Below are 60,948 nucleotides of genomic sequence, written 5' to 3'. Positions count from 1 at the left end.
CTTGATTACTTACTGCTTATGCACTGCAGAGTAACTGTGTGCAATTTGCTGTCAACTGTGGGTTCCTCAAAGGTGCTGCCTTTGCAAGAACTGCCCTGGATGCTTTGCCCAGGGAGATGTTGGCAAAACTTGGGCAGAAGCTGTGCCTAAGGGGCTCCCTCAGGAGGTGTTGGACACACACTGATGTTTCCTGTGTGGATGGGCGCAGCCACTGCCCTCAGCCCAGCAGGAATCCTCCAGCCAGAACTGCTGCTGGCCTGTCCATCCTCCCCTCACTCAGTGCACCAGGATGGGTGTCACTGCTGGACACAAAATGAGTCACAGGGACACAGCTCGAGGTGTGGTGCAACAGAGTCCTTTATTCTCTCAGTATTTATAAGTTTTTGACCACCACCAGAGAATGGATAGTCAGGTCACCACCTTCCCAACCACACTGGCTGTGAGAGGTGTCCATCAAAAAGGCAAATGCTGGCTTGGAGATGCCAAGTCCAGATCCCTGCACTTGTGGGTGCATCCATGGGGATCAGGAGCTGCTTGCCCAGAAGGAGCTGGCCACCAAGCCCAGTCTCTTCTGAGGGACAAAATTCCCTCTCCCTGCTCACGGAGCGATCCCAGCCCAGCACAGGATGGGAGGCACAAACACCAGGGCAATGAGACAGACTGGAAGTGACATTCTTAAATGGTGTCACTTCCAATTAGTCTTTGTGCCTGCAGAACGAGAAGAACTATTTTTAAGTTATGTTGGAGATTTGTTTTCGAGGTTTTCCAAGGTATAGCAAGCATTTTTCTCTCCAAGATGTCACAGCTTGCGTTTTTGATCCTTTTTATGACTTGTCTTTGCTTCTTTTCCTTTTTTCTCTCTCCTGTCATATCCCAAACATTCACCAATTTTCCCCACAAAGACAGTATCCACTTGTGCTTTTTTATAAAGGGGTTTTCTATGGAACTTCTCAGTGAACAATTAATTCTTTGGCCAGCTCTGCAAATGGAAAATACTTGATTGAAGAGCAGCAATATGTGGACAACTCAAGAAACACACAAAATATCTTTAAGACAAATTAATTTTCAAACAAAGATGCAAAAATAAATTGCAATTTGCAAATACACTGAAGGTAAAATTCCCCCCCAGAATGGGTTGGGTTGGAAGGGTCCTTATAGATCATCTCATTCCTCCCCCAGCCATGGGCAGGGACACCTCCCACTATCCCAGGCTGCTCCAAACCCTGTCCAGCCTGGCCTTGGGCACTTCCAGGGATCCAGGGGCAGCCCCAGCTGCTCTGGGCACCCTGTGCCAGGGCCTGCCCACCCTCACAGGGGAGAATTTCTTGTGTATTTCTGACTTAAATTTCCCCTCTTTCAGTTTGATCCCATTCCCCCTTGTCCTGTCACTGCAGCTCCTGAGGAAGGGTCACTCTCCCACTTCCCTGCAGCCCCTTCACACCCTGGGAAGGAGCTCTGAGGTCTCCTCACAACCTTCTCTTCTCCAGGTTCAGCTTTCCCAGCCTGTCCCCACAGGGAAGGAGCTCCAGTTCCCTTGCCAGCATCTCCTCCTGGTTCCTCGTGCGACACAACTGATGGAACTGCTCAGGCTGAGCTCGTGGGCAAGATCCCAGCAGCCCCAAACCAGGACAACCCCAGACACTGCAATTCAGACCCAAAATGCTCGGGATGGTGAGGCTGAACATGGGGCAGCACAGCCCACATCTCAGTCAATATCCAGCATTTTATTCTGGCCTAGATCCTCCACTGCTGACATCCCCTTTCTCACGTGTCCACCTGCAGGACTGAACAAATCCTCTCTCCTGGCTGAGATTTCCTTGGCTTCCCCAGAGGGGAAGGAGATGGAAAACCAAAGCCCTGGAGAAGAGGGAGGTGGGAAACCATCCCTTTTTCACCACCTGGGAGCAACACAAAATTCTGCTGTTCCAAACAACACCTGGGGCTGTTTGCTGAAAAGGACGAGCACAACTCAGGGGCTGCTTAGCTCCAGACCAAAAATAAAGTCAAAAAAGCAAAGTCAAAATCCTTTCCAGGCTGTCCCCTGCCCCCTGGCCAGCCAGGTGACTGTCACTCAATACTGAATTCGTGCATCTCACAGGAACTTTGCCTCAAATGATAAATCAAGCAGGTTTTTTTAAAGCTCCACCTTATCACAGTCTCTCCTCCGGCACTTCCATGGGAAGGAATAATTATTTTGTGCTCACTGCATGTATAATGAATTTTCAGGCATACTTGTTTGATCTATAGCCTTGAAAATAAAAAATCCCATTAGTCTAACAAGCTCACCAATTATTTCCTGGGATCACTGAGCCTATTCCAGCAGAGAAAGTTGCATAAAATTGAAAGTGAACAGGGAACAGTGCAATATGTTGTTTTACAGGGTAAAACATTCTAAAGCAGTGTTTCACATCGTGTTTGGGGGCAGAGGAAAGAGAACTGGAAAGAGCAGCGAGCTTGGGTCTGCCTTAGCTGCGTGGAAATACCTGGGCAGGGAAGAAACATTTAAAGTTGCCTGAATTTAGATATTAACTACTCTTGTAGTTAACTGCTCTGTCCAAGCCAGCTTTTGCAGGTTCCATGTTTTAAAAAAAGGCTTTTCCAGGACACCCATTCTCACTCATTTCAGATATTGAAACCCAGGCTGGTGAATGGCACTCCAGAAAAATCAGTGTCTCTCTCTCAGCTCCAAAGAAAGCGTGAATAACTTGCTCAGACACTGGAGGTACACAAAGTTGGATGATGCAGATTTCCTCTCCCCACCCAACCTCCCTCAGTCCCCATGAGCTCCTGGGGGCTGTGGGGACACCACTGAGCTCTCTCCAACCTCCAAATTAGTCCTGCTGCCCTCTGGGGTCACCACCTCTCTCCACTGTCGTGGCCAAAATAAAAAATAATTCAAATTGCTCCCAGGAACTGCCTCAGCTTCAGCTGGAAGCTGAACCCAGCACACAAAGGGATTCATTCACTGAAGGCAGCAAGGGGCCAAATCCAAGGCAAAGATTCCCAAGTAAGTCTGCAGCTTGGAATAAGCTGGGGGTTGGCATGGACAGGACACAGCTTCAGTTTGAGCATCTGTGTCAAAGCAGCAGTAAAACCCCCAAAGTTGGTTATTGCTGGGGGTTTCCATCAGGATTACACCCAAATCTTGCTCCACATTTGGCAGCTCACAGATCAACACACTGAGGAAGCACCAGGAAAGAGGCTGGACGTGGCAGGGGTGGCTGCAGGGTTTCATCAGCCCTTTCCCTGCCACTCTGAGTGTTGGAAGGAGAACATATCTGAATTCAAAGCACAATTTAAATCTTGTTTGCTCTTTAGGGATGTTGAGAGATGTTTTTGCTGTGGTTCTGGAGGGGCGGCAGCAGCAAAGGCAGGCAGTGATTAGAGAAATGCCTAAAATTAACAATGTTATACACACTGGCATTCCTGACTTCCAGCACTCCACACTGCACCCAGAAAGGTGGAAGTGGCTGCTCAAACACCCATGAAAATTACAAATTAGACAGAGCATGAAAACAGAACCATTTTGTGCTGGGGGATGGGGTCAGCAGCAAAAATGGACCTTCATGGACAGAGAGGATGATTTGACTTAATCTAACAGGATAATTGCAGGCCTGAAGAGTTTGGGGACTGAGAATGAAGAGTTTTGAGGGTTCCATGGCACCAAACCAAGCCCAGGGTTGTCCCCAAGATGCCAGCCCAGCCCTGGGAGAAGCCAGGGCCAGAGGCTGCAGGATCTTGTCTGGGTTCACCCAAACTGCTCCCTTCTCTTTCAGCACCAGCACATCCCCTTTTCCTGGGCCTTGGAGTATCCATCTGTGTTCCTGCCCCTCACCCTGTGCCTCCCTGCAGGTCACAGCTGCTCTTCTGCTCCTTGCAGCCTCCTCCTCCTCCTCCTCCTCACAGCACTGACACGGAGAGGTGTCCCCAGGTGGAACAGGACGTGCTGAAGTGCTCTGGCTGAACAGATCCCACCAGGAATCAGGGGCTGCAGAGCAACACCAGCACAAATGGGCTCTCTGGGGGCTGGTGCCATCCCTGCCCAGGTAAATGACCATGCGCAGAGTCAGACAAGTTTATTTCTATTACAAAAGGCTAAAAAACCTACCACCACCAAAAATCCCACACATTTTCTCCCTGTTCCTGTCTCTGGAAAAAGATCCACAGCTAAAAACAGAACAAGGGAGTCTTCAAAACAACCAGGAATGATGAGAGAAAGGGCACAAGTGGAGTAACTGAGGCATGAAAATGGAGTTTTAGCTTGTCACATTCAGTACTGCCTAGAGGGCCCTGGAAATACTGAACCCCCTGCCACCTATCTAAACTTTAGAGATCCATCCCAGCAGGGCCATGAGCCACTTCTGGCTAAGCTGAGGTCTGTCAAGCACTCCTCAGGCACACAGGAGGACACCAGTGAAGGGTTTGGGCACCTCTGGTCACATCTGCTGAGGTGCAGGGTGCCCCACTCTTCCCAGCTGATTCCCAGCACCAGCAGCACATCACAACCTCCCAGCTCCGAGCCACAGGTGAGCAGGGCTGGAGTCTGCCTGCTCCAAGGAAAGGTTTTTCCCAGCTGCAGGAGACCCCAAGCCCAGCCTGTGTTTGTCAGCCCTCCTGGCCGTGAGTGAAGTGCTTTCCCTGGGGGAGCAGCACAGTTTGATTCTCCCTCCAGCTGCCTTGGCTGTCTCTTACTGACCCCTTCAGCCGCAGGGCTCTTCCTGGAGCACGTCCTGTGCATCAGGATTGTCTCCCCACACCTCCTGGCTGTGGAGACTTTTGTGGCAGAATGGTTAAGCGAGAAAGGCCATGACTGTACAAACTTGCTAGAGATAAAACACCACTAGTGCAGAGGCAGTCTCAAGGACGGATTGCCCTTGAGATATGGGGAGGAGAACAAGAATGTGGCAAACAGAACGAGAAAGAAGAACCAGGGACGGTCTGGTAACCGCAAGAATGCAGAAGCACATAGCTATGTACCGTAGTGACATAGATAGCAGAATAACCAATGATGAGCTATACTTTTGCAATATGTATGAGCTAATTAAATCATGTATTTAGACACGAGTGTAATGATCAATAAAGGAGATTTGCTTGACGACCACCTGGTGTCTGCGTCTCCCTTCTCCGACAAATGGCAACCCCGACGACGACCCCCTGCTGAGAAAAAAGCGGGGGAGAGAACACGCCACGGTCGGTGAAGTAGTGTTGGGACCTGAGGCACCCGGGTCGGTGCTAAACGACGAAGGGAAAGCACCCTCAAGGACTACATCGGTGGTCTTGAGCCATACGTGCTGCCGGAGCCGGAGAGGTGCAACAGCGCTGACGACAAAAATGGACAGGCAAGCAGCATATGATTTATTTTTGGGGTTATTAGATAAGCTGGGGGTTAGAGACATAAATCCTAGAAAAGACGTACCGGGATTGCTAGCATGGGGTCACGCGAAGGGTTGTTTTTCCAACCCGCACACGGTACATGAATTGAGTGAGTGGCGTAAGTTAGGAGATGTGTTGTGTGAAGCAGTCTTAGAAGAAGATAAAACAGCAATAAAGTTAGGAAAAATTTGGCGAGTTGTGCATAATACTCTATTGAAACATCAGGCAGAAAAAAGAGCGGCTCAGCAAGCAGTAGAAGCCTATAAAAGGAATGCACGGTATGGAGATCATGAACCTTTAGCACCAAGTGTCTCCCAAGTAATTATACTTGCTTCTAGCAGTTTGGGCACAGATGATTGTGCTTGGCCCTCGGCACCCCCTCTCAATGAGTCCACAGAGGACGCTGAAGTGCCTGTCGTAGCCACCTCTGATATTAAGGACCCTTCAGCCCAATCTGTTAAGCCTGGAATGCGTAGTTCACAATCTCCGCCAGAGCCAGATCCTGTCCCTGGGGCAGAGAGTGACCTGTGGGAGGAAATGGCTAGACAGAGGGGAGAAGCATGGAACGCATTGGCTAAGCATGGGCTAGAGAGTGGGGATGAAGTCACCGTGGAGGCGGCGAGGACGTGGGCTCTGCCTGTAGTTTACACCCCGGGGGTAAACCAACAAGGACAAGCTGTTCAGTTAGGGACCTATACACCTCTTGATTAGAAGTTGTTAGCTCAGCTGCGACAGACAGTGAGTCAATTTGGATTTAAGAGTGAACCAGCTAAACAAATGATAGACTACATATTTGATACACATTTGCTAACTGTCAATGACTGTAGAAGCATTGTGAAACTGATGTTTACTCAACATCAGCAGCTGCTGTTTAACGCACATTGGCAAGCTTTAGTTCAAGAGTCGGTTGGAGTTCAAAGAGGACCCGGTGATCCGTTACAGGGAATTACAGTGGAAGAGATGATGGGATTAGGAAATTATAGAAGAACCGAGGCTCAGATGATTTCCGGACCAGACAAAGTTAGGGAAGCTATGCGTCTGGTTAGAGTTGCTATCAGTCAGGTGAAAGATAGTTCAGGAGTTCCCATGTATATGGGAATCAAACAAGGGAGAGAGGAGTCTTTTGGAGACTTTGTTGATAAGGCTGCTACCGCTATAGAACGAGCAGGGGTCCCTGAGTATATGCGAGGGGCTTTGCTTAAACAGTGTGCCTTGCAGAATAGTAACGAGACTACTAAAAGAGTTCTGTTGACCCTGGGGGCTAATTGGACGATTGAGGAAGCCTTAGAAAAAATGGCATTACAACCAACAGGGCAACAAGCATTCCTAGTGAATGCCATTAAAGCATTAGGAGAGGGGTTACAGAAACAGGCAGAAAGTACACAGACACAAGTGTTAGCTGCTCTTGCTCCGCTCCGCGCTCCAGCAGCGGCAACCGCGGCTGCGACCCAGAAGCCCCCTTCCATGAAATGCTACCGCTGTGGAGGAGGAGGGCACATGAGGCGACAATGCCGCGCGACTGGGGTCTGGTGCCAAAATTGTCAAAGCAACACGCACAACTCTTCTGCCTGCCGCCGGCGTTCGGGAAACTCACGGCGGAGCGCGAATGGCAGCCGCGCTCAGACACAAGTTGCTGCCGCGACGTCAGCGCCACCTCGTGTCTACAACCAGCCACTGCCGGGAGCTTGGGACTTGACTTGGCAGCAGCAGTGAAAACAACGCTGATGACAACACACCCTGTTCGAATTCCTACGGGAGTTTACAGCCCAATAAAGATTAGGGGACAAGTATATGGAGGACTTTTATTGGGGCGCTCCTCGATTTCTGTGATGGGCCTATTTGTTTTACCTGGAGTCATAGATGCGGACTATACCGGAGAGATACAAATTATGGCATATACACACTACCCTCCAATTACTGTTGAAGCCGGTCAACGCATTGCCCAATTTATACCACTGCCACAAACAACCAAAGGCATTCAAACATTGATGCAAGGCCCTCGGAATAATCAAGGATTTGGATCATCAGGGATAGCCATGCTCACAATGGACTTAAACAGCAGACCAAAAAAGAAAAAATACAACAGACCGCACCTTGGAAGTACCTGGGATGGACTATTACCAATCAAATTGTGCGTCCACAAAAACTGCAGCTCTCAACAAAAATTGTCACTTTAAATGACGCGCAACGCCTACTTGGTGATCTTCAATGGTTGAAACCCATAGTTGGCATCCCAAACACCTTACTAAACTGCCTTCGCCCACTGTTGAAGGGAACAGATCCCAGTTCGCCTGTCACGATTTCCCCTCAACAGAACAAAGCAATCAAAGATATTCTCCAGTGTATAGAAGTAGGTTTTGTTTCCCGTCGCGATATTGACTTGCCCATTGACCTTACCATATGGAATACCTCAGAACATCTTCTCGGCGCTCTTACACAATCCAAAAAGAAAACGGGGGAAGTGTGGAGACTTTTGTGGCAGAATGGTTAAGCGAGAAAGGCCATGACTGTACAAACTTGCTAGAGATAAAACACCACTAGTGCAGAGGCAGTCTCAAGGACGGATTGCCCTTGAGATATGGGGAGGAGAACAAGAATGTGGCAAACAGAACGAGAAAGAAGAACCAGGGACGGTCTGGTAACCGCAAGAATGCAGAAGCACATAGCTATGTACCGTAGTGACATAGATAGCAGAATAACCAATGATGAGCTATACTTTTGCAATATGTATGAGCTAATTAAATCATGTATTTAAACACGAGTGTAATGATCAATAAACGAGATTTGCTTGACGACCACTTGGTGACTGCGTCTCCCTTCTCCGACATGTATACACTCAATGTGCTGCAAGGCCATAGCGTGCCAGCACAGTGTCAGCACTATTAAAAATAAGCTTTTCAGCAGATAGTGACTGCTGAAAATAGCAGATAGATAGAAAACAGGTTTGAAATCAACATAAAAATAATGTAATATTTGTCCACTATGAATTCAGCCAAAATCTCCTCAAAGGTATAAAAAAGAAAATTATTATAACGAATTTAAGCAAAGTTCTGATGTTTCTGTTTGTACCTCTGATTTGATTTGCTGTCGTAACCTCCTCAAAGATTGAGGGACCTTCCTCATAAAGGCTCGAATCAGAGAGAGAGAAGCAAACCTTTTTTGAGACTGCTTGAAAAGTTCTGTAGCCTTTAAGAATGTCAGAAACAAAAGACAGAACAAGATAATTTTTCACTTTTTAAAACTGAAGTGATAGACCTTGCCATTTTTACTAATTTTTTCCATCATGTAATTGCCAAACAGAACAGATTTACAGTTCTAATCTGAAAGCAGGCTGACTGCAAATCCCATCAAATATGTCAACAGAAAACATAATTTGAAATAATGTAATTCTGCATACCTGCTCCAAGCAGCTCGATTTTATTTGCTCCACATCTGTTTTGACTGAACTTTCAAAGGAGTCAATTTCTTTACTTTCTTTCTGAAGACACTTGCTGAAAAACTTTACCTCCTCAGAAGAAAAGTTACCGACCTCTGAAAATAATCTGAAAGCAAACATAAAAACAATTGGCTGTGAGTCATCTTTTTCCCCAAGACTGTTTCAGCTCAACAGCCCTGAAACATATATATCAACACAAATGTGATGAAAACAGCATAATAATTGTGGTTTAACAAGATGCATTTATTTTTTTAAATGGGAACCTAGATGAATAACAAAATAAAATTTACTTTTACTCTTCTGCCTATTCAACAAACGCTGATTCCCAGAACTCGGTCACCATTTATAAACAACACTTCTATGAAATCTATATACCTGCAGCTTTTGAGAAAATCCACATTTGAATCCCTTAATTTTCCTAAAGCTTCCTCCAAGTGCTGCTGGTAACTTCTCACAGTAACCCTGATTGACTCCAGGTGGTTCTGGAGCTCTGATTCCAGATTGTTGCTGGAAGAAGCTGACCTAACAGCAAATAATAAAAGATAAGGAAAGATGTCTGAAAAGGAACACAACACAATGATTCAACAACTGCTGGCTGTAAAGACATGAGCAAATCTGAGGACTCAGAAGTGATTTATGACTCTCAAAGCAGCTCCCCAAGTTGGGATGGTTTGGATGAACCCATGGAAGGTATCAGCAACAGCTGATACTATTGCATCTTTTTCTTCAAAAACAATTAGTCAGCTGCTCTTACAGTGCATGTTCAGTAAACTGGATAAAATCTAAACCAATGAAACATCTTTTCTACTTAAAGACTGTCAGATGAAAATTTCCAGGTGTTCAGTCCTGATTTTAATTTCTTCAGGGCAAGAGAATGAAATTCTTTACATGTTTTCAAGTTTTATCAAGTAGTCTTCATTGAAGAGCAATAACATATGAAAGAACAGGTTCAGAATGCAAACCATAAACACCTCAGACAGAAATCAGGAGTATTTAACTAGGGAGATTCACAGCAACAGCAGTGGCACACTTACTGCTCAGTCACAGGAGCGTGGAGCAACTCAAACTCCAAGTGACTGACTCGGGAATTGAAGTGTGTGTTGAGGTTATTTAGCTGGTCTGAGAATCTGAGGAATTCAGCTCTCTCCTTTTCCAGGCCTTCTGCCAGTACTGCACAGTGGCGCTCAAGATGCTCTTTGTGAAGTGACAGTTCCTCTGAGAAGAAAGGAAGTTTACAACAGGAACATTATTCCCTGTTTACTGTCAACTATCACTATGCCCAGTCAACCTGTGACCAGCAGCAGCAGCAGCAAAATAAAACAAAGCCATACCTCATAGTAGCTGAAATATACAAATTAAATACATTCCATTTGGTTTCTTTGACTTTTCTTCTGTGTAAGACACAGATCCTTAACAGCTCCTAATCCATTCAAACCACATGTGTCTCTTGTCTGCTCCAAGCATTCTTTTTCCTTTAGTTTTGGTCATTGCTGACATCTCCATTTATCTCTCTGTTCTCAGTCTCGTAACAAAACCAATGGCCATATTTTTTAATGGAAAATCATCCACTTTTCCTAGTTTTGTGAGGGAAGGAAAAAAATCAGTTTTGGTCTCTCTTCCAGAATGATAGCTGGATAAATCAAGAGCCAGGCAACCACCTGAAGAAAGCTGCCAGAAGAAGCACCTGTCCTCTTTGCAGAAAAAGGGAAATTGAAAAATTATTTGCCTGCTCTCCAAAAGCAGATTTTTTTTGCTTATGTGTTAAAGACCAAGAAACCTGTCTAAAATCCCTTTTTCTCACCATAAAAACTTGACACTTCCTATGCAAAAAGAGTTTTAGTTAGACGATGCTCTGTAGCTGCTCAATGACATTTCACAGAGTTAAATCCTCCCTCTCATGTTTTCAGAAGCTTGGCCCTGACATTTTGGCTCTCCCAACTTGCTAATTTCTTTTCCTGCAATACTTTTAAAATATTTTTTGTACAGCACAGACTCTTGTTAAATAATTTCAATGTGGATGAGAATTCACAAACATTGACAATAGAATGTTCAGTATCTTCTGCAATCCAGTTGTTAATCAAGGCACTACTGTCTATTTTTCCAAAAATAACACAGCACAAACCAGGAAGAGCTCTAGAAAAGAAATATCATTTTAAAAATATGTAAGTAACATAATATACTGGGAATTCTTGACAGCCAACTGCTTTCTATTGTCTTCTACTATTAAGTCAACTAGTGCTGAAACAGATTTTGGCCCACTTAGGACCATCATGTTAGGAACACATGCGATGCTCAGAATACAAAAAAAAAAGTCAATACCAGCTCGAACATTGTAGATTTTTGTCTGTATATCCTCCTGCTTTCCTTGATGCAACTTAAGATGCAGCAGAAGTTTTGAATTCAGCTCCTCTTTCTTGGCAGCTACAAAGACATAGGAGTTTGACAAGGATTCTGCAAACCATTTCTCCAAGTGCTCAAAAAAGCAGAGGCGAATCCTATGGTTGAAAAAGAAATATTATGGTGAGGAACAGCAAATAATAAGTAAGAATTTATTAAATACATAATTTCTAAGAATTTAACTTCTGGCTATAGGAAGGTATGGTTTCAGTACCATTTGCATAATACTGGTAGAATTTTTGAGCTAGCTGCATATTACTGAGTACCAGGCATTTTACCTTCAAGGCTTTGCAGGGGATTTGGGCAAATTACTTGTCTCACTAAATAATTTTCCTTAAATGATGAATATTCTGTAAAGGTAAATGTTTTTATGGCACTTTGACAGCCATGGATACAAAGCAATATAAACATTTTCTCGTATTTGTATGAATTTCAAAAGTGGATTAATGTAATAATTGTACAATTAATTTTATAATTAAATAGCTAACAATATAAATATCTAATTATACAACACTAATTAGATAACTTTTCCTCTGTAGTCTAATGTTTCTTCTAAGCAGCTGAAATTTGTGTGTTACATAAAGGGAAAGAACAGAATTTGTTTTCTACTTACCTTTCCTTCAGCTTGACAAACATGGCTTCTGTGAGAAGTACATATTTCAGATACATAGGAAGGGATTCTTCTTTTTCAAAACTTGTAAGGTAACTCTCTGTGATGTCAGTCTTTCCTGCCTCTTCAACTCCAAGAACAGTAAAAGTGTTTCCACTAGCAGTGGAGAAAATCTCCGTGGCAATTTCAGCACTTTCTGCCTCGCTGCTCTTGGATGCTGACTGGGAAACAGTGGGAAATTATCACGTTACTTTTAAAGGTATCAGCATAGAATTAACAGCGCACCAGCTAGTCTAGGAATCCTCAGGATATTTAGAATAATTTTCTCATTCTTAATTTGGACATTTACACAGTGCTGGCAATATTTATATATTTATATATTTATATATTTATATATTTATATATTTATATATTTATATATTTATATATTTATATATTTATATATTTATATATTTATTTATATATATGCCAGCAAGACATAGGCAGAGTCAACAATGTTTGAAAACGTTTTTGTTACGGTAATAAATTAATGGAAACTGAAAAACTAATACGTAGGTACAAATACTTAGCTTAAATCATTCACTACAGGCTGAGAACACTGTGATGAAAGACAGATTAGAAAAAAAATTATGAAAAATTATCAAAAAGAATGGTTGTGAACTGTTTTATACACTCCATTTTCCCATAAAAGGATCTAGAGCCCTGGGTGCTTTGTATACAAACTAACCAAAAAAGGACTTTCTATTCATTCTCAGCAAAAAGACTTCCTATTCCTCCTTAATTTGGTCAAGACTGCCTTCACTTTCAAATGTATTCTCTTGCTCACTTACCTGCATAATGCTTAGTCCCTGTTCTGCATGCTCATTTTCTTCACTTTTATGAGGAACACTCTCCTCATCTTCTTCTTCCTCTGTTTCTGCAATTTCCTGTGCCAAGATCACCTGTTTCTCCGTTAAGTTTGTTTCCCCAGCTGATTTTTGACAACTGTCCCTATCTTCTGGCACCACTTGAGAGAGGCCATTGTCCTGCTCTGCTCTGGGATGTCCTTGCTTCGAGCCCTGGGGGTAATTTTGGATGCCACAATGTTAGAAAGACCTAAAGCTGCTAGAGAAGTCCAAAGGAGGGACACAGAGATAGTGAAGGCTCTGGAGTGGAAACCATACAAGTGGCGGAGGGCATTTGGCTCAGCTGGAGAGAGGAGACTGAGGTCACACCTCACTGGGGGCTGCAGCTCCTCTCGAAGGCAATAGAGGGGCAACTTTAATTTCTGCTCGGTGTGACCAGGGACAGGACCCAAGGGAATGCTTGGAGCTGTGCCAGGAGAGGATTAGACTAGGTACTAGGAAAAGGTTCTTCCCTCAGTGGGTGGTAGGCACTGAACAGGCTGCCCAGGGAATGGGCACAGCCCCAAGGCTGCCAGAGCTCCAGAAACATTTGGACAATGCTCTCAGGGATGCACACGTTGGGATTGTTGGGATGTCTGTGCAAAGCCAAGAGCTGGACTTTCATGATCCCTGTAATTCCCTTCCAACTCAGGATACTCTGATTTTCCTCTCCTTGCACAATGCTCTCAGCTTGCTGCTCCACTGTTTGTTCAGCTTCTGAAGCCTCAACTAGTTACTTACAATTAAAGCAGACCTCTACTGGTTCCAGTCCAAAGAAATAGAAATTGAAAAACAAGTAAGCAGAAATACCTGTTTGGACTGTTGAGGTATTATTTTGATCTTGAACTGTGGAGTCTATCGTGCCTTGCAAGTTCTAAAACCAAAACAACAACAAAAAATACCTGCCACACTGTTTTAAAATATGGATTTGCTTATAAGAAACCCATATTCCTTCTCAAAATGTTTCTATTTCAGTAAGATATGATAGTCTTGAATAGATCACTTACTATCTAAAGAACCTGTAACACTCAAATAGATTATTTTAAGTCTATTACCTTGTAGTTCTTTGTTCAAAAGGCAAATGGATTTGCTAAAATGCCGTTTGTAACAAGGACAGAGTTAAAAGTGGGACTGAGAAATGTTTTGTTTTCCCTCTGCTATCTCTACCAAAAGCACTTTATTCAATGGCTGAAACAATACTTTATATAATCTGGATTTTAAAGGTAAATTTTCTCTAAAGTGAAAAATGAATACACTAATAAGGTTCTAAACCAGTAGATATTTTCTTTCTACCTGTTTGGAGATTTCCTTCACACTAAAATGCTGGCTGATGGATATTCTATAAGAAATCAATTCCCACAAAATAGCTTTTGGGTAAGCCATTACTTCATCCATTACAATTTGCTTGAGTTTCTCATTCCTGTCCAATTTAAGGTCACTGTTTAAGAGACTCAAGTATGTATAGAAATAAAATTCAGTATGATTACAGTGCCTTTAAATCTAAATCTGACCTTCTGATCAGTCTCATAAAATCTTTAGGCTAAATGTTGCGATTGACCTGTTTACACTGAATACAATCACATTCTGGCTTGTTAGAGATTAGTTCATTACAAATAAATAAATGCACAAAAGTTAAGAAATATTTATAGTAAAGCCTTTTACATCCTTCCTTTTGGATGGGGAACCATACAAACACTGCTTACATAAAAGATGTTAAAATATTGTCTTCCATGTTAGTTCTGCACTGTGCTCAGCTGCGACTGAGCCTTTCTGGTTCATCTTCTTTTTACTTGAAAATAAAGCTACATCTTGATTCAAGAAAAATCAATGTTCACACTTGTTTTCATTTACATTTACATTTGCTTTGTCTCCTAAGCAAAGATAATTATGGGGAATTTACGTATATGTTCAGATAGGTTACATTCCATTTCTGCAATCTGGACTTGTATTTTCACTTGGTCTGTTACCTCTGACTTTCTTTTAACTGCTCAAATGAGTGTGGTTTTTGAATGATAGCAGTCTCCCTTTGTCCCATTCCTAAACGGTGGGTATTATTTGCCTTAACCTTGTTCAATATGTACATTATTTTATATTCTTACATGAAGTTAAAAGCAGTCTTTTCCCATACCTTCACACAATAGCATAAAGAAGACCTAAGTAGTACAACCAGCGTTAAAATATGCTTTACTTTTTAAGTTTACAATACAAAACTCATACCTAGTTCTAATTTGATCTAAAGAGGAAAGGGCTTTCTCCAAATATTGCTTCAGCTCTTCTTCACAGCTTGCCATCTTCATTTTTTCCAAACTTGTATCCAGATTATCTTTCATCATCTAAGGCCACATGAAAAAGCTAGTAATAATGGTTTAGTAGATACTAAAATCTCCATTACTATTTAGGATTCAAGTAAGTTAATTATGTCCATATATTCTACACCAATAAGGGAAGCTACCTTAGCAAAACTCATCACCCATGAAGATCTGCCTAGATAATGAACACCTCTGACATTGCTATCCCAAGCTGGCTGTTGTAACTATGAGAACTTTGCATCCAACCAGACTCTATACCTGCACAACATCCCATAATAGCAACTTGCAGCCACTTTATACGGAAAGCAGCAGTGATCCTTAACACTGTTGCCCTATCAAGAATAAGACAGGACTGTCCATTCAGTGTGAATCAAGGAGTTAGCAAAAATGCACTTGACTGAATGAAACTGAAAAGTAGAAATTCCAATACAAAAGTCAGATATTATGTTTTTAATTTTATAGCAGCTATTTTGAATTCCAGAGGGTTCTTTGCATTAAGAACTCCTTCCTTTACAGCACACCCTTGTTTTTATGTTTATACCTGAATTATGTTATCCTGTTCCCATCTGCATTCATCTACTTTCTTCTGAAGTACATTTTCCTGCTGGGACAGTTGGAGCTGATGGACATCCCAGAGAGCCATGGCATCCTGAACATAGTTGTACAAGCCTTCACAATGCTGCTCATGCCATTTAGCCATCTCCTTAAAATCACTCTAAAGAAAAACATTCAAGTGAACAAGTTCTTTTTAAACTGCTGGAAGGTGAAATGAATGAGTAAGAGGATATGTAACGTGATAAAAGGCTGCCTGAAATTACATGACTGGTATTCAACTTGGTGTCTTCTATTTGGAGAGTTAAAAAAAATGAAAAATCCAAGTAAACTGGGAAAGAATGTGGATTTTTGTAGTACAAGTTGAGAGTATCAAAACTTCTGTTTATTCTGGCATCATAAAGCACCAAATCACATTCTACAATTTATCACATCAGGAACAACTGCCCAGTCATTTTTATATATAGAATCACAAAAGATCAGATTGGAAGACATTTGGGAGATCATTTAAATATATTCCTCTGTCATAAGGCAGACTGGGTGGGCCATACGTCATTCATCTCTATCATATGCATTTCAGATATAAATTATAATAAAAACACAATATATTTATATTACAAATAATAAACACAATAATTATGAATTCTTCCACAGGAAGCTTTTCCACACCAAACTTTGCTTCTTTGTAGTGCTTAGTCACACTGTGGACCTCTTTCTAATGTGACATCAATAGCCTACAATGCAGAAGGCATTGCAGGTGGGAGCACAGGAAGAAAGGACTAATCCCAAGGAGTGATAAAAATAAATGTAATAGACGCACATTCATGTGCTCCAGTTGTTCTTCAAACCTATGTTTTAGTTTTTCAGTCATCTGGAGCATGTTGGAATGCACAATTTCAACAGCTTCTACTGTGCAAATATCCAACAGGGTCATCTAAGTGAAAAGAATAGCAAATTATTCACGTGCATATAAGAAATACTGCATGGCTTTCAGAGAAGATGGCTGAACTTAGTGTTTATTTGCTTGTAATGGACAGAGGGAAGATTCAACCTCCTAGAGCCCACATTCCGTTAGTAAACAAAACAATTCAGTTGGATATAAAGGGAGAAACTGAGGCAGAGAGGTGGAATTTCTTTGCCAAGATAAGATGGATTTAGCACAAAGGCTGAGGGTCCTTGCATCCTCCAGGTAAATGCAGGACAGCACCCCCTTCATTACTGGCATTTGTTACAGCTTTTACACATTTCAAGTACCTTTTGAACAGAGTAAGAGGTTAAAAACTTGTTATCTCAATGTTTGGCGGATCCTCAAACATATTTTACTGTAATGGCATATCGTACCATCACTTCCACACCCAAAGCTGACACTCACCTTGCAGACCTGCACTTTTTCCTGACATTTGTCCTGGACCAGCTCATACTGGATGCGCATTTTCTCCATGCACTCCACATTAGGTGTGTCTGAATGATATGGAACAGACCACGGTCAACATTCCTGTACTTCACAGTGCAGTGTGAAAAGGAAACATGACAGCAGCCCTGTGCTGAATCTCAGCACAGGGACAGATGCCAGCAGTGTCTGCACACCACTGTGACACCACCAACCAATCAAAAGAGACACCTTAATACACAGCTGTTTATAATTATGCTTCAAAGTAGCAAGTTATTTACAATTGCTACCAACCTCCATGCTACCATACAGGCTACAAAGCTCACTGTGCTCTGCAGCAAGAGAAAGCAGACACAGAGGGAAGGCATACTACAGGACTTGGAGAAAGGAATTATCTGCAATATTTCCCCTCTTCTTCTCTGAGAGTTCAAAAGGAGGATTTTTTTAGGATTGAGAACTGATCCATGTCAAAATTAACCTTCTATTTCCCCCAGATTAATTCTAACAAGCCAGTTTCTGCTAGATCTCACCATGACTAAGTGTTTGCACTGGCCAAAGGAAAGTGATGTCACAGGCAGCTTCTTTGGGTCTTACTAGTAGCCAGCTCAAAGCAACAGAGAACGTAAGTGGGAACATATAGAATAAAGAATTGAGCAAACATGCACTTTCAGAGCAACTGTCTGCCTCATTGTTGCCTGGGGAAAAAGAAAGGATTGCTTGAATTCCAAACTGGTTTTATGATTTCTCAACTTACCAATACTCCTGTTTAAATTCTCCAGAGTTCTGTACCATTCATTTATTATGTCAGATTGTGTATGTTTTGGAGGCAACAAGGTGCTATCAAAGTAGGAAACAAGAGTCAGGTATCTTAAAATACAAATCAGTCAGTACTTAAAATATAAAATTATGAATCAGAGTATCCATACTACTGTGCATTATTTTATTTAAAGCCATTTTGGCAATGAAAATAAACCAAAGAGACTGTTGTTGTTTGAGGCCAACTATTTACTGCCTGACAAGGAACTAAGTGTAATTCCTGCATGTAGGAATGTAATTGTTCCTACATGCACTGTAAAAAAACTCCCTGTAAATATTGCAATACATTACACCCAAAAATGCTTCTTGTGTTCAGGATGGATATTCAAACACAGCAGTGTTGGATTTCTATGCAGACTCCTCTCTTAATTTATTACACAAATAAAATCCCACAGAGAAAAAATGTCTTGACATACCAACTTCTAGTTCTCCACCCATTCCTACCCCATTTCAAATGTCAGTAAGATTCACTTTTGCATTCCTGCATTTTTAGCCCTTGATCACCACCTATTTAGTGTAGCTGGTGCAGTGAAAATCAAGAGTGCATTTTTTTCCATTAAAAAGAGCTGTACAAAAATAGGTTTAGACCCTGCCTTATTGCTGAATTTAACAATCACACACTGACAGGAAGCAAAGTGCATTGTGTAGCCAAGTTCCTCATTAACTCCAGAAAGAATTGTTTCCCTTTATGCTATACCCTCTTCTGCCATACCCAATGTGCTGCAAAACTCTCAGTCTCTGTTCACTAAGTACAATCTGCTCCTTTATCATATTTTCCATTTCTGTTTTCACAGTTGGGGGATTCTGTATTTCTTCACTTGCCGTAAATTCTCTGCAGGATGGAAAAAAGATCTGTATAATGGAAACATGATATATGTGATATCATATGTGATATGTATAAAGAAAAAATGATAAAGTATTACTTTTATAGAAACTAGTCACTTTGCGTTATTCATTGTCCAAAATAAGACTGCAAAATTTCTGACCTGAAACTCTGAACTATGCAGTTCTTTTGGATGAGCTTCCAGACCTTGACTCTCTCTTGCCATTTCAGTTGATGCAATTTGTCTTTCTCAAGCTCTGATTTCATTAGATTAAAGAGCAGCTTGGCAGTTGCCCTCTCATTACCCAGCAGTACTCTGTTTATATTCTGTGTATTAAAAAATAAAACCAGGAGTAGAAGCATTATACAACATGCAAAAACCAAAAAAATTGTATCTTCTACAGAAAATGAGGGGAAAAAAAGGACACAAATGATAATGGATACCCTGCCAAGTAGAAATCTCTTCTGTATTTCAGTGATTGATAGGCAGAAAAAATGCATTTCAGTTGGGGAAAAAAAAGACATTCTAGGAATATGCAGACTGATATCTTGCCCCAGGTAAAACATTTACCATGGCCTTATTGTTAATGAGCTTGTGAACATCAGCTGCCAAGAAGAAAGAAATTTCTTCCAGTTTCAAGGTATACTTGGTCAGTACATCTGCTATCTGTGCAATAAAATAATAAAGAAAATCAACAACAAAAAGTGTAACTCATATATCAATTTTCAAAGTCAAAAAACTACAGGAATGAGACAATTTTTCCATTAAAATCAATTTAATTAATTAATCAATTAAAGAAATTAAAATTAATTTAAGTTAATTGGATGACACAGACTGAGAAGTAAATTTAAAAATATTACTCTTAGCTATCTTAATGACTGATTTTTTCATTAATTCATAAAAATAGTAATGAAAACATTCCACTTTGCTACTACTCAGCTGATTTCTCTTTAATTGTGATAATTGAGTGCTCTGCAGACAGGCTGCAATATGAATTTAAAAATCAAACCAGCTTCCCTTCAAATATCTGAAGGGAATCCACCAGCGCCTGTTTTAAGTGAACACAGAATTAAAGCAAATGTGTTCATCTCTGCCATTTGTTGCAACTAATCCAACAGAAAGGTTACTGGTGATACTCTCAGACTTACTCACCATACCTGAATTACAAAGAGAGGGCGAACAGGCACTGATGGAACAGTTTTTCTTTGCCTACAAGGACAGTGCAGCAAGCTCTTCCAGAGTCTATCCATTTTTTTATCCAAACATTTCCTATGATGTCCAATGACTTTGACAGGTTAGGCTGGATACTACAAAACTGCAACACATTTGCTACTGACACCCAGCCAACACAAACTAAAATCAAGCTAGCTCATGTCTATGCTCCTTCTCAGCTGCAGAATAGCTATGTTCCCCAAAAAAATAACAGACCAGATGAAAGTTTGACCTACACAAGTCTCCAGGAAAATAAAAGCAGCTCACATATTCCTTGCACCTGTAGTATCCGTAATCGTGAAAGAAAGAAACACCTTAAAACTAGGAAAAAAGTAGCTTTTCCTGATTATGTGGGTGTAAAATGAGTGAAAATAAATGAGTTTATTAGTGAAAAGAAAGCAATCACCACATAACAGAACTACTGGCAGGCCTCTGACTCCTGTGGAAACAAGCTACTCCTGCTCTGCATCCAGCATGGTATCAGCAAATAACAATCTTATGCTTAAGCAACAGTTATTGAGACTGCAGCTCACTTTAACAGCTCGACTCCTTTCAATCTCCTTCAGGGATTCGTCCACTGCCCTAATCCACTTTTTTCTGTTTGAGGATTCTTCATGGATCATATTCCACAGCTCTTCCAAACCCTGCAATAAAAATCTACTCTCAATCTCACTGAAAAGTGAATATATATAAGAAAAAAATAAAAAAGGAAAAAACCCAATAATTTAGGACTTCAGTGAACCATAAGAAGACATTACATAGAGCCGGTACAAGTAACTGAAGTTGAGCCAATGCTCTGAGCTGCCTTACTTCAAATGAGAAACCTTCCAAAGCCATGTCAGATGCAATCTTTTCAAACAGAAGTTTACTCTTTTCATCTGATTTCATCACTTTAAGCTGAAGGAATTCCTGAATCTTCCAAACAGAGGCTTCCATCTCCTAGAACGGTAGGTCAGTGTAATCATTTCAATATTGGGCCTTGACCTTAGAAGAGCACTCAAGACTCTGCATTAAAAGATCCTGCTTTACCCTGCCAATGCCGTCCAGCTCCTGCTGCATTTCGGTCACTGCTCGATCGTGACGCTTTTGCCGCCGTTCTGCCAGGTACTTCCATGTACCACTGCCTGCTTCCTCAGGAACTGCAGAGAAAGAAATGAGGATTCTATAGCCTGGAACTGTTGCTGCAGAATATGGGATGCGTGAACAATAAATCCCTCAATCTACACTGTAACTGCTGTAGTCTGTGCAGTTCTCACAGTGTGCAACATCTTTCCTTGGGAAGTGCAGTCTTAGCAAATGGAGGTAAAAATACAAAATACTAGAGTGTATTTTAAAATTTCCTTTATTAACTTCTGTTTTTCAGAAGGATAATAACATGGAACTATTAGCTCAGCTATGATGTAAAAAAATTGCAACATTTCAGGAATGAGATTTGATTACATCAAAACTGCAATTTATAATGCTAAACATGACCTGTGATTGACAATTTCACAACTGCTTTTTTTTCCTATTAAAAGACTCTTCATCTTCAAAATCATCAAACCATCAAAACTTTGAAACAAAAATTTGAAGATGAGGTCTCTTAAGCTTCAAATCATCAAAATTTGTCAGGCCATTTCTGAGCCTGATTTTTGTTGCCTTGCAGGAGAAAAAAGTGCCAATGTGGCTGTAACCAAACTGTGTATTCTACTCCCCTCTACCTCATTTTGTAATGAGCTGCTAATGATAGATCATTTTCAGTGCATACCTGACTCCCCAGGATACAAGCTGGATGTTAAAATGAGAAGAGGCAGACCCTGCAGGGTGAGATAGTGTTTCTTTATCCTTCCTTCAGCTGGGGAAGCAGCAGCACCACCCATCCAGTGAGGGTCATGTCTGCCAATGGGCCATAATGAACTGAATATGTACTAGCAGAATGGGCAGCTGATCAAGGACTCCAAAAATATTCTAGATTCAAGGGATTCCATCATTCCATTGTGAACCTCCCTGCCCTGGGGGATGTACCACCTGAACCCCATGGATATAATCTGGGCAGTTGGGCACCTGGGACACCACCACCACCACTGGACATCCAGAGGAGGACCCAAACTTTCACAAGACCACTGCTTCTGGCAGGACTGCAACCACTGCAACCCTGACCACAAGGGTGCCAGGCTGTACTCTGACTTTGTGTTTTAAATGTTTTTCTGTATCATTGCATTTACTGTAATCTTTCTATTAAATTGTAACTCCAAAATATCTCACAAGGTATTTGTGTGGGGTTAATTTCTCCTGCTGATTTTCTTTCAAACCAGCACAATTTTATACCTTGTTTAGCTAAAACTGTTACATGTACTACGTCTCCTGTGAATGCAAATTAAAATAGATGACATTAAGAGAAACCAGTTTTACCAACTACATCAGGCAGGCCTCTGACTTTCTCAGCTGAACTTGCATCTACATTTCCCAATGCTTCTGAAAAAGGTGTAGGTTGTCTGAAACAGAAAGTGAATAAAGCTTCAATTTGTACTATTAATGCACCAGAAGAGGGATTAACATAATAGTATAATTCACTTTAATTGGCAAAATGTAACATTAAAGTGATCATAAATATCACCCCAACTTTCAAGAATATAATTTAAAGAATCAATGTTGCTTCTTCTGAGACAAATTGAAGCCTGGATGGTAGATCCCAGCTTAAAATCTATTAAGATGGCATTAAAGCAATACATGTTAGATTTAGAATGTGTAAACTACAGAGACATACAGAACAGTTCTAACAGGTAAAAAACTGTGAACTCTTTAGGAGACACCAGCAAGAAACGTGGAAATAGCCTTTATCTGCCCAAGTGCTTTTCCCAACAGCTTGGGCACTGGGTTTTTCCTTGGGGTCAGTGAGAATCCCTGTATCATTATTCAGCAGCTGGCTTAGGATAAAAAAGAATGGTTGTATTATCTTCATTCTTGTTCGTCACTGTTGTGAATTAATGTTGTAAATATTGGCTTTTCACAATTATTCTGATAAATATATTATATGCTTTTACTATATTCTTTTCTCTTAGCAAGTTACAGGCTTAGATAGGAATTCTGAATGGTAAGGATATGTCTCATCTGGAGAAGGCAAGATAACTCCAACAGGCAAGACAATGGGAGGATCAAGCTGTGGAAAACAGGCGATTATCAGCAGCAGGAAATGGAGAGCAAACTGTTACCAAAAAGCCGGTACCAGGACGTTGGCAAGGGGGAAAGATATGAAGCCCAGCTGCTCTCTGAGGACGTATAAGGGGCCTGGACCCTTATCAACAAGTGACCATCTGCAGCAGAAAGGAAACCAAACTCCAAAATAATGCTGACCAGCAGAAAATAACATGATCCAAGAAGGTGGAACCAGGGAGGGGACATGCTTGAATATGCATTAACCTCTCACAGCAAAGATGGGATAAAAAGGACACTCCTGAGATACCAGGTGTGTTCCTGGTAACCCACCAGGGCACCCGGCCGTTTTAACCCTTTGCTTTATTTCTTTTGTCTCCTAATTGTCTTTTGTTTATATTAAATTATTTTTATAATTTATTAAGTGAATCTCGTTTTTAAGATCACATTATCTTACAGCATCATCATGTAAGCCATTTACTTGGAAATATAGCCTAAAAAATATGTTTCAGACTGGGTATATATCTAGATTGCTATGAGCAAAGACAACTTCTTTTTAAAAGGAAAGCCATACAATATGCCTTCTATTGCAAATATTGGTCTGTTAGCCTGCACTTCAATGGGCAGCAAGCAGTTCATCATACTAAATTTACACTTGGCAAGGAGACAGTCTATTACAAGTCGTTAGTTCTATGACCAAGAATTCAGTAGTTCCTAATTCCCACTGAAAATCTGTCCATTTCATCCCTCTAGTTATGAACATGTAATTGGGGTTTTATGCTTCTGTTCTTTACCTGTCTGACTGTGGCTTTTTTGTGAAGTCACTGATGGGTGTTTCACCAACAGATTTCTGCTGATTACATGGTAATGGCATGGCATCAGCAGACATTTCTGAATGCCTATTTAAAGTGTACTTTTTACTCTTCTTAGAGAATCTTGTCTTTTTTCCTTCATCCAAAAGGTGGGCTAAGTGAGCCTTTAAAGAAACATAATCTCAACAATTAGAATTCCTTCAAACCTACTGAATGGAGAACAGCGACAAAATAATTAATAAAAACAGCAGGGGAAAGACAGCAGAAGAGAAAAGTAAAATAATGAACCCTACACATCACATGCATAACCACTTTCATCTAAGGCTATCTTCAAAATGAGAAAAAAAAAAAAAGGATAATCTTTTGCTTAGAGAGGAAAAGTGGAGTAACTGGATTGTGCTGCCTTGCTTACAGTTACCAAAGTCAACAGCAGAGTTAAAAATGCCTGTATTTGGCTAATTATGCCTCTAAACGTTTTACCACTCTGTTGTGATTCTGCCTTTAGTTAATATAACCTGATAGACAACAAAGAGATGGGAACACATGTAGATTCACTGGAGAGCATATGCTGGAGATAACACATCCATTTTTTCCTAAAACAAACCAAAACCAGAAATGTTGAAAATGACCTGGGATCATTTCAACAGCCAGCAAACTGAGTAACACAACAAACTCCTTTGGCTTTTACTCAATCCTCTGCTTTTTTTGACCTGGGCCTTGAAGATCTGTTTACAGATCTCTCTGTGAACATGTCACACTCGTCCTATTGAGAACACATGGCTCATCGCAGCTGACTGGCCGCGCCTGCTTCCAGAACTGGCAACTACAAGCTGGGAGCCAAGAGGAGATACAACACTTCACTTGGAAAAGGGCCTTCCTTGAATCCCAGAATCCCAGAATGGTTTGGGCTGGAAAGGACCCTAAAGATAGATCATCTTACAACTGCCTGGCATGGGCAGGACACCTTGCACTATCCCCCGTTGCTCCAAGCCCTATCCAGCCTGGCCTTGGACACTCCCAGGGATGGGGCTGCCACAGCCTTTCTGAACAATCTGTGCCAGGGCCTCAGCACCCACACAGGGAAGAATTCCTTTCCAAGCTCCCATCTATCCCCACCCTTTGGCAGTTTGAAGCCATTCCCACTTGTCCTGCCACTCCGGGCCCGTTTCCAAAGACCCTCTCCAGCTCTCTTGGAGCCTCTGTAGGCACTGCAAGGGACTCTAAGGTCTCCCTGGAGCCTTCTCTTCTCCAGACTGAACACCCACAGCTCTCTCAGCTTGTCCTAAAGCAAAGGAGCACCAGCCTTCACAGCAGCTTCGTAGCCTCCCGGAGACTGCTAACGGTGAAACTCCACGCCTACCGCTCCCCTGCCAGGCCCCCCGGGTGTCGCTCCCGGGTGTCGCTCCCGGGTGTCGCTCCGGGTGTCGCTCCCGGGGGTCGCTCCCGGCTGTCGCTCCCGGCTGTCGCTCCCGGCTGTCGCTCCCGGCTGTCGCTCCCGGGTCTCTCTCCGCCCCCCAGGGGCCCTCAGGCGGTCCCGCTCGGACGCGCTCGCGCCGAGCCCGCGCGTGCCGTTGTCAGACCAACGGGGGCGGGGCCCGCCTCATCCACAGCGCCCCCCGGCGGCCGCTGCCGGCAGTACCCGGCCGGCCATCCCGGCCCGCTCACCCGGGACCTGAGCTCCGGAACCGGGGAACGCAGCCCCCGGTTTGTGTTCGTCTCTGCACAAGGCGGACCAGACTTCCCACGACCGGACCTTTCAGCTCAGCACGGCAATGAGAACACACCTCCGCTTAGGGGAAGGAACTTCTAAGGTCTTCCCCATACATTTTCTCTGAATACCCAAGTCGTTGCCATTCCTGAGGCTAGACTAACGCCTTTTTTTGCCTTACGGCTAAGAAATACCATTGTTCTGATCTACAGGTAAAGGCGCAGAAACTGGAAAACATATTCTTGTCTGGATTTCAGCCCATTTCTTAAAATACTTGGAAGACAAGATAATGGCGCTCTGTGCTATGTCCCACCACGCCAGTCCCTGTTCCCCGTCTGCAGCTGAGCCAGTCTGCAGCGCCCCAGGGAGGCACCCAGGGTCCCGCGGTGCGAGCTCTGTGCTGCTCAGCAGCGGAGTGTGGCTCTGAGGAGAAACATCATCACACGCTGTGCTGTCCCGTCCTGTCCCGTCCTCGCATCAAGAGTTCTGGCGGCCCCTCCACCGACGTCCCCATGGAGGCAGCTGTGGCTGGCCAGAAGACCCCCGGCATGTCCACGGGACGGCTTTCCTCATGGATCCCGCAGAGGCTGCTCCCCGTTCCAGGCGTTTGCGCCCGCCCACGTCCCAGGACACACGGCCAAGAGCCGGTAGCCCTCCGGCTTCCGAGCACCTCAAAGCAAGAGCACGCCCGCTGGGTGGTTTCCCCCAAACCAGCGGCAGCGTTGTGCACCCTGGAAGGGTGCGAGCACCCAGGGCTGCAACCCCAACGCCGGGCAGCACCACCCTGCTCGCCGGCCTCTGGCCATCACCTGTCCCGAGCACTGCCCGCGCCCTCCCGGACCCGCCCGGAGAGGCGGCGCCGCGACCACCACACACCGCTCGGAGCAGCTCGGCGTCACTCGATTACTCTCGGCGTCACTCGGCGTCACTCGATTACTCTCGGTGTCACTCGGCTGGACTCGGCGTCATTCGGCTGGACTCGGCGCCACTCGGACCGCCGCCCCGGCCCGGGGCTCTCCCACGGCCGGCACGGCCTCGGCCCCCCCCATCCCCCCGCCGTGTGCGAGTTGTTTGCATCGGTGGAAAAGGGTCCGTTTTAATGACAGCATCTTGAAGTTCTGTAAGTGTGAAACTGGGAAGCTCTGGAGCCTTTGTGGTGGTTTAGCCGAAGTGGCGGCTCTGCCGCAGGGGTGTTCCTGTCCGTGGTACCGCTGGCGGGCGGGACAGGGGAAGGAGCGGCCTGAGGGGGCTGCGAGCAGGGCTGTGGGAGGGAGCAGTAGTGGGGAAGGCTCGAAGCCGGCAAGGTCGCCAAAGCACAGGGAGCAGTAGATTGTGCTCTGATGAGGACGATGTTTGACAAATAAAGAGGGTGATCTAGAGGTGAAAAAAGGCTTTCCCGGATGGTGTTGCTGGAGCAATCAGCTCATCATGTCTGCTGCTCATACATAGAGGTCACAGGCAAGTGCTTTTGCGAGTGGGCAAAATCCTGACCAGGTGACTCAAGGAACTCTGGAGCACTTCGTTTCAAGGGACTGAGAGCTGTGGAGAAAGTGGGCTGCCTGTATTTCAGAGTAGTGTTTCAAACCAGGTGCTTATAGACTGTGTCTTGCTAAAGGATTGTTCTGCAGAGCGCAAACTCGGTCTGAAAGTTTATGATTTATTGCTGTCTTAGCCTCTGACAAATAATCAATAATGATAGTGTTAATAGGCATTAATCAAGAGCCCCAAAGCAGTGGTTCAGCATAATCTGGCTCCCTGAGCTAAGTCAGGGGAGGTTTAGGCTAGATATCAGGAAAAGCTTTTTTCCCTGCAGGGTGGTTGAGCTCTGGAACAGACTTCCCCAGGGAATTGGTCACAGCACCAAGCCAATCTGAGTTCAAGAAATATTTGGACAATGCTGAGCCCATGTGATGGTATTATTGGGCTGTCATGTGCCAGGCCAGGAGCTGGACTGGATGATCCTGGTGGGTTCCTTCTAACTCAGCCTATTCAATGGTTCCATAATAAACCTCCACAGGTGCAACTTGAGGCAATTTCCTCTTGTCTGTTACTTGTTACCTGAGAGAAGAGTCCAGTCATCACCTGGCCACACCCTCCTGTTGTGCAGAGCCAGAAGTCCTCCCTGAGCCTCCTTTTCTCCAGACTGAGCATCTCCAGCTCCCTCAGCTGCTCCTTCTCCAGCTCCTTCCCTAGATCTGTTGCCTTTTGTGGACACACTCCAGTCCCTCAATGTCTTTTTTTGTCATCAGGATCCCACAAATAGCCGGAGGATTCGAGGTTTGGCCTAAGCAGTGCCCAGAACAGGGGGACAGTCGGTGCCCTGATCCTACTGGCCACACTATGTCTGGTAGAGGCCAGGCTGCCCTTGACCTTCTCGCATACCTGGGCACCGTGCTGGCTCATGTTCAGCTGCAGTAGTGATTTCTCTCTCCACTCCAAAGCAGCAGTTCAGTAATTCTTTTGTTACCAGCCAAGGCAGAAGATGAACACAAAGCAAAGGGGAATCAGGTCTTTTCCAGGATGCAGAACAATCTTAAGTGGAGAGTAAAGTTTAGAGGAAGCTGTCATAAAGAATGATTTCATTTCAATACCACAGCCCTTTCACTAGTCCAATATGCAAGAAAGAAGAGAAACCAGGGAGCCTGATAATCATTCCTAGTCTCTAGCTCTCTGCTGATTCCTCTGAGGCAGGACTCATCAGCAGACAGCGATTGCACCCTCTGGTGCCTCCTCTGCACTGTGTGAGCAGTGCACAGCAGCTCTGGGAGGGAAGCTTCACTGCAGAGAGCTTGTGCTTTTTGGCTTTTCACCTTTACGAAATGGTGCTTTGGGTCCTTAAACTGAAACACGCAGGACACTCCTCTGCTGAGGAAGAAGCAGCTGCTAAATCTCTTTTTGTGCCCAGCAGGTGAGGAATTACCACGGAATAATTGACGGCACAGATCTTTCAGCTGTAGCTTGCTGTTCCTCTGCAGACTTCTCCCGTGGTAAGATGACTACGGTGACGTTCTGGCAGGCGGTGATCGCTCCCTCAGGTGTGAATTCCCAGGCAAGTGATCGCTCAGGTGTGAATTCCCAGGCAAGTGATCCCTCAGGTGTGAATTCCCAGCGGGCGATGCCGCGGGGCCAATTCCAGCGGCGATCCCTCGGGCTCACGGTGAAGTCCCACGAGCAGCAGCAGCAGCAGCAGCAGCAGGGCCGGAGGCGCTCCAAGCGCTCTGCGGTACAAGGGGGACACCGGGCGGTCGCTGCCGGCACACACCGGGTCCTGCCCGCTCCTTGCATTTCCTGTCCTGGAAAGGATGGGAAAAATCTCTGATCTTCCACGGACAATGGAAGGCACCGCTCCTTTGGAGAAGGAAAAGTACTTAATGCAGAATTACTATTTAAGCCTTGTAGCACACTTGCTCGGAAGTTTTAGAAACAATTCCATTTTACAGCCACATAAACAGAGCAGGTATTTAGAAGGTGTGTTCAAAGTCCTGCAAACAAAGAACCATCTCCTGATCACACTGCCTTTGCAGTCTACAAATGGGAATGCACAACATGAGAAGCAAGAAGGTCTGTGCTGAAATCCATGTGTAGGGAAGGACAGCAGCAGTGTGCCAGTGCTTGCTTTTTCAGGAGAGTGCAAAGGGTGCAATGGCAAAGGCAGTTTCCTGTGCCTTGGGACTCAGTATTGCTGCAGCACTGGGGAGTGAGTGCCAGCTGTGAATTCTGAGTGCTGGGCTTTCATCCTTGGCATGAGAACTGCTCTTTATTTTTTTTTTTCCTGTATTCATTCAAAATGGCTTCTGTAAACATTTATCTATATATAGACTTTTATTTGCAGGGGCACTTGAGAGTCTGGCTGCGATGAGGACCCTAAATTTTAGGAGAGCAAACTTTCAGTTCTTTAAGGAAGTAGTGGATAGGATGCCTTGGAAACTGTCCTCAGGGATAATGGAGCTGAACAGAGCTGGCACCTATTTGAAGACATTCTTCTTAGAGAACAAGGGCTCACAATTGCCACTTGTAAGAAGTCAAACAAGGAATGCAGGAGACCAGCTTGGCAGTGTAAGGATCTCCTTGTTTAAAATGCAAGAAAATAATATGCATACAACATATGTAATGCAAAGTGGTTTTTGAAAGAAAGTTAAAGCAAGAGGGTTATTGAAAGTTAATATATGTGATGCAAGAAGGTCATATGCAGACAATATGTAGTGGCACACATCATGGGAAAGATAGAGAGATAACACATTGGTGTGTGAGGATGAGATCAGTATAGCTAAGGTTCAGCTGAAGCTGCATTTGGAAAAGCCTTTAAAAATAATAATAAGGGCACCTAGAGGTACTTCAGTTGGAAAAGAAAGATAAAAAGAAACCTATCACACCTCCCCTATTTCCCCCCTACCCCCACAAGCCAGACAGGACTAGTGACAACAGACAAGGAGGAGGCTGAGGTACTCAACAATTGTTGGTCTCAATTTTTACTGCCAGTCACTATTCCCACATCTCTCAGGTTATTGGGCTGGCAGACTTAATTCCAGCCCCTTGTAGCAGAGGGTCAGGTTTAAAACCACCTGAGGAACCTGAGCATGCACAAGGCCATGGGACCCACCCAGATGCATGGCAGGTCCCTGAGAGAACTGGGAGCTGTAGCTGCTCAGATGTTCCCTCCATCATATTTGAGAAATCAAGGCAGCCAGCTGAAGTCTCCATGGATTGTGTTGTACTAACACAGAAGCCATTTGACTCCAATACTCTTGATCTTTTTTGTAAATCTTAAAGTTCTGAGTAAATTTCTGCAAAGGATGTCCAATGCAAAGTTTCAAAATTGAATCTTTGTTATTTGTTTTCATATTGATCTTGGATATTTCCATTTTTTGCGCTCCTATATTTTCTAAACATTTGTAGTGACTGAAAAGAAAACTGAAAGGAGTGACTATGTTCTTTCCAGTGGTATAAATGTGTGGCCAAGACTAATATTTTTTAAGACAAATATATTTTTGCTATGTCTATACACATGTGCTTACCTGTGTTTAGTTTATGTGTCCAGGTTTTGGCAATGGGGGAGCCACAGGGCTGGCCTGTGAGAATAGCCCAGGTTCTGTCCTGTCCCACCTGCTTCCAGCTGGCTCCACTTCAGGATGTCCTCCCAGCAGAGAGAAAAGGCTGGGAAAGCAGCCTTTAGAAATGTGACTTTTTGTTTGTTTTGATTTTTTTTTAAGTTAATAAAAACCTTCAACCTGATTTTTTAGTTTTTTTTAATTTCTGCCTGTTTGTTTGGTTTTTTCTCATTATTTGTTTGGGGTTTTTGTGTCTGTGTTTGTTTTGTTACAGTTTTGTAGAATTCTTTAAGCAAGATTGATTTGAAAGCTGAGCAGTCCTGTACTGTATTCTCCTGGATTCACCTGAGACTCTTCCTAGGCAGCTCCCTGATCCTGTTTGCACTGCATCACACATCATTCTCCTGCAGAAACTGTCTGCTCATGGCTTGGATAGGTGCATTGTTTGCTGGTGATAAACTGGGTGATGGCAGGGCCCAGAGTGGTGGGAAGTGGAGTTCATCCAGCTGATCCCCAAGGCTCAGTCTTGGGCCCAGTCCTGTTTAGTATCTTTATCAGTGATCTGGACAAGGGGATTGAGTGCACCCTCAGTAATTCACAGATGATGCCAAGTTGGGTGGGAGTGTTTTTCTCTTCTGGAGGACAGCAGGCACAGAGGCTGTCTCTAACTACAGTTCTACACAGTCCCAGTAGGTGCCCCTGTGCTTACCCCTTCATCTGTCCATCCAGGTCAATCTGTAACCTCTACACCAGCAGCCTTTATTCATCATGATCAACAGGTCTGGACATGGAGACCAGTTTGTCACTATTAAATGTCAGTCTTGGCTGTGGGCACATGCTACTTCTGCTTTATAAGTGTGACAAATTTTTAATGCTCCAAAGAGTTTTGCTATGTACTGTGCATCATGCAGGTTTGGAAAGAAAAATTTTCCCAGGCCAGGAAATAGATATAAAATAAGAGGAGATGTAAACTATTTACTTTTGTGAGTTTTTACTCTTTGTCCTTCTTTCCCAGCTTTATAAATGTCCATTAAATACCTCATAAAATGTTATCATGACATAGCCACTTCTGTAAGGAATTAGATAATCCTGATGCTTTACAAGACACTTGATTTGGCCCAGGTAGAATGCTGTTCACAATCATTTGTCAGCTGTCACTACAAACACCTTTTGTACTGGTGGTTTCTGGGTGCTTGGGTTTTGTTTTTTTTGGAAAGGACTTTGCTAATTGCACAGAACAGACGTATTTCAATTTATTCTTTCTATGAGTTTACTGACTTTAATTAAATTTTCTCAGTAAAAGGCATTGATAGAATGTATTATAATAGAACTTTGTAAGCTTTCTTATTCATGAAAATTTCAGTTACTGAAGTTTTAAGCAAAGAAGTGTACATTATCTACTTTGTCATATTGCTAAACTCTATAAGAAAAACATAATATGTAATTGAAGTTGCACCTTCTTTTCTGGAATGAGTAATAGAAGTATTTAATTTGGTAATAATGTACCAAACCAATATACTTCTGAAACAAGTATCAATGGAAATAAAAGATATATTAAAAAAATTACCAGAGTTTTACTGTTTTCTAACGTGTTAGCAAATAGGACTTTTTTGCATTTTCTTTTCTTTTAGTTTGTGAACAAGTATGAAAAGGAAGACTGTGTCTCAGCAGTTTTCCAATAGCTTAAGGAAGAAGACTTCACAACCACCCTGGGCAACCTGTGCCAGTTTGTGGTCACTCTCAAAATAAAAAAGTGTTTCCTGGAGATTAGAGGGGATCTCGTGTATTTCAGTTTGTGACCGCTCACTCCGGTCATGTCACTGGGCCCACTGAGAAGAGCCTGGCTCCCTCTTCTTTGTGCCCTCCCTTCTGGTATTTATAGACATGGATAAGATCACCCTAAGCCTTCTCTTCTCCAGGCTCAATAGTTCCATCTTTCTCCATCTTTCCTCACGGCAGAGTTGCTCCAGTCCTTCCATCATCATCTTCACAGCCCTTCACTGCATTCTTCTGAGCTGAGGAGCCCCAAACTGGAGCCAGCACTAGAGGTGCTCCCCAGTGCTAAGCAGAGGAGAAGGATCCCCTCCCTTGGCCTGCTGGCTGCACTCTCAACACAACTCAGGATCCCTTTGCTCTTCTCTGCCAGAAGGGTGCATATTTTGGCTTGTGTTGATCTTGGTGCTCTCCAGGACCTGCCAAGCCTTTCCTGACCATCTGCTTTCCAGCCCAGCTAGGAGGCCTGCAGCATGCTCTGGTGCCTGCCTGGTAGTGTTCCTCTCCAGAAACAGGACTTGGGGGTTCCCCTTCTTGAACTTGGTGATGTTCCTGTCAGCCCATTTCTCAGGCTTTTCGAGGTTCCTCTGGATGGCCACATGACCTTCTGGCATGTCTTTGTAGATCCTTTCCCACTATTCAGTGCTGGTGAGGCCTCAGCTGGGCTCCCAAGCTGGGTAATGAACAAGTGGGATATGAAGCTACTGGAAAGAGTTCAACAAAACATCACTAAGATGATGACATTTTAGTTCTCACTGTTTTTCATGCACTTCAATTATTTGAGAATATCTGTCTTTTATTTTAGCACCTAGTTTAATCTTCTTTTTGATTCTGTCTGCCATAGAATACTTGAAGTTTCTCCTGTACCTAACATGAAATTGAAAAATAGTTTTATCATGAACAAAATGACTCAACTACTATGGTTTCAATGGAATCAGGATCAGAGTAATATAATTTTTTTTTAACAACTAAATTAACTGACAGTAAATGAAGAAGGAGTGGCTGAGGTCACTTGGTTTGTTCATCCTGGAGCAGAGGAGACTGAGAGCAGACCTTGTCGGCAGCTGCAGCTCCTTCCAAGGGGCAGCAGAGGGGCAGCTCTGGTCTCTGCTCCTTCTGACCAGGGACAGGAGAGCCAAGGGCACTGCTGGAGCTGTGTCAGGGGAGGATTAGGCTGGGTATCAGGGAAAGGATTTTTCCCCAGAGGGTGGTCAGGCACAGAACAAGCTCCCCAGGGAATGGGCACAGCCTTAAGGCTGCCAGAGCTTCAGGAGCATTTGAACAATGCTCCCAGGGATGCACAGGGTAGGATTGTTGGGGTGTCTGTGCAGGGTCACGAGTTGGACTGGATGAATCTGGTGGGGGCTCCTGCCATTTCAGGATATTCTGTGTTTCTGTGACTGTATCAGTTATAATTTCAGGATCAACATCAAAATGTTCTATCACCACGTAAGCTGGATGCTGGCACCTCCTGGCACCTCCTGGTGGTCCAGTGGCTCAGAAGTTCTTTCTGTCCTGGGCAGGGATAGCGAAGTTGTTTGGGTGACATCTGTCAGTGTTGCACCAGGTACTGAATATTCTATTTTACCCACACCAAGAAGCTTGCTGTAAGCCAATCATGCCTTATAAAGTGCTATCAAGTATGAATCTCAACTTTTAAAATTAATGACCTGACTGAATGTTCCTGATGGAAATACGGCAATCATTCTGAAGAAATACAAGCTCAGTGGTGCAAGGCAAAGGAAAGGGTAGCTTCAAGTGCATTTATCAGCACCCAGTATGTTTGGAGCTAAAAAAACCCTAAAGCCCCCATTCAGCAAACCCTCAATTTTTACAGCCCCATTATGTAATGACATTTAAGCAAGTTATGTAACTGAATGAAACATTTATTAAGTTCCCTCTTAACTAACAGTGGAAATGCTATTAATTCTTTCCTGTATATCATGCATATAGGCATACATCATAATACATAAACTTCACATGTTATCTCTTCCAAGTTTAGGAGTGATGTATTCCAACAAATAGGAAGTCAGGCAGAAATGCAAGGAGGCATGCATGGATGAAAAATGAACTCCCAGACAAAGCCAAACACAAACAGGAAGCCTGCAGAGGATGGAAGCAAGGACAGCCTGGGAGGAATACAGGGGGATTGTCCAAGCAGCCAGGGATTGTCTTGGGAAAGCTTAAGCCCTAATAGAACTAAACTTGGCCAGAGACATCAAGGTCAACATTGGGACTTGGACCAACCTGGTCTGCTGGAAGTGTCCCTGCCCATTGACTCGATCTCCTCGAGTGTGGCCCGGCTAGCTCAGTGATGAGGTTTCTCTTCACTCGAGTTTCGAGCCAGCATATGTTTGTGGGGTTCACTGATTTTCTTCAAGAATTCAAGTCTATAGAGCGAGCAAAGAAATCAGGGGGGGGACTCTCTCTCTGGTTTGCATGCCACAGTTTATTTCTGTGAAGGGGAATCCAAAGGACGAGAGACAAAGGATTTGGGGTCTGGGGGGTCTCTTTTAACAGGGTTTCTCGGAGGGAGGGAACATCAGAGAAAGAACCAATTATTTTTCTCAGTTAGTACATCTTCCAAACTTTCTACAAATCAAGGTTACACACACCAAGAGAAGAAATAACAGACACCAACTTCTTCAAATGCCCACAAAGGTGCAGGAGTATTCTCCACAGAGGGGCAGAGGGGGGGAGAGGGGGCGGGCTTGGTTTCCTGGCAACACAGGGGGGAAAGAAAGGGCAGGCAAGGTAAGCATGGCCTCTCAGCTTCCATAGCTCAGAGGCATTCTGGGACAGGAACAACAAAGTTACAAACTTGCGTGTTGGAAAGAAGGGTCTCTCTTCTCCCAAGCCCGTGCTTTCCTGGGCTAAAGAAACTTCAAGCAGCTGGAAATGCCAGCAGGGTCTTCTCTTTTCTCTATCCGGCCTCTCGCCGTGGGGCTGAGGAGAGAAACTTCAGTAACCGTGGTAACCTGACACCAGGTAAACAGGAGAAAGAGAAGTTGGGGGGGGGGGGGAGATCCCAACTAAAAGAGGGGAAAAGATATATTTCAAGTTATCAACTACAACAGGTTAGTATTTTCCCTTGTATAGAAACCTGCTGATAAGAATTCAATGTGACAACTGAAATAGATTTTCCGTTGTCTCATGATTATTTTTTCCCCTAATTTTATATAATGTGAAACATTTATTTAGTTAAATAGCCTGAATTTCATATGTCATGAACAATTAAGCATATGAAAAAATTTAATTGCTAATGCAAACTGTGTCCCTTTACATAGGATGTAGTGAAATTATTCCTTCCATACACACGAGCTCTGTCCCACAAGAACTCTGCTGTTCTCACAGTACCACTATTGATCCAGAAAGATGGGGAAGCTTGCTGTAAAAGTAATGAAAGCAGGATCCTGACCCATGCTCTAATTGTCCTTTCTTCATGGATCCAGCCAGTGAACAGGAACAGTGTGAACACCGGAAAACTTAATTCTGCTGACAAATTTTCAAGCTTGATGTCCAAAAGACATGGTATTTACCGAGTTGACCATTTTATGGATGACTGCTCCACTGAAGAAAAAAAATATACAACCTTTCAAATAGAAGCACAAAACTGTCTTGAAAGGCAACACTATAATTATATTACTATGTTTTTATAGGAACTATAATTATATATATATAATATAATTATTATTATTATTTATAACTATAACACAAGTGCCAAGTTTGGCTCATGACAATCATCAGTAAACGATTTTATGGTCTTTTGTCTTGACCCATGAGATTTTTCATTTTATTTTCTCTTCTCTCCCATTGAGGAGAGGGAGTGAGAGACCAGCTGGGTGAGGGCCAGATCAAGGTCAATCCACCACCCAACCTTCCTCAAACTTCACTTACTCACTGTAGGCTTCTAATACAAGATTCCCTAGGTCAGTGTATTTCAAATTTTGTATTGCAGCCATAACTGGTTGCAAAAGTCAGGAATTAACTGAGAAATAAGAATGCATTCATGTGATGCTGACGTATGAAATTGCTGATGCCAGCACATGACTTTAATTGCACTGACACAGAAGTTTAAAGCAGAGCAGCTATTTTTACCAGCTCCTTACACACATTCCTAATTGCAAAAATAATTTTTTTGTTTAGAAGAATTCACTTTATAAAAGTATTTCAGCTGAAAGAGAAAAACCCTCTGAAAAGGCAACATATTTTCATAGAAAGTTTAATCAGGAGAGCTATTTTGGATCTTTTCCCCAAACATGATATATAGTGAATGATTTAACACATTTGTGAGCCAACCCACTATAAATGTTTATGAAAGACTGTAATTTTTAAGTATTTTAGAAAAAAAATAACTGGAATTCATTAACACAGCTACTTGCAATCATGGAGAACTTGGGAAAATTTGGGGTTCTGCAGTCTTACTGTCAGATGTATCAAGAATTTCATCATGGTTGAAATAAAAAAGTGTTTATCCTTTCCCTCTTCATTTCTGAAACTTTCTTGTTATTGGCTGCGATCTTTCTTTCATTTCTGTGGAGACCTCCATCCGAAATGCTCCGGCTCCATTCCACTTCCTTCTTACCTACAAATATCTCCTCTGTTGTAACAGGACAGCTTTATAGCGCATACTGAAGCAGAGAAAGCAACTGCAGACTGTCAGATGGAAGAACCCAGCTGGTTTTAGTGTGATCGGTTCCAGGTAGGGGAATCTAAGAAGGAAAAAGAAATAAATAAAATAAATTAATAAAATAATCTTTTCTAGGGCAGCGGACATCTGAGGACACTAACAAGTAGATGAGGGCAAGGGAACACTGCAGAAGTTATTACATGCCACCAAACGTGGAACCAGATCCTTCTTGAATCCAAAGTCTAAATTGCTAATAGAATTCAGGGATTGGCTGCTTCTAGCTTAATAGACAAAGTGTGGATTAAAAATCTTGTTTCATATATGTCAACTAAGGAAAAGTTAATCTAACAGTTTACTTAAGGAGGAACAATATTAGGAAACACTATTAACCAGACTCCCAGAGCTCCAGTCCCTGCTTCAGAATGAAGGAATACAATGGACAGAATTTAATACTATGCAAATTGTGAGATTACAAACAAAATAAAATATCTATTAAATATTTATAAATATGTTTCTATGGTGCTTATCTAAGTCTGAGTTTCTAAAATTACGGTAAACCTCACTGACATCCTTGAAATTGATTACATTCTTGCTGTAGGGCTATAGTGGATATCTGAACTAGTTTACTTGTACTGCAACTTACTGGAAAGTATAAGAATATTAAAATTTTATATTTAATATTTCATTGGTTCTGATTATTATTATTTTATTGCATGTTCTGCCTCTTTACTTGGAGCACCTATTCTTTATTGCTGTGTGGCTTTCTATAGTGAGAAGACATCTAGAAACATGCTCGTGGGTTTCAGTTAGACATTATCATCTTCAACATCTAAGTATTTTTTATTTTAAACTATGCTTTCAGTCTCTGACTCTTTAATTTGTACACATATATTTGTGTTTCCTCATTACACCTGATTTTATAGATTAAAAATCCTTAGTAGATGAACCTATAAGCTATGAAGCTTATATATTGTGCAAGAAACTGCATATTAAAGTATTGACATGATACTTACTTAGAACAAAGTTTTCCACATACATTTTTGATGATTCTTACTATCTCCTAACAATGTTATGTCCTTTTGCAGGTAAATGATTTCTCATCTGAGAATTGCCACATCTTTCTTTGATGGTAATGACAATGCCCAAGTCCTCATCTCCCTTTGGCTGTGTGGGTTAGCTTACAGAATCAGATCATAATTCATCGGGGCAGAGGTAGAGTCACAGGAGCTTGAGGCAAAGCACAGTGGGAAAATTCCTGTTGCCATTCACTCCTTCCTCTAGGACACTGGTAGAACGTGGTTGTTTATGTTCTGAAATGGTTTTCCCAGGCTGGACTCCCTGGGCTTGGACTATAAGGAAAAATATGGATGCTCACAGCCCCTGGGTGTTTGGAAACAAAGCCAAGTGAAAGCAAGGCCTCCCTCCAGCTGCACTCTCTGCAGCCACCTCTGTTCCTGCCTCCTGCCCTGAGGGCCGCGGCGGCTGGACGGTGTCCTGTGGGCAGAGCCTGGATCCTGTGGGCACTGCCTGGATCCTGTGGGCACTGCCTGGATCCTGTGGGCAGCGCCTGGATCCTGTGGGCACTGCCTGGATCCTGTGGGCACTGCCTGGATCCTGTGGGCAGAGCCTGGATCCTGTGGGCAGGGCCTGGATCCTGTGGGCAGAGCCTGGATCCTGTGGGCAGAGCCTGGATCCTGTGGGCACTGCCTGGATCCTGTGGGCAGGGCCTGGATCCTGTGGGCAGAGCCTGGATCCTGTGGGCAGAGCTGGGATCCTGTGGGCAGGGCCTGGATCCTGTGGGCAGAGCTGGGATCCTGTGGGAAGAGCTGGGATCCTGTGGGCAGGGCCTGGATCCTGTGGGCAGGGCCTGGATCCTGTGGGCAGAGCCTGGATCCTGTGGGCAGGGCCTGGATCCTGTGGGCAGGGCCTGGATCCTGTGGGCAGAGCCTGGATCCTGTGGGCAGAGCCTGGATCCTGTGGGCACTGCCTGGATCCTGTGGGCAGCGCCTGAATTGCCCAGGCAGCGCTTCGATTCTCCAGGTAGCGCCTGGATCATCCAGGAAACCCCCATCTCCCTCCCAAACATACCCCACTTTGGGAACCTGGTGATTTCTAAAATCTATACAATTGGTGAGAAACCTCATCAAGGCATGTGATTGTGAAAAATTAAAATTCCTGCAGGAGGAGATGAATCACAAAAGCATCATCCACCTTCCATCAGCACAGGCCAGGGCTGGCAGGACCCACAGCACCGGGGCAGCTTGTGTCTGCTTCCTGGGGGAATTTTTTCCCTCCAGTTCCACAGATTTAAAATCAAAAGAAAGGGTGGAGAGAAATAGGACAGAAGGGATATGTTTGCCTCACCTGGATGAGCTCACTGCTCCCTGCACATGGGAAGATATCGCCAAGCACAGGACTTGTGTGTTTTTAAAAGCTCAGGCCTCAGAACATCCTTCTGGATCCCTGCTCCAGGATCCACAAGTAATGCCACCAAACCCAAGAACATCCATCAGGGAGCACAGATACAAATGCAAATCCACCCTGTATTTGCCAGGTTTAATTGGTTGTGCTTGGTGCTGGAAAAATCAAGATCTGGAGTTGCCTAAAGCTCATCAGGAAGGTGACGGATTTTTGCCTGCACTAATAATGTGCAGCTGCTCTTCTCAGATGTTATTGAAGGACTGCGACTTTAAAATCAAAGGTAGAAATATCTTCCTTGTTTTGTGGCTTGGGCTGCCTTCCATTCCTTGGGAAGATTAATGTAGATTCCCTCAGAGAACAAGGTGGTTTTTTCTTAGCAACAATACCTAGGGTTTTTTTTTACAAAAATGGAAGAGTCTCAGAGCCTCCTCTGGAATCCCTTTGGTGATATAAAATTCAAGTTGTTCATCCCTTTTGGCCCAATGAAAGGATTGTCATGAAATTTAATCTGTGACATGCAAACCCACTGCTACCACCAAGCAAGTCCTAGATAACTCATCATTAGGGGACCATGTGCTCATTTGAGATACTTCAGAACATGAAGACATGATTCCAAAGCTCTGTGTTATCCAGTCCTGAAATTAAGGTGTTAGAAAAGAGAAAAATGTTCATTTTATGATTGTGTCAGGGCCTGAAGTTGTGTCTAAGGTTGTGCCATCTTTGGTTCATTGTTGTGAACCTCAACAAGATAATGAAGAAAAGTCGATGAAGAAAACCCTCTTGTCTAACTGGTGGGAATTTGACCCTTAAGAGAAACAATGGATGGGTCAATGGATGGGAACTTCAGCTGTGAAAGAGGAACAATACTCACTGGAGCTGAGCTCAGCATGGAGTGGCTCTCATGAGCCATTGTGGCCTCATCGCACACTCTGACCAAGCGTGCAATGCCATTGTAACTGGGAAAATTCCAGTGCAGTGGAGGAGATCGAAGGTGTGGTTCTGTGGAGGAAACAGAGAGAAGGAAAAGATGCACTCCATTTCCATCCAGGGGACAGCCTGAAGGTGCCTGGCCTGCCCCTCCCACCTGAGCACCGTGCTCCTCCTTCTCCTGCTCAGCAGCTTTTCATGAATCTAGGGGTTGGTGTGTGTTATTTGATACATCAACTAATAAAACCAATTTGCTTTGCAATCCCAAGTGCCTTTCAAATCTTTTGTGCACAGGCATCGTCCAGAATCGTCAACATGAATGGGAACAAGGGTGGGATGCCCAGAGCACAGAAACTGGTGCTGTTTTGAATGTGTGTGGGAGAAAACCTGATGCTGTTTGGAGTGTAAATAGGAGAGAAACTGACACAAACACGGATGGGGCTTGGGCAGTGGAACATGTGGTTGCACCAGGAGAGGGAGCGTGTAGCTGCCCTGAGAGAAGCTGTTCTGTGTGTGTCAAGTAGTGAAGATTTAATTCAGATACCCAGTTGTGTGGGTGGTCCCTGCTGGCTGAGAAGCTGCCATTTGCAATGCCAGGCAAGCACTCCTTCCCTCAGAGATCCCCCAGAATGATCTCTACAGCAGGCAGCTGTCTTGGAGGAGAACTGGGATGGAAGAACGGGGTCCTGCATCAAACAAACTCCTTGTGCCACAAGTCACAAGGACTTGGTGTCCCCACATCCCTCCTGGCGCAGGCAGCGCCTTTCTCCTCTGCCCCACACAGCACACACTGCACCGCCCCAGCAACCCAAAGGCTTTGGCATTCAGGATCTCCCCCCAGAACGATGACTATAGCGCAATGAAAAAAGCAACCACTTTGTATTTATTAATTCAGTCCTTTTATTTCAACAAAACCATCTTACCTAGACTGGTCAAACTAATCTCTAGGCCATCAGAACACTAATTTCACCTACAGAACTTTATTATTTACCTATGCTAGCTAAAGTTTTCTCCCCTCCCTCTCTACCCACTCTCTTAACTCCCTTGTGTTCCCTGTTACCCCTCCCTTGGTCCCCCCTATCTCCTAACCCTCCCTTGTTCTCCCTGCCCTCCCTCTCTACCCACCCTCTTAACTCCCTTGTGTTTCCTATTACCCCTCCCTTGGTCCCCCCTATCTCTAACCCTCCCTTGTTCTCCCTGCCCTCCCTCTCCTGATCTCTATGGCCGGCTTCACTGCCTCCGGGCCCTGACGCCTGTGGCTCTGTGTTCCCGGCATCGCCGGATCACAGCCGCCACCCTGCTCCGGATGGCCCGGGAGCCGCGCCGCAGCGAGTGCAGCAGAGCCCGGCCGCGGGCCCTGAGGCTGTGCGGGGCCGCTGCCCGGCTCTCTGCTGCTGCCGCCTGCGCGCCAGGGGCTGCACAAGCGGCTGGCTTTGCCATCTCTTGTGGCTGGCCAGTGGCACGCACAGGGTGCTCCTTAACTTCTGGAGCTCTGGCCGGGGCAGCACCTGCTGGCTGGGTGAATCTGGGAGCTGCCAGGCCATAAGATGTGCTTGGCAGCTCAGCATCTTCCCCATCTTCCAGCACCAAGTCGGGGTCCATCAGCAGCTGTGGGTAGCGGGGATTCACCCAGATGGTGTGGATAACGATGACATTCTTATCTTCCCTTTTCACAGCTGCTTGATCTTCGGTTTTTGTGCCGGTCCAAAGCTCCAGGAGTTTTGGGTCAGAGCTACATGTAGAGCTGGTGTCTGATGTTGACATCAGCAGCGGCAGCAATGCCGAGTAGCTCTCGACCCCACTGGTGCTGGACCGGACATCCTCTGAGATGTCCCCCTCCTCGTTCTGCAGTTCTGGCAGAACTACCCTCGGTGCTGCCCACTGCCCGTGAGCTTCCTGTGTTGCTGAGGGGCCGGGGACGCAGCTGGGGCCGTGCGGGGCAGCTGCCCCGCTCTCTGCCCCTGCTGCGGCGGCTGCTGCCGCCGTCCCCGAGCCCGTGCCCTGAGCCAGGCCCAGCTGCTGGCCGCATCTCCAGATCACAGCCAGCACCTTGCTCAGGATGGCAAGGAAGCCGCACCACAGCAAGTGCAGCAGAGCCCAGGCGCAGGCCCTGAGGCTATGAGGGGCCGCTGCCCGGCTCTCTGGTGCTGCCACCTGCGCGGCAGGCCCAGCCCAGGAGTCACGGTGCAGCAGTTCCCTCGCCCATGGCAAGCCCGGCCCAGGCCCCGAGGCAGCTGCGTGCTGCCCCATCGCCTTCTTCGGAGAGGTGTTCTCTGGCTTCGTGGATGAGCTCGTCTCCATGTCCATAGACATTTCCGACTTGCTCACACTCCGCCTTCTCCCGGGAGCCGCTGTCTCCTGCCGGAGCCGCTGTCTCCTGCCGGAGCTGCTCTCCTGGGAGTGGGCACCGCCGGGCTCTCCGTGCCCTTTTATACCCGCCTGGTCAGGGCGTGGCCCCAGGTGTCACAATGGGCTCTGGGCACACGCAGCCTCCTCGTCACAAAGGGGAACGGCGTGGGTGGGGTCCCAAGTGTCCCAAAGGGCTCTGCGAACAGATAAGAAGTCCATAATTTCCCCCTTTATAATGTAGAGTGAGACGCAGGAGAACTCGTATGGTTCAGGTGGCAAAGGAAAAAAATCTGATGATGAGCTATTGGAATACAATTTGGAAAAAGGGAAGCCAAATACCCCTGAAGGGCTGGAGTACTTCAGTGTCTCCTTGGCTTCAGTTTAATTCAAAAGGTTTCATTTCTAAAGTGATTAGAAGTGAAACACTTAAAACCCTTTGAAGGGTGCTTTTTCCTTGTTGTGTCTTTTGTCTAAGATTCAGTATTGGGTGATGATTAAGCAGGTGTTTAACTGTAAAAATGAATGCCAGCCAAGGTGGAGGGGCACTGGCCTTGACCCCCTAAAAAGTGATGCTGACCTGTGGGACGTAACCACTAAAGAAGTTGCTTTTGAAAGCGAGAGGTATCCATCCAAGAGTGAGACCAGCTCTGCTGTTCTGGTCTGCCACTGAAAACTCAGCGTATTATTCTGCAAAGCAAGAGAGACATGGTAGAATTTGTTTATGTAGCAGGGTGGGTGGTCTATTAGGGTCAGAAGAGGAAAGCTGCATGATTTGGCATGGGGAGAAAAACAGCAGGAGAATGACTGCCAGTAAAGAGAGCTTGAATGTGACTAGCATGTGGTTTGACCATTACCCCTGATTTTTCCAATCTTCCTTGTCCCATTATCCTTGTTGGTTGCAGTTTGGTAGTCTTTGACTCCACAAATGCTGCAGCTGAGTCTTAATGTCAGGCAAATCTGCTTTGAAAAAATGAGACGTATTTCACCTTGACATCTAAAGACATAGACAAAAATCATTCTTACACAAAGTGCTCTCAGGAATTAAGAACAAGCACAGACTAACAGGAAAGAGAAAACATTTGCTTGCACTCAAGTAATTCATCCAGTTCTACTGAGTTTCAGTAGACTCAAAGAAACAAAAGAACAGTGATACAATTTTGGTATTCCTTTCTGTGCCTTCAGTAATACCACCTTGAATTTGTCCATTTTATCCATTTTGCTAGCCAGAAGTGTACAGGTTTGGGAAGACTTTCTGTGACGCAAGTGGAATAGAAGATAATAATGCTGCCAAAGCAAGTGCAGCCAAACCTGGTGACATCTACTCCTTCTTTCAAAGTCTGTTTGTTCATCTTCAAAGGAACCAAATATGTAAGAAATCTGATACTATTGGTACCAGAGAAGTTGTGAGTTCCCCATTCCAAAAGTGTTCAAGGCTAGGCTGGACATGGTTTGGAGCAACCTAGTCTACTGGAAGGTGGCCCTACCCATGGTAGAGGGTGGATGAGTTTAAAGGTCCATTCCAGCTCAAACCATTCTGTAAGTCTATGAATCTGGTACTGTATTGTGATGAATCTGGTGTGCTGAGTGTAAGAGGCAGATGTGGAACATGTTCCATGCAGATAATATACTATAGTAAGAGTCTCCCACTGTCTCTGATGTGCCAGGTACCCAGAATTACTTAGATGAAATAAATGTGCTACAGTACTCTCTTCTCCTTCATTACTGCATTTTTTTTTTTTTTAGTATGGGTTAGTATTTTCCCTTCTATAGAAACCTGCTGATAAGAATTCAGTGTGACAATTGAAATAGATTTTCCATTGTCTCATGATTATTTTTCCCTTAATTTTTATAATATGAAACATTTATTTAGTTAAATAGCCTGAATTTCATATGTCATGAACAATTAAGCATATGAAAAAATTTAATTGCTAATGCAAACTGTGTCCCTTTACATAGGATGTAGTGAAATTATTCCTTTCATACACATGAGCTCTGTCCCACAAGAACTCTGCTGTTCTCACAGTACCACTATTGATCCAGAAAGATGGGGAAGCTTGCTGTAAAAGTAATGAAAGCAGGATCCTGACCCATGCTCTAATTGTCCTTTCTTCATGGATCCAGCCAGTGAACAGGAACAGTGTGAAAACCAGAAAACTTAATTCTGCTGACAAATTTTCAAGCTTGATGTCCAAAAGACATGGTATTTACCGAGTTGACCATTTTATGGATGACTGCTCCACTGAAGAAAAAAAATATACAACCTTTCAAATAAAAGCACAAAACTGTCTTAAAAAGCAACACTATAATTCATGCAAAAAATGATCAAAAAGAAAACCCAGTAAATATATTCAATGATAAAGAGCTCTTTTAGATTGTGATCAGATTATTAAGTAGTCTGCATTATCCATGGTTTAAAGACTTAAGTCATGCTCCCATTTAAAATCAAGTGATCTCAAATTGTTTTCAGACTTGCATTCATGAAAGTCAATTTTGACATATAAGAATAAAGCATTTCCTTATCTTTATGATGAACTTTCAGATATTCTGTAGGGAGTCTGCATGCAAAAATAGTTCCTACTGGAAATATTCAAGCAAATGTCTCTCCCTAATGAATATTCTAGCAGGTCATTCAGTGAAGCATGCGGGGTTGACATGTTGTTTTCTAAATGATTCTTCTGCAGGGTGGGAATTCTTATTTCAGAACTCACTACATTTTAGCAGTGACAAAAAGATCCATTAATCCTTGTGGTGAGCTGGATTGTGAGCTGCCATTTTCCTTGGAAATGGCGCTGTTTATAAAAATATTTGAGTTAATTATTGTCAATTCCAGATGAACAAAATCATTATACAACATTATTGTTATGCTACATTAGGACAAACCTCACAGCTTTACAGTCATTCCTGTTGTTCAAAAAATGGAATATAATTACACAAGAGTTAATGTGAACCTGATCTCTGTTTCTGTGTCATCAGCAGATTATGAAACTGAACCTTCAGCAAAACAACTTTGACCTCTGTATCTCTGTCTTTACCCCTAACTGGAACATCAATAAATCACACTTACTTTATTTCATGATCTATTACTTGAACTCTCAAAACTTCTTGAATAATTCTTATATTAACTGTTTACCTTGGCACCCCAAGAAACTCTCTAACTTCAAATTCTTAGGGTAAATGATGTCTCAGGCCAAAAAATGCATAAAAAGTAAATCCCCATGTGATAAATACGTAAGAAGACTAAATTTAAGCAAATATGTAACCTGAAGATTAAACTCATCTTACCCGGATCAGGATAACATTTATTAAGAAGAACCTGACATATTTTCCCCATGTTTACATGCCACCTAGAAATACTCCTTCTGAGCAGTAAAATATAAAATCAGCTATCAGCAAGGCTTTGCCTAACACAAATTATCTGAAGCTGGGTTAAGTTTTCTTTATTTGTTCCATTTATCAGAAGGCAGGTGAATATTTTCACTCTGAAGGAGACCCGAAAACCACAGCAGTCACCAAGGCACAAATTGTCCAAAATGGTTAACATTTTCAGAATTAAGTGCATATGAGATGCACAAATGTGTATTTTCAGAGGTTATGCTCTCTAACTCTAAATTAGTGTCCTCTGTCCCCATGAATAAACCTAGGAATTGAAATCTGTAATAGTATGGTTGAATGGTCTTTTCCATTGAATGTTTTGGGAATGACGGGATTTAAAGTTGTCATCTGTGGAATTCCAATTACAGAATTCAATTCCCAATGGTGGTCTAATGAAACACAAACCAACACAACTCATCTACTATGAGAACAAGTAGTTAGAAGTTTTATAAGGGACTAACTTGATCCATCAGGGATTGATTAATATAGTAGGATTTGCTTTTGAATAGGTCCCCAAATTCAATAGTATGTAAGTAACAAGTCCAAAATAATATTGTTTTTCAAAAGAGAATCTTTGAAGAAAACACAGCAATATGTGAGGTTAAAGCACATGTTAACAACTCCATTTTGCAATCATTCATAGATAGACAAAATAAATTCTACACTTATGTAAGGGGAAAAAAATTATCTGTACCATGAATAAACAAATAAGCTTAGGCTGTACTTATAAATCAGTGCTCCTCATCACTGTAGAACTTAGAGGATCAGGAATGGTTTGGGTAGGAAGGGACCTTAAAGCTCATCTTTTTCTAAGCCTCTGCCATTAGGTACAGTGTCACTGGGAATGTAGGACACAATACACTCACAATATTTCTCACAGTCACCTAAGGAAGTCCATCATATTACATATTGCTTGACAGAATCTCAGAAAGTACACTAGCATTTTAGTCATGGGTCAAGAGTGAACCATTTTATGGTTGCCTACTATGGAAAGTGGTGCGGCATTTGTGTGACATATTTTAAGGAAAACAGTGCTTTCCTTTTCAGTACTTTGGAGCTCTTCATGCTGAGTTCAGTCATAGATATCTCAAGTGATTGCACCCTTACACTACACTTAGCAGGGAGCAAGAGTCATGAACTATTTCAGTGCAGAGCAAGACAATGAATGTGTGCTCAACCACCAAATATTTGTGCTCTTTTTCACTTTGTAAAATGTAAAATGCATTCCTTGCAACACAGAAGGACAATCTTGGAATTCATCTCACAAATTCTTAATCCTTCTGAAGTGAAAAATGTAATTTATGTGCACAGGGAGAAGACATCAAAAATGAAAAATTGATCATGATAGACCACTTTCAAATTTCCTAATGCAGTCTTTCTCCAGACTCTGCTACGTACTTCTCATCAGCCTAAGGCAAAAATAAAATACAGTCTTTATAAAGATGATGAAAGACACTAGCAAGTGGGAATAGAAATGAAGCAAAGTAGTGCATGACATTCCAAATGTGTTTTGTTGAAGTCTTCTCCCATCTGAGAAGAAATAGCAAGACTAACAAAATTGAGCTATGAGGGTTTCTTGCCATTAAAACACTCTATAACCATTCGGTTTATAAAATGTGGGGGGTTAATCCTCCTGTTTTGTGTACGCTACACAGTTTACCATTAATCCATGGGGGAAAGTGCAGCTGAGAGGAACTATTGCTGATGGAAGGATCTACACCTGGGCAGAGGGCTAAAATCACCAAAGAGTGAAAATAGTGTAACACAAGATGCGTTCATCCTGTTCAAATTCCTTCCCCTCAGGAAGCACAAGGCATCAGGTTTCCACATTCATTCCTTTTGCTTAGGAGAAACAACTTCTTGTTCTTCTTTCTTCTGTACACAAAGCAGCATTATCAAGGGAAACTGCTCACTTGTGACAGTAATGAAACAGAAATGCTACGTGAGCTTTGTGTGTGGAAACTCTTACTACTGAATCTCTTCTAATTTCAGTTATTAGAGCCTTAATCAGGAATGGTCAGGTATATTCGGATTGTATGTTCGGATTTTGCTTTTGCCTTGAGGGAAAAAGATATAAAAAATATATTCTTTTGGCTTTGACAGGATAAAATAAAAAAATATTTTCTGGTTTCAGGAAGCCTATTACTCCCTCATTTGTTCATTTCCATTAGGAGACTAGTGATGCTAATTTAGGTAGGGATTGAACTTCTCTTTCATTTAATGTCAAAGCCCAGATTCTTGTTCAATGTTTATTCTCTGACTCTATCAGATGACTGAAGGTTGAAGACTTAACTGCAGGACCAAGTATCTAATGAACAGTTTCAATGCCTGACACTCAGAAATGAAGCCTTGATAGATTTTGGTTCTTATTTTTCTCAGGAAGAGGTTTTCTAGGAGAAGTGAAAAGCATCAAAATTGTGAGAAAAGTTGCACTTCTTGTAATACAAGATCATCAATTTAGGCTTGGATGTACTCTTAAAATCTTAAAAAATGCAGAATAAAGGTCAGCAGTCCACTGTAAATTATTTGAATTATGGGGAATATTACTACAGCAAAATAGTAGAGAGAAGGTTCTTGCCCAGAAGTAGGACACAGGGGTTGTGGGGATGATTATGATCAGACTTAGTGCTAATATTGTATCTAAATATTGCTAATGCAGTATCTAAGTAACAACTCTGTTGTCTATTATAGTGGATTAGCATACTATGTCATAGTCCCTCCTGTTGTGTCAGTGCTTTGGTAGGACCCTTTTGCTTTCTAAACTCAGAGGAGTCTTGGTGAGCCTGGTCCACATAGTGTCAGACTGAGTTGTACATTCAGCACTTGTGGCTGGGAGTGTGCAGCTTTACAGTCTTTGTCCTGCCCAGCTCTCTGCCCTGTCCCTGAGCCCGTGCCCTGAGGCAGGTGCTGCTGTGTCCCCGGCTGCTGGCCGTGTGGCCGGGTCACAGCCGCCACCCTGCTCAGGATGGCCCGGGAGCCGCGCCGCAGTGAGTTCTGCGACCGGCTGGGACAGCAGCGTGTGGAGAGGGTGGTGACAGAACTGTCACACAGCTTCTCACAGTGACAAATCAATCACTGCAAATGAAAACAGTGCATGTGCCACAGCTTTAAAAAAGTGTGTTTTCACATCATGAATAGCTGTAAAGTTGTGGACAGCATAGCTGCAGGCTAGATTTTTTTTGTAAATAACTACAGATTATAAAGAATTGTGAAAAGTGTTAAAAAAAAATAAATTCAAGAGCTTAATTTTATTGGTGTCTATTAAGTGTGATAATTGCACACGTACCAGAGCATTCCCTTCTAAATCAGGATACAGGGCCACTGAAAATGCAGAGGCTCTTGCATATGGAACATGTGCAACCCTACGTTTAGTGTCAGGAACTATGATGTAAAAGTATTGGGCTAAGTGGGAAAAAGCTTTTCCTTCCACCATAGCTATAATTCCATGATTTCCCCCTTTCTAATGCAGAGTAAAACAAAGGAGAACTCACACAGTTCAGGAAGCAAAAGGAAAAAGTCCACAGTTGAGCTGTTGGGATTTCCAAAACAGTGGAAATGTTTGTGTAGCTCCAATTCACTGGGAAATGACCAGAGGAAAGAATGGTGAACATTCCAGTGGAGGAAAGTAGGATTATAAGGGCTATTGGGAAGTAATTGTTCCCTGGGAGGGGGAGGAGGCTGTTGCACATATTGCCCAGAGAAGCTGTGGCTGTCCCTGGATCCCTGGAAGTGTCCAAGGCCAGGTTGGAGGGGCAATGAGAGCTTATAACATGTAAAGTGCTAAAGCACACTACAAGGTTTACATTTTAAACTCTTGATGAAATACAAAGGAAATACTAAACCTATCACAGTGTCATGGGATGACTTTACCGTTCAGATAGATTTGAGAGCTAAAGAAGTTAAAGCTGCTGGTGGCTGATGGGAGTCTTTTCTCCTGACCAATTATCGGTCATTTCTAAGAATTGACAGCAGTTTTGACCATTGAAAAGTGAGATCAACTTGTGAACACCACCTTAAGATGTAAAGCCAAAGTTCTCTTGTTCTCTTTGGTTTCTGGCTTCTGAAAAAGTAACAAGGCTTTGTCTCGGCCTCCTCCCTCTGCTCCAGGCCGGACAAGGCCGCAGAGTGAGGGGTGGGGTGGGGAGAGAAACGGAGCCGGCCTGGCCTGGCTTGGTTTGTAGTTTCTGCTGCTGGACTGAAACGTGACACCATGAACATCTGCAGCTTTTCCAAGACTTTAATTCTTTTACTACCTGGATAAAATGTACAGATTACTCCTTTTTCCCAGAGAGACAGAGAGAGAGAGACAATCAACATGAAGAAGACAGTGAAGAAAAGAGTTAACTTTTAGATGGGGAAGAGACAATAAGGAGATGCTTTATAAGCTGAAATATTTTTCTGTTAGAGCTATAGAGATACACAAGAGTGTTCTGAAAAAAACTCCTTTAATTCATGACAGAGTATATTAGGAAGAATGGAGTGTTCAAAGTGTGGATTTTGAGCAAAAAGTAGAGTAATTGTGATACAGTGAGGTGCTGGAACAGAGTGAAGCGAAGATTTGAGGCCTTGAGGGCAATGAGAAAACTGTTTCCAGGGAAGCTCACAGAGACAGATGAAGAGAACTTTTGCCTTTGAATAACTCATCCTTAAAAAATGACATCTCTAGACTCATGACCCATACACACCTCAGAGTGATGTGAAATGGGAGGAGTAAACTGATGACAGAATTTCCAGGCAGCTGGCATCAGAGAAATAGAAAACTGTAACAGAAATAGTTTTCTTGTGAGAAACTCCATAGATTAGCGGAAGAAGACTTCTGTTTCTCTACAAAGACTGATGAAAAGACTCTAGCAGGAATTGGGACTGTTTTAAAAACCAAAGTTCCAAAGTTTTTTGTCTCTATGTTGTCATGTGAGCAAAGGAATGGTGGGTAGTGGGGGATAAAAGAGTTTTCTGGAAGTTTATTCTGGTGTTCTTATTCTTGCAGTTTTGTTAATAAACTTTCTTTATTCCTTGTAAGTTTTAAGCCTGTTTTGCTCTTGTTCTAATCCATATCTCACAGCAAAAATAAATAAGTAATTTTTTGGTTACTGCTTTTAAAACCAAGACATTTATTTGGTGCGTTGGCCGAGAAAACGAAATTGACAAATCTAAAACACTACACACAGTTAAGGCATAGTTAACTTTAAAAGAAGTATTTAAAATAAACATTTTCTCTTTGGAAGTCAAACCAGAGGATGCTAATTGTCAGAAATGGCTAACTGCATCGTATGTCTGATGACCCTAGCAAGTGTTTATGAACTAGGCACCTTCAGGCTGGGGAAGAGAAGAAAAAACATTCTCACTAGTGGAAAAGAAGGCAAATATATGACAAGCAAAACCAAAATGGTTAAATATCACAAGATGAAAACACTTCTACAGATTTGAAAGCTATAATTGTATCTCTCACTTTTCAAAGCTTTTATAGAAAAACATTGTCATGCTTGGCTCTCCACCTTCTTCTGTACAGAAAGTATCTATTAAAATGCTTTGTGCTATGATCCTCATTCTACTTTATTCCTGTCTTGTCCTGACTCCTTCAGCAAGTTGAAAGAGCCTTGGATACTTTCTTAGAGACCTCTTTCCTTGAGAAATATCTAATAGGTATTTCTTAATATGTTGGAATTGATAAGAAAGATAAACTGGAGGTCACAAAGGCACATCACTCATCTAAAACAGTTTTTAAGAATCTTTTGAATTACCTTGTCCTGACAAACTTGTGAGGCTTGCAACAGAACATTTCCATCCTTTCATTTCTTGGTGTTCCTTACTGTAGCAGGATAATAGTTTCCTTTTCATCATCCACTCTTGGCCTCAAATTCCATTAACAATAAACTGTCACACACATTTGGACCCTGCATACAGAGACACCGGCTTTGATTCTTTCCTCTCCACTCATACAAAGTCAATTTAAAACATTGTTTGCACACAATTGTCCTCATTTATTGGTTCAGTCCTGGAAGAAGTGAAAGGGGCAGTAGGCTACATAATGTAAATCTGGCCCAACTTTTATCAAAGTACAATTTGTTCCCACTCCTACATAGATTTATTACACCTCTGTAACAGGACAGCTAGTGAGCAAACTTGCAAAATTATGTTGGCTGAAGATGTAAAAAATGCTCATCAGTACGGATTACAGGCAGAATTTCTATCTGTATCACAAGAAACAGACTTTGGATGCATACTTACATGTCCCACTTCAATAAAAGCCTGTAAAATTCTGGAGCCTCACAGTTTGCATGACACCAATGAGTATTTTATGTCATGTGGAGGAAATACCTGCTTCTGATAGTGCTTTCTTACTTATACCTCAGTGTACCTGTATCTTGAACAGGTAGACATGCAACTTCATGAAACATACTTTGAGTTTACTAATTCTGTTAAAAAATAAACAGCATATAGAAATGAGAGAAATCTGTCAGTGAAGAAAAAGCAAATGACCATTCCTTAAAAGTTCAGTTTAATTTCCTACATAAGGAAGACTTAGGAGTTTTGAAGAAGAGGAAGAAGTAATATTAAAAAAGGGAAAAAATGCTTTAAAACTGAAGTTAATGACCAGCTAATGTAAAGAAATAATAAAAGTAAGTAAGAAAAACAAAAGCATAGGTTTTGAAACAGGAAATCAGAAATAGATACCATCAAATTGATTTGCAGACTATGGAGCAGTGAAATACAAAATCTAAAACCAATCTTGCATACAATCAGTGCTTCCTGCTCTTACTTTTAGATGCTAATAATTTTCTTAAATTTTTAGTAGAAATCAGGGAAGTATCACCTTCTGCATTCAATGTCATGGGCAGTTTGAATCTCAGTGCAGTAGTTGTAGGGATATATAGTAGATATAGTATATATATATATATATATATAGTAGTTATAGGGATAAGTACTGCTATAGAATGCATTTGATGATGCATATTGAACTATTTTAACATGGAATATAATCAGTCACCCGTGTTCCACGTGGTGTTGATATTTATGCCCATGCAAATGATTTTCATGATATATCTCTATGCCTCCCATTTAATGGAACAGTTTATAAGAAATGAATGAATAATCATGGAAATACAATCTGTTCAAGATTTAATTTTTTTTAAAGTATATGGTTTTAATAGCAAGGCTCAATGAATATTCTACCAATTCAAATGTAAAAATAACATTCTCTTAAATTTTAGGACATATTTTTCCACATGGTTTAGGGTTTGGGGAAGAATTTGCATTGATTAAGACACTCTAAGATTCCTAAAGTGATGATGACACGTTGGTCATTCTCAGGAGTGTATTAATTCACTTTGAAGGGAGCCACATTGCCGGTTTTCCATGTGTCAATCTCTTGGGCATAACGAGTCTAGTAAACATATCAGCTAAATATTGTGATAGAGGAACCATATCAGTAAGAGTTAAGGAAAAAAATAAATTCTTTTTTGTCTGGTTTTGAAGACAAATAGCAGTTGTATGCACAGCCTAAGGCAATCTTTGGCAGAGACGTGAGAATTTTCTAAGAAGTATTGCAACTATAAAAGCCAAAATAAAAGGTGATAGATTCTATTAATCCCAGCAAAGAAAGCACAGCCATCCTGTCGAGAATCTATGTTCATTTCTCAAAAGCTCATAAAGGTTAATGATATCTAAATCTACAAAGATTATTTTCCTTTCTAGGTGTAGCTGGTGCTTATTTCTTTTGACAATGCTTCCAAGAAAAATTTAACTATGACTTTTAGAGTGGGTCAAAATTGGACTTATGTCGTTGGAAGATTAACTAACTGTTCTACTATTACCATGCTAGTAGTAATTCTAATTATATAGTGGAATACATGGCACTGGACTTGCAATTCCTTAATATCAAATGTAATTTCCTTTATTTTTTTAAAATACTGAATTATCAGGTAGTAAGGGCACACAAAATGGAAAGTAAATGTTACTACAAGAAAATCTGCTCAGTGAAGTTCAGCTAACAGTTCAGTTGCCCTTTTCTAGCTAATTGAGGAGATTGTTTGAAAAAGTAATTGTTGATGTTATGCCTAGAATAGAATAGGAATGGGTTTCAAGGTGGAATAACATCTACAAAAATTATTTCTGAGCTTATTGTTCTTCACAGGTGAGCTTCAGGGATCAATCTGCAGATTTGCTCTGGAAATGCTACATTACATTTCAGAGAGGGGACTCTACTTTGCAAAACCTCAGCACCTTTCTGTACATATCAGGTGCTCAGGTTGCCTAGACATCTCCAAAGGATTTAGAATTATTTTTTTCCAAGATATTATATATATAATAGATATATATATATATAATCTATATTAGAATTTCCAGTTCAACACAAAGAGGATCCTTCATCAGAAGCAAAGATAGACTTCTTTTTTTCTAGTTTCAGACTCAAACATGAATCTTGCAGTTCTTCCTGTTCATAATCCATCCTTTTCACATGAAACCTGGTGACCATAATTAAATCACATATCTGAATAACACAACTCATTCTTATAGGGGAGATGGAGGGGAGCTGAGGACACCCTGAGCAAACAGAACAAGTTTAAAACAAACTGGGTGAGCTTTACTACAAAAGAAGTTTTATTAGCTGTTACTCTTCACCCATGTTATAAGTTAGGTCCTTGTAACCACTTGACTACAAACCATCTTACACTGTGACCTTCCCCAAAGGCACACAAGGACATTAAAAAGATGCTGTTTGTGAAGGTCATGGCAATGAATGATGTCAGAGAGGCTGGAGATGCATTTGTTAAAGATACAAATATTACTGCTGGAAGAACTAAACCAGAGATACTACCCAAGCTAATGAGAGAAGAAATATGAGAGAGCCTAAGGTGATGTCAAGATGATGAGCTGAAAGATATTTTGACATTTTTTTTCAGTTTTATTGTTTTTAACTTGTATGGACTTCAGAGCCTGAGATCAGTGAGTAATTAGGTTCCAAGTCACAATTTAAAAATCAAATGCACTAGTATACAAGAATCTTCTGAGTCTCAAGCTAGAACACCACAGAAACCATTTACCAGCTAGGAAAGAGTTAAGAATTCAGACTAAAACTTTGATTTTTGTGGATAATTTACACAGAGGCATAACTTGGTTCTTTATAAGAAGTCAGTTTCAATTTTGTTATGGTCTATTAGTTAAAACCTCATTTTATACGTACACTAGGAAAGCTGATGATCCCACAAAGACACTGAAAAATAGATTTTTAGCTAGGAAGATCAGCATATTCCCAATGACATCAGTGCAATTTTATATTAGCTGAGAGTTTTATTGAATTCTTTCCTTTCTCCAAACAAAACTATCAATTTAGTTACCTGCACCAATAACAAATCTAAAACAGGAAGCCAAGGTGACAACACTGACTAAGGTGTCTTCTCAATTACTGTCAGAAAAGCTGGGAAAGAAATTACAATTCAATGTTGGTATCTGCTCTTACCCAGGGGTAAGAGTGGCTCTCCATCCAGGGCCTGATGTCCACCCACTGGTTTTGTAGCACTGCCTTGGAGAGAGAGGAATGAGGGGCCAAAGGGATCAACACCAGGCAACTCGAAGGTACTGTGGGCTCATGGAGGGCACCTGCAGACAGCAACTCAAAAGCCAGAACAAATCATTCTTTGGGAATTCAGCAATGTGTGGGGAGTGGGGTAAACTCCATTTTCAGCAGGAGCTACCAGAGGCAGCAGCATGCTGTTTAACAGTCAGAGGGGTCCTCTCCTCTGCCAGGGTGAGGATTCCTCAGCGTCTGAGAATATGCCAGCAGTGTGCCCTGTGTGATGTCTCAGATGATGGAGGTGATATCCTGCCTATATGAACATGCTTGGCCAATGAGCAGGGTAGATGTTTGTGGGTAAGCTGTAACTTTTAAAAAGTTAAAATAAGCTAAAATAATATCTAAAAGAACAGGACTGTTAGTTGTACTGGGCTACCAGCTCATCATCAGTTAACCTAGCTGCTAGAAACAGCACCTAAAGTTAGGAAAATTTTCCTATGAATGCAAAAACATTAATTGCTTGGGTTAGAACTAAAAGTTCAAGAAGTCATTTATAATATGGGTATTTTGGGTGTAAGTTTAGGTTCTCCAGCAGAAATTCATAGGATTTTTAGCTAGTATTGTTTAGATACAAGTGTTTGCTATCACTGACCATCACAACAATGTCACTATCATATTTACAGTTACTCAATTAACAATAGAGTGAAAAATGATCAGGGCTTACCTGCAGCTTAACAGTAGGTCATTAAAAAGATTGTAACCATCTGTTAGAGAATAAATGAAAGTTACAATCTGTGCTCATCTCTACAAAAATTTAGGCTATTGTTATAACTGCAGTCTAATTGAAAGGAGCCACCACAACTTTTATAGCATTAAATATGATATGTTCAGTCCCAACTACACAAATTAGAAGTCAACAAGTATGTAAGCATGTGGTATAAAAAGGGAAAAAAAACTGTTACTGAAAATGTTTTTCTAAACCAGCTAAACTGTTACTACTTGCTCATAATTTTCATTGTCAATATTGTTTAGAAAATCTAAAAAGCAAGATTCCTAATTTCTTACATAATAAATCCCCTCCACTTTATTTCTTTCACTTCCCTAAGAGAGATTTTATGAATTTCTATTTATTGTATTTGAAAAATTTGTTTGCCAAATGAGGGATAAGGAGGAAAAGTGATAAACCTATCAAATAAGATTAATGATGAAACTTAAAACTCTTCCATTTGCCTTTGAAGTCTGCCAGTCTTGTTTTGTGTCTACTGTGAGAATGAAGATAAACTCAGTTCTAGAAAGCAAAGAAAGGAATTGAGCTGTTTAATCTTCTTATACTGATAATTGCAAGGTGTGATAGTTCTTTATACTCTGTGCTTTCATTGCTTTCATATGACAAGACCCTTTATTTTATTTTAGTTTAAACACATTCTGCTATTTTTAGAGATGGCTTCTTAAAAATTTCCTTGTGTTTTACTGATCACCATATTTGGGGCAAAGAGAGAGCCATCTCAGACAGTTTCAGTTTTTCTTCCTTGGTCTATGAAACCAAATGGTGATTGAGTGCATATTTCACAAGCCAAATCTGCCAAGTCTTGGAAGACAATTTTGGTTTCCCCTCTGTACCCCCATTGTGGTGGGTGAAGATTTGGGTGAAGATTTTGCTTTGCACTCAGTGCTGGTGGCTGAGGAAAGGTTAAGGCATAGAGCAGAATATGGACCAAAGCACACTGCTTGTAATCTTGTGGATTTAACATACTTTATGTCCTGCATGTTATTTTATAGGAATATGCTCAGACCTGCTTTTCCCTTGTTTACCTGCCCCATAATGTATTTCTACGTAAAAGCAAGAACTCCACAGTAAGGCCTTGCAGGGTTTGCTTATTTAAAATCAGGCTGTATAAAGCAGAGGCTTTATACACTTGTAGCACTTATCACAGAATTCACAATTATCTTTTAAGGGGCCTCCAGCAGAAACACAGAGTTTACTGCAACCAGTGACTTCCTCAACATTTATTTGAATGCCAACCTTAGAAAGTTGACAATTACAAAATTGCAAATGGAAGACAATTCTTGAAAATATGAAATGTTTTCCCGAGCAGCAGTTCTAATCCTTTGTTTTAAATGCATAAACAATGAAATGGCCATCATCCAGGTTAAAAATAAACTCATATCTGCAGGGTTTTCCTGGCGTTTCATACATTTTGTGCAGTACTCCCCAGCCTCAGGAAACAAAAGAATTAAGAACATTGTCACTGAAAAAAGACTCTTCAGTTAGGGTTTTATTGTGTATTCAGAAATTGTACTATATTTCAGTATTTCTTCTCTTAAGTAGTAAGAAGAAAGGGGAAGTTATCACTCTGGAACAGGTATTATATGGGATGTGATGCACTAAATCTAGTTGAGCATCAACTAAACTCAACTAAAGATCAGTTTTGCAGAAGGTGCTCTTCAGGACTTTAAAGCTTTTAGTAAGGTTGGATGAAAGATTAATTAAAAGATGGGAGAGGAAAAGTAAAATCTTGTGGGGTCAAGGACTGTAACTATCCAAGGATTTGGAGACAGGGATTCAGCCTTGTTTCTTGTGCACCAGAGTGAACATGAATGGCAGAATTCTTTGAGTGTTTTCATCTTTATCTATTCCTTCTTATGTTTTATTGTCATGGGAGAAACTGGTAAAGGTTGAAATGATAGTACCTTGGTTTCTTTTGGACAAAACAAGCTTTTATGGTAGAAGTTCTTTACCTCTCAGCTGAATAACTGCTGTTACTCCAGTTTATAAAGCCATTTAAAATGTCTCAATGAAATCAATCTTCAAAACCTTTCTACATTCTGAACTAAACCTTATTCTTGCAGTGTATACTTTCCATTTGAGTGGAAGATCAGAACACAACTGTTGGAAACTGAAAATCTGCTGCCTTAGAAAAATCCTGAATTGATGCAGTAGTGAAGGTACACAGACATTGGGTAGAGAAATTATAAACTTACGTCTCTATAGTTAGAAGTAAGAATATCTCTTATATTAGGTTAAATAGTTTGAAGTTTAAGCTGTAATAGTATGACTTATAGAGGAAGTTAGAGATCCAGAAATTATAACAGAGGTGTGTGTATCAGTGTGTGACCTGTCAGCTTAGTGGCTAAGAGACAGATGCAGTGCAGCAAAATTAAGCAAAGGTGACAGGTTAATAAGTGACAACAAGCTTTGTGTCAACTGCCTATTGGCTAAAATGTTATAAATTGCTGTGCAGAGAAGAAATGGGTGACTTCCCTGAGCTATGGCTGACTTGTTGCTTCTAAAACTTCATGCCTTGAGACTGATATCTTATTGGGTTACTTGAGCAATAAATCATCTCAAAGCATGGTGGTCCCATCCCTTGTATTTCATATCAACAACAACAAGTTTACCCAAATGCACTTCACAAGTATTTAAAGGTTGGGCTTGATGGATGATCTCGGGGGTCTTTTCCAACCTTAATGTTTCTATGATTCTATGATGTTCTGTTTGCAATCAAAAGGAAAAGTTAATATGGACAGTAAGTTTGAAAATGTTACCAGGACAGAAGGAGAAGTTTTCTGTGTCTTATTAATTTCGTTTTATATCAGTATTTTTTAGACTAGAATCAGAGCTCTGTGTATTAAAAAAAAAAATAAAAAAATTAGTATAAAGCTCAAGTTACTCTATATTCTGATTCTTATACAAAGGACTGAGAACAGTCAAATTTTGCATCACACAGAGTAAATTTATTTCCTTGCTTTGTTGCCTGGAGGATCCCATAGGATGGGGGAAATAAATTTACTCTCTGCATTCCAGCTATGGTCTTGTGGTTATTCCTATTCATGCCACCTGCCTGTGTCAACTCTTACAATCCTGAAAGATGGACTCAGGGTGAGGCTAACCACAGTGCACATGAGAGCAGGGGAAGGTAGGCCTTGCTCTTTTCCCCATAAAAAATGATGATGGTTTCAAGAATTTTTTGATGTGTAGTTTTTAAAAAAGAAAACACCAAGGTTGCACCACCAGGCTGAACAAACTCTTGTCTGAGGTAAAGATCCAGAGTGAATCCAGTTAAAAACTTTTTATTTTGGTAATTTTAGAGTAATTCTTATGAGATTGGCCTAGACCAGGAAGCTATGAGGGTTGTCAGAGCAGAGAGAAGCACTGAAGAAAGGCTGAATGAGGGCAGATTACTTCCAAGTAACCTTGTCTTTTTTAACTAGAAGGTCTGAGGACTTTTCTCCTTTGCTAGAGCATCTTGTACCTGGTTTGTAATTTTCACATTTTCTATGAAACTAATCTCTTAAGCTTGGGATGTGATGTGTCTTTTGTTGTCCTTGGTTTGATGTAAAAATATAACCAGCTGAAATGTGCAACAAACACACTGAAATAAGATAAAAAGGCCTTAAAAAGTAAATTTCAAAAGGTATTAAAGGTATCACAGAACTGATGTAAGTGCCAAGAGCTGGTCATTCTAAAAGCATGTAGATTTGAGTCAACAAACAAACTATAAATTGGAATGAAGTAGGAAAATAAGGGAATGATATATTTTTATAATATGCATGTAATTTAATGTCTTTTCCTTCTGAGCCCCTGATTTTTACCTGCTAGATAGTTGTCTGGAACTGTGTTAGAGAGACCCCATAGCAAACTGCATTTATAGCACTCTAGATAAACATTGAACAGAATATGGAGCTCAGAAGCACCACCACTCACAAAAGATGGAGCTGAAAACTCCCCACTAACATGGATATAAACAGCAAACCGTCATCTCTACAGCACCTTGCGAGTGGGTAATTATGTTCCCTTGTTGATGCACTGCTGGGGTGTTAACAGCTCTACCTGCTGCCATGCATCCTTTTGGGATTGGTGCAAAGGGTGACACAGGCTGTGGTTGCCTGAAACCTGCAGTGCTTTTGTCACACTGTGAACTTCCCCAAGTGAATCCAAAATGTGGCCTCAAGTGGACGTGACAAATAACAGACAATGCTTTTGGCTGCACTCAGAGAGCCCAACGAAGGCAGGTGCAGACTCTGGGTTCTACACTGGGGACTGGGGGATCCAAGGAACCTCTTTGCCTGTGTCTTTAACACCAGTGAAGAACCCTGGGACCTTCAGAGCCCTCGTTTGGAGGATTGCAACTTGAAAAGTGGTAAGCTCCCGGTTGACTTTGAGCTTGTATTTGCTGCTGCAGCTGAATGCAAATAATGCAAGTAAGTCTTTGGGGTCTGATGGGTTTCATACCAGTGCACTGAAAAAGTTGGCCAGGGTTATTGTGAGACCCCTCTCCTTTACTGTTCAATAGTGTTGGGAATCTGAAGAGATCTCAGTTGACTGGAAGCTGGCAAGTACTATTCCAGTTCTCAAGAAGGGCAAGAAAGAAGACCATGGTAACTACAGGCTAGTCTATTTCAGTTCAGGACCTGGTGAAATCATGACCAGGGTATTCTGGGAGTTATTGAAAATCACT

At 42.2% G+C, this 60,948-nt stretch overlaps 1 protein-coding gene and 1 long non-coding RNA gene across 2 annotated transcripts; one reads left to right on the top strand and one right to left on the bottom strand.

Moving 5' to 3' along the window:
* Positions 1-339: 339 nt before the first annotated feature.
* On the bottom strand, positions 340-25,285 carry LOC147651536 (coiled-coil domain-containing protein 180-like). The gene is made up of 23 exons (XM_086842831.1): positions 25,108-25,285; positions 23,730-23,911; positions 22,195-22,277; positions 20,833-20,942; positions 20,614-20,742; positions 20,337-20,447; positions 19,162-19,257; positions 18,754-18,917; positions 18,480-18,599; positions 17,706-17,788; positions 16,934-17,022; positions 16,382-16,495; positions 15,551-15,724; positions 14,918-15,033; positions 13,994-14,150; positions 12,647-12,874; positions 11,820-12,037; positions 11,129-11,304; positions 9,844-10,024; positions 9,185-9,331; positions 8,771-8,915; positions 8,443-8,559; positions 340-979 (listed from the first exon to the last, which is right to left on the bottom strand). Exons 2-23 carry the CDS (start codon positions 23,822-23,824, stop codon positions 962-964), a joined length of 2,871 nt encoding a protein of 956 aa, XP_086698957.1. The 5' UTR covers positions 23,825-23,911; positions 25,108-25,285; the 3' UTR covers positions 340-961.
* A 1,141-nt stretch (positions 25,286-26,426) lies between these two features.
* LOC147651535 (uncharacterized) lies at positions 26,427-30,687 on the top strand. The gene is made up of 3 exons (XR_015274143.1): positions 26,427-26,575; positions 28,431-28,490; positions 28,551-30,687. It is a non-coding gene; the product is annotated as an uncharacterized LOC147651535 (long non-coding RNA).
* The last annotated feature ends 30,261 nt before the right edge of the window (positions 30,688-60,948 follow it).

The sequence above is a fragment of the Cyanistes caeruleus genome, chromosome 9 (assembly GCF_971803275.1).
Source record: "Cyanistes caeruleus chromosome 9, bCyaCae1.hap1.1, whole genome shotgun sequence".
Taxonomy (NCBI): domain Eukaryota; kingdom Metazoa; phylum Chordata; class Aves; order Passeriformes; family Paridae; genus Cyanistes; species Cyanistes caeruleus.
This window is presented reverse-complemented; position numbering and strand designations above follow the sequence as displayed.

Bases quoted from the DNA above. Each gene is read 5' to 3' on its own strand.
- LOC147651536 (XM_086842831.1), bottom strand. From the start codon at position 23,824: ATGTCTGCTGATGCCATGCCATTACCATGTAATCAGCAGAAATCTGTT. The intron at 18,918-19,161 runs GTAAATGTTTTA...TTTAATACACAG, and splicing joins TCATTAACAATAAGGCCATG to AATATAAACAGAGTACTGCT. The intron at 10,025-11,128 runs GTATTGACTTTT...CTTTCTTCTCAG, and splicing joins AATCTACAATGTTCGAGCTG to AGGAACTGTCACTTCACAAA.